Source organism: Lissotriton helveticus, chromosome 8 (genome assembly GCF_964261635.1).
Source record: "Lissotriton helveticus chromosome 8, aLisHel1.1, whole genome shotgun sequence".
Taxonomy (NCBI): Eukaryota; Metazoa; Chordata; class Amphibia; order Caudata; family Salamandridae; genus Lissotriton; species Lissotriton helveticus.
The window spans coordinates 1,642,430,399-1,642,502,487 of NC_136069.1; positions in this window are offsets into that span (position 1 = coordinate 1,642,430,399).

The window sequence follows — 72,089 nt, forward strand, 5'->3', positions numbered from 1 at the left end:
TCCCACCGTGCCTGCCAAACCCCTAAACCCATCCCCAAAAATCTAGAGCACCTCCAAACAGCCCCCCAAAAATATGCAATACTGCTACCTTGCAAAGGCCTAAGTTAAAATCGTGCCAAAACGCACTCTGAAACTAGGCCCCCAAAAACACCCCTTTTCCACAATGGATTTTCTTCAAACCGATTGCAATCAAAATTAGACCTTCCCAGCATGCTCCCAGACCCCTCAACCCACTCCCTAACATATAGAACACCCCCAAACAGCCCCCCAAAAACATGTAATACTGCTACCTTGCAGAGGCTTAAGTTAAAATCGTGCCAAAACACACTCTGAAACTAGGCCCAAACCCCCCATTTCCACCATGGATTTTCTTCAAACCACTTGCAATCAAAATTAGACCTTCCCAGCCGTGCTCTCAGACCCCTAAACCCACTGCCAAAAGTCTAGAACACCCCCAAACAGCCCCCCAAAAACATGTAATACTGCTACATTGCAGAGGCCTTAGTTAAAATCGTGCCAAAACGCTCTCTGAAACTAGGCCCCCAAAAACACCGCTTTTCCACCTTGGATTTTAATCAAACCAATTGCAATCACAATTAGACCTTCCCAGCATGCTCCCAGACCCCTCAACCCACTACCAAAAATATAGAACACCCCCAAACAGCCCCCCAAAAACATGCAATACTGCTACCTTGCAGAGGCCTAAGTTGAAATCGTGCCAAAACGCACTCTGAAGCTAGGCCCAAACCCCCATTTTCCACCATGTATTTTCTTCAAACCACTTGCAATCAAAATTAGACCTTCCCAGCCATGCTCTCAGACCCCTAAACCCACTGCCAAAAGTCTAGAACACCCCAAGCAGCCCCCCAAAAACATGTAATACTGCTACCTTGCAGAGGCCTAAGTTAAAATCGTGCCAAAACGCTCTCTGAAACTAGGCCCCCAAAAACACCCCATTTCCACCATGGATTTTATTCAAACCAATTGCAATCAAAATTAGACCTTCCCAGCATGCTCCCAGACCCTTCAACCCACTCCCTAATATATAGAACACACCCAAACAGCCCCCCCAAAAACATGCAATACTGCTACCTTGCAGAGGCCTAAGTTAAAATCGTGCCAAAATGCACTCTGAAACTAGGCCCAAAACACCCCTTTTCCACCATGGATTTTCTTCAAACCACTTGCAATCAAAATTAGACCTTCCAAGCAGTGCTCCCAGACCCTTAACCCACTCCCAAAAATCTAGAACACCCCCAAACAGCCACCAAAAACATGCAATACTGCTACAAAACACCCCTTTTCCACCATGGATTTTCTTCAAACCGCTTGCAATTAAAATTAGACCTTCCAATCTTGCCTCCTAAACCCCTATACCCATCCCAAAAATCTAGAACACCCCCAACAGCCCCCAATAACATGCAATACTGCTACCTTGCAGAGGCCTAAGTTACAATCGTGCCAAAAATGCACTCTGAAACTAGGCCCAAATCCCCATTTTCCACCATAGATTTTCTTCAAACCACTTGCAATCAAAATTAGACCTTCCCAGCAGTGCTCCCAGACCCCTAAACCCACCCCCAAAAATCTAGAACAACCCCAAACAGCCCCCCAAAAACATGCAATACTGCTACCTCATAGAGGCCTAAGTTACAATCGTGCCAAAAATGCACTCTGAAAGTATGCCTCCAAAAACACCCCTTATCCACCAGGGATTTTCTTCAAACCACATGCAATCAAAATTAGACCTTCCCAGCAGTGCTCCCAGATCCCTCAACCCACTCCCAAAAATCTAGAACACCCCCAAAGTGCCCCCAAAAACAAGCAATACTGCTAAAAAAACACCCCTTTTCCACCATGGATTTTCTTCAAACCACTTGCAGTCAAAATTAGACCTTCCCACCGTGCCTCCCAAACCCCTATACCCATCCCCAAAAATGTAGAACACCCCCAACAGCTCCACAATAACATGCAATACTGCTACCTTACAGAGGCCTAAGTTACAATCGTGCCAAAAATCCACTCTGAAACTACGCCCCCAAAAACACCCCTTATCCACCATGGATTTTCTTCAAACCACATGCAATCAAAATTAGACCTTCCCAGCAGTGCTCCCAGATCCCTCAACCCACTCCCAAAAATCTAGAACACCCCCAAAGTGCCCCCAAAAACTAGCAATACTGCTGCCTCGCAGAGGCCTAAGTTAAAATCGTGCCAAAACACACTCTGAAACTAGGCCCCCAAAAACACCCCTTTTCCACCATGGATTTTCTTCAAACCATTTGCAATCAGAATTAGACCTTCCCAGCAGTGCTCCCAGACCCCTCAACCCACAACTAAAAATCTAGAACACCCCCAAACAGCCCCCCAAATACATGCAATACTGCTAAAAAAACACCCCTTTTCCACCATGGATTTTCTTCAAACCACTTGCAGTCAAAATTAGACCTTCCCACCGTGCCTCCCAAACCCCTATACCCATCCCCAAAAATGTAGAACACCCCCAACAGCTCCACAATAACATGCAATACTGCTACCTTACAGAGGCCTAAGTTACAATCGTGCCAAAAATCCACTCTGAAACTACGCCCCCAAAAACACCCCTTATCCACCATGGATTTTCTTCAAACCACATGCAATCAAAATTAGACATTCCCAGCAGTGCACCCAGACCCCTCAACTCACTCCCAAAATTCTAGAACACTCCCAAACAGCCCCCAAAAACATACAATTCTGCTACCTTGCTTAGGCCTAGGTTAAAATCGTACCAAAATGCACTCTAAAACTATGCCCAAACACCCCTTTTCCACCATGGATTTTTTTCAAACCATTTGCAATCAGAATTAGACCTTCCCCGCAGTGCTCCCAGACCCCTCAACCCACAACCAAAAATCTAGAACACCCCCAAACAGCCCCCCAAAAACATGTAATACTGCTAAAAAACACCCCCTTTCCACCATGGATTTTCTTCAAACCAATTGCAATCAAAATTAGACATTCCTACCATGCCTCCCAAACCCCTAAACCCATCGCCAAAAATCAAGAACATCCCAAAACAGCCCCCCAAAAACAAGCAATACTGCTGCCTCGCAGAGGCCTAAGTTAAAATCGTGCCAAAACACACTCTGAAACTAGGGCTCCAAAATTACCCCTTTTCCACCATGGATTTTCTTCAAACCACTTGCAATCAGAATTAGACCTTCCCAGCAGTGCTCCCAGACCCCTCAACCCACTCCCAAAAATCTAGAACACCCCCAAACAGCCCACCAAAAACATGCAATACTGCTACATTGAAGAGGCCCAAATTAAAATTGTGCCAAAACGCACTCTGAAACTAGGCCCAAAAACCCCTTTTCCACCATGGATTTTCTTCACCCACTTGCAATCAAAATTAGACCTTCCCAGCCGTGCTCCCAGACCCCTAAACCCACTGCCAAAAATCTAGAACACCCCCAAACAGCCCCCCAAAAACATGTAATACTGCTACCTTGCAGAGGCCTAAGTTAAAATCGTGCCAAAACGCACTCTGAAACGAGGCCCCCAAAAACACCCCTTTTCCACCTTGGATTTTCTTCAAACCACATGCAATTAAAATTAGACCTTCCCAGCAGTGCTCCCAGACCCCTCAACTCACTCCCAAAAATCTAGAACACCCCCAAACAGCCCCCCAAAAACATGCAATACTGCTAAAAAATACCCCTTTTCCACCATGGATTTTCTCCAAACCACTTGCAATCAAAATTAGACCTTCCCACCTTGCCTCCCAAACCCCTAAACCCATCACCAAAAATCTAGAACACCCCCAAATAGCCCACCAAAAACAAGCAATACTGCTACCTCGCAGAGGCCTATGTTAAAATCGTGCCAAAAAGCACTCTGAAACTCGGCCCAAAACAACCCTTTTCCACCATGCATTTTCTTCAAACCACTTGCAATCAAAATTAGACCTTCCCTACATGCTCGCAGATCCCTCAACCCACTCCCTAATATATAGAACACCCTCAAACAGCCCCCCAAAAACATGCAATACTGCTACCATGCAGAGGCCTAAGTTAAAATCGTGCCAAAATGCACTCTGAAACTAGGCCCAAAACACCCCTTTTCCACCATGGATTTTCTTCAAACCACTTGCAATCAAAACTAGACCTTCCCAGGCGTGCTCCCAGACCCCTAAATCCACTTCCAAAAATCTAGAACACCCCCAAATAGCCCCCCAAAAACATGCAATACTGCTAAAAAATACCCCTTTTCCACCATGGATTCTCTTCAAACCACTTGCAATCAAAATTAGACCTTCCCACCTTGCCTCGCAAACCCCTTAACCCATCGCCAAAAATCTAGAACACCCCCAAACAGCCCCCGAAAAACAAGAAATACTGCTACACTGCAGAGGCCTAAGTTAAAATCGTGCCAAAACGCACTCTGAAACTAGTCCCCCAAAAACACCCCTTTTCCACCATGGATTTTCTTAAAACCACTTGCAATCAAAATTAGACCTTCCCACTGTGCCTCCCAAACCCCTAAAACCATCCCCAAAAATCTAGAGCACCTCCAAACAGCCCCCCAAAAACATGCAATACTGCTACCTTGCAGAGGCCTAAGTTAAAATCGTGCCAAAACGCACTCTGAAACTAGGGCCCCCAAAAACCACCCCTTTTCCACCATGGATTTTCTTCAAACCGATTGCAATGAAAATTAGACCTTCCCAGCATGCTCCCAGACCCCTCAACCCACTCCCTAAAATATAGAACACACCCAAACAGCCCCCCAAAAAAATGCAATACTGCTACCTTGCAGAGGCCTAAGTTCAAATCGTGCCAAAACGCACTCTGAAGCTAGGCTCAAACCCCCCTATTCCACAATGGAGTTTCTTCAAACTACTTGCAATCAAAATTAGACCTTCCCAGCAGTGCTCCCAGACCTCTAAACCAACTCCCAAAAATCTAGAACACCCCCAAACAGCCCCACAAAAACATGCAATACTGCTAAAAAAACACCCATTTTCCACCATGGATGTTCTTCAAACCACTTGCAATCAAAATTAGACCTTCCCACCGTGCCTCCCAAACGCCTATACCCATCCCCAAAAGTATAGAACATCCCAAAACAGCCCCCCAAAAACATGTAATAATGCTACCTTGCAGAGGCCTAAGTTAAAATCGTGCCAAAATGCACTCTGAAACATGCTCCCAGATCCTTCAACCCACTCCCCAATATATAGAACACCCCCAAACAGCCCCCCCAAAACATGCAATACTGCTACCTTGCAGAGGCCTAAGTTAAAATCGTGCCAAAACGCACTCTGAAACTAGGCCCAAAACACCCCTTTTCCACCATGGATTTTATTCAAACCAACTGCAATCAAAATTAGACCTTCCCAGCATGCTCCCAGACCCCTCAACCCAATCCCTAATATATAGAACACCCCCAATCAGCCCCCTTAAAACATGCAATACTGCTACCTTGCAGAGGCCTAAGTTAAAATTGTGCCAAAATGCACTCTGAAACTAGGCTCAAAACACCCCTTTTCCACCATGGATTTTCTTCAAACCACTTGCAATCAAAATTAGACCTTCCCAGCAGTGCTCCCAGACCCCTAAACCCACTCCCAAAAATCTAGAACACCCCCAAACAGTCACCAAAAACATGCAATACTGCTAAAAAACACCCCTTTTCCACCATGGATTTTCTTCAAATCACTTGCAATCAAAATTAGACCTTTCCACCCTGCCTCCCAAACCCCTATGCCCATCCCCAAAAATTTAGAACACCCCCAAACAGCCCCCAAAAACATGCAATACTGCTAGTTTGCAAAGGCCTAGGTTGAAATCGTGCCAAAATGCACTCTAAAACTAAGCCCAAACCCCCCTTTTTCACCATGGATTTTCTTCAAACTACTTGCAATCGAAAATATACCTTCCCAGCAGTGCTCCCAGACCCCTAAACCCACTCCCAAAAATCTAGAACACACCAAAACAGCCCCCAAAAACATGCAATACTGCTAAAAAAACACTCCTTTTCCACCATGGATTTTCTCCAAACCACTTGCAATCAAAATTAGATCTTCCCACCTTGCCTCCCAAACCCCTAAACCCATCACCAAAAATCTAGAACACCCCCAAACAGCCCCCCAAAAAAAGAAATACTGCTACACTGCAGAGGCCTAAGTTAAAATCGTGCCAAAACGCACTCTGAAACTAGTCCCCCAAAAACACCCCTTTTCCACCATGAATTTTCTTCAAATCACTTGCAATCAAAATTAGACCTTTCCACCCTGCCTCCCAAACCCCTATGCCCATCCCCAAAAATTTAGAACACCCCCAAACAGCCCCCAAAAACATGCAATACTGCTAGTTTGCAAAGGCCTAGGTTGAAATCGTGCCAAAATGAACTCTAAAACTAAGCCCAAACCCCCTTTTTCACCATGGATTTTCTTCAAACTACTTGCAATCGAAAATATACCTTCCCAGCAGTGCTCCCAGACCCCTAAACCCACTCCCAAAAATCTAGAACACACCAAAACAGCCCCCAAAAACATGCATTACTGCTAAAAAAACACTCCTTTTCCACCATGAATTTTCTTCAAATCACTTGCAATCAAAATTAGACCTTTCCACCCTGCCTCCCAAACCCCTATGCCCATCCCCAAAAATTTAGAACACCCCCAAACAGCCCCCAAAAACATGCAATACTGCTAGTTTGCAAAGGCCTAGGTTGAAATCGTGCCAAAATGAACTCTAAAACTAAGCCCAAACCCCCTTTTTCACCATGGATTTTCTTCAAACTACTTGCAATCGAAAATATACCTTCCCAGCAGTGCTCCCAGACCCCTAAACCCACTCCCAAAAATCTAGAACACACCAAAACAGCCCCCAAAAACATGCATTACTGCTAAAAAAACACTCCTTTTCCACCATGGATTTTCTCCAAACCACTTGCAATCAAAATTAGATCTTCCCACCTTGCCTCCCAAACCCCTAAACCCATCACCAAAAATCTAGAACACCCCCAAACAGCCCCCAAAAAAAGAAATACTGCTACACTGCAGAGGCCTAAGTTAAAATCGTGCCAAAACGCACTCTGAAACTAGTCCCCCAAAAACACCCCTTTTCCACCATGGATTTTCTTAAAACCACTTGCAATCAAAATTAGACCTTCCCACTGTGCCTCCCAAACCCCTAAAACCATCCCCAAAAATCTAGAGCACCTCCAAACAGCCCCCCAAAAACATGCAATACTGCTACCTTGCAGAGGCCTAAGTTAAAATCGTGCCAAAACGCACTCTGAAACTAGGCCCCCAAAAACCACTCCTTTTCCACCATAGATTTTCTTCAAACCGATTGCAATGAAAATTAGACCTTCCCAGGCATGCTCCCAGACCCCTCAACCCACTCCCTAAAATATAGAACACACCCAAACAGCCCCCAAAAAACATGCAATACTGCTACCTTGCAGAGGCCTAAGTTAAAATCGTGCCAAAACGCACTCTGAAACTAGGCCCCCAAAAACCACTCCTTTTCCACCATGGATTTTCTTCAAACCGATTGCAATGAAAATTAGACCTTCCCAGGCATGCTCCCAGACCCCTCAACCCACTCCCTAAAATATAGAACACACCCAAACAGCCCCCAAAAAACATGCAATACTGCTACCTTGCAGAGGCCTAAGTTAAAATCGTGCCAAAACGCACTCTGAAGCTAGGCCCAAACCCCCCCATTCCACCATGGATTTTCTTCAAACTACTTGCAATCGAAATTAGACCTTCCCAGCAGTGCTCCCAGACCCCTAAACCAACTCCCAAAAATCTAGAACACCCCCAAACAGCCCCACAAAAACATGCAATACTGCTAAAAAAACACCCCTTTTCCACCATGGATTTTCTTCAAACCACTTGCAATCATAATTAGACCTTCCCACCCTGCCTCCCAAACGCCTATACCCATCCCCAAAAGTATAGAACATCCCAAAACAGCCCCCCAAAAACATGTAATACTGCTACCTTGCAGAGGCCTAAGTTAAAATCGTGCCAAAATGCACTCTGAAACATGCTCCCAGATCCCTCAACCCACTCCCCAATATATAGAACACCCCCAAACAGCCCCCCCAAATCATGCAATACTGCTACCTTGCAGAGGCCTAAGTTAAAATCGTGCCAAAACGCACTCTGAAACTAGGCCCAAAACACCCTTTTTCCACCATGGATTTTATTCAAACCAACTGCAATCAAAATTAGACCTTCCCAGCATGCTCCCAGACCCCTCAACCCACTCCCTAATATATAGAACACTCCCAAACAGCCCCCCAAAAACATGCAATACTGCTACCTTGCAGAGGCCTAAGTTAAAATCGTGCCAAAATGCACTCTGAAACTAGGCCCAAAACACCCCTTTTCCACTATGGACTTTCTTCAAACAACTTGCAATCAAAATTAGACCTTCCCAGCAGTTCCAGACCCCTAAACCCACTCCCAAAAATCTAGAACACCCCCAAACAGTCACCAAAAACATGCAATACTGCTAAAAAACACCCCTTTTCCACCATGGATTTTCTTCAAATCACTTCCAATCAAAATAATTAGACCTTTCCATCCTGCCTCCCAAACCCCTATGCCCATCCCCAAAAATCTAGAACACCCCCAAACAGCCCCCAAAAACATGCAATACTGCTAGCTTGCAAAGGCCTATGTTAAAATCATGCCAAAACGCACTCTGAAACTAGGCTACCAAAAACACCCCTTTTCCAATATGGATTTTCTTCAAACCACTTGCAATCGAAATTAGAACTTCCCACCGTGCCTCCCAAACCCCTAAATCCATACCCAAAAATCTAGTGCACCTCCAAACAGCCCCCCAAAAACATGCAATACTGCTACCTTGCAGAGGCCTAAGTTAAAATCGTGCCAAAAAGCACTCTGAAACTCGGCCCAAAACACCCCTTTTCCACCATAGATTTTCTTCAAACCACTTGCAATCAAAACTAGACCTTCCCAGGCGTGCTCCCAGACCCCTAAATTCACTTCCAAAAATCTAGAACACCCCCAAACAGCCCCCCAAATAAATGCACTTCTGCTAAAAAATACCCCTTTTCCACCATGGATTCTCTTCAAACCACTTGCAATCAAAATTAGACCTTCCCACCTTGCCTCGCAAACCCCTAAACCCATCGCCAAAAATCTAGAACACCCCCAAACAGCCCCCCCAAAAAAAGAAATACTGCTACACTGCAGAGGCCTAAGTTAAAATCGTGCCAAAACGCACTCTGAAACTAGCCCCCCAAAAACACCCCTTTTCCACCATGGATTTTCTTAAAACCACTTGCAATCAATATTAGACCTTCCCACTGTGCCTCCCAAACCCCTAAAACCATCCCCAAAAATCTAGAGCACCTCCAAACAGCCCCCCAAAAACATGCAATACTGCTACCTTGCAGAGGCCTAAGTTTAAATCGTGCCAAAACGCACTCTGAAACTAGGCCCCCAAAAACCACCCCATTTCTTCCATGGATTTTCTTCAAACCGATTGCAATGAAAATTAGACCTTCCCAGCATGCCCCCAGACCCCTCAACCCACTCCCTAAAATATAGAACACACCCGAACAGCCCCCAAAAAACATGCAATATAGCTACCTTGCAGAGGCCTAAGTTAAAATCGTGCCAAAATGCACTCTGAAGCTAGGCCCAAACCCACCCATTCCACCATGGATTTTCTTCAAACTACTTGCAATCGAAATTAGACCTTCCCAGCAGTGCTCCCAGACCCCTAAACCAACTCCCAAAAATCTAGAACACCCCCAAACAAAATCGGAAGACTCTAACCTCACCTCGGATTGCGGGTGGGTTCTGCTCCTTGCTGCCGCTGTTTGCCGCTGCGACTTGCCGGACCCGCTTCGCGGGTCCCGCTGCACGGCTGACAGCCTTTCTACGTGACCCTGTAGAGGAGATTTGGGCGTTTCTACTGACCGGCAGGGCTGCGAGCTTCTAGCGGGGGACTCCGAGGACCAGGAGCCCCCGCGCGCCCGTTACCACCTGGGCTGCTCTCCCTGCCGGCTCCACCCCCATCCTTCCTTCAAAACCGGCGGGGCAACCCCGGTCAAGCGGACTCCTTTGGGCAAAATCGGAAGACTCTAACCTCACCTCGGATTGCGGGTGGGTTCTGCTCCTTGCTGCCGCTGTTTGCCGCTGCGACTTGCCGGACCCGCTTCGCGGGTCCCGCTGCACGGCTGACAGCCTTTCTACGTGACCCTGTAGAGGAGATTTGGGCGTTTCTACTGACCGGCAGGGCTGCGAGCTTCTAGCGGGGGACTCCGAGGACCAGGAGCCCCCGCGCGCCCGTTACCACCTGGGCTGCTCTCCCTGCCGGCTCCACCCCCTTTTTCCATCAGCCTCATAGACATAAAAGCACAGTAACATCCCCGCTGCGCGGGAGGGCGCCGGGAGAAGCCCGGGACAAGGGCGGGACCGTTTGAGGCCGTTCGAGGACTAAGAGGACTGGCCTGGCCCTCCCCCCTTGGTTCTTGCCATTGTTATCGTGCCTGGACTCTGAGATTAGTGAGTACTCCACAGAAATTATAACTGTCATACATTATGTGTACTCGGGGGAGTCGCAGTAAGACTGCGCTGGGTTTAACTAAGACAAATGGTACCTTGGATGATTTTCTAGTAAAAACTAACTTGGCCATAGATGCCGAAATAACAAAAATGCAGAAGAGGGTTTCTATCGAGCTAGATGCTGCCCGCAGACTCTCCCAAACATTCACTAACTCTAAAAAATCTTCCTTGGGAAACATTGCGTCTGCTGTATCCCCCCAACAGCTTTCATGCCCCCCTCCCCTGTTGATTCTCGCTGACGTTCATCATCCCCCTGTTCCCGCCTCTCCCTTACCATTAGACTCCTCTTTTATTTTCTCACCCACGATTTCCAAATCTAGTGAGGGCAAATTGCCTACTGAACAGGGAAATCTTACCATTTGGCCAGACATTCCAGCTCCCTCTTTTTCTGTAATAAAAAGCAAAAACCTACATCGCCAAGGTCTGAAAAAGAAAAACTATGCAAAACTTCTCCATGCTCGCAAGAAAGCTAAAATTGCAAGGCAGCAGTTTTTCAATCTCAGAAGAACCCTGCCTTATACAGGGGAGCCTAAACAATTACCACCTCCACCTACTCAGCTTACAGGGGGTGATAGTAATCTTACCTATTCTAACTCTGTTACTGCCCCTGTTTTAGAGAATCCTGCCGTCCTTGGCGATAACTTAACAAGGGGAGGGCAAAATGAGCCAGGGAGGGACACTGATAAAGCGGGTCATGATGATGATTTTCTCAAAACAGTCTGGGTTACCTTAAAACAATTATTGACACCTCTTGAACTCAGACTGTCACGTATTGAGAATCACCTTCTTGAAATGGACAAAACCTTAGTATCCCTGGCCACACTTAGCCTAAAACAGCTAGAAGCAACATACCCTCAAATTACTGAGGGTGCTCCTCAGGCTAGAAATGATGGCTTCCAACCTGTACCAGCCGGTGACACTGGCATTCAAATGGCTCAAGCCTCTATGGAGGCACCCCATGCCCCCTTAATTTTGTCCTCATCATTACCTCCCCCATTACCCAAACCTACTCCAATCCCTAAACCCCGGACAATTGCAAGTGTCGCTGACCCCCCATCATCTAAGCCACCAATATTAGAGAAAGAATCCTACAAAAAAAAGGTGCAGCCTAAATCTTCTTCTAGAGCTGACCAGAAGGCAAGCAACCCTATCACTCCCCTTTTAGAGCGCAGACCTTACTTAAACCAAAATTATCAGAATTTTCGCGGAGGCTATATTGACCTCCCTCCTGAGGCCGGACCCTATGTTGTTATCTTGGCTGGGGTTCCTTCGCTTGACGCTGACACTGTGGAAACCCAGTGGTCCTTAAAGAACAAAGTGATCCACTGGCTAAATGTTAATAGGCAGCTCCCTCACAACAACAGGGGTAGGGTCCTAATGGCCAGGAGAGTCCCATGGGTGGGTCGCACTTATAAATCAATACCAGGAGACTGCATCGTGGTGTCATTTGCAGACCCCCATACTGCCCATCTCATTACCACATGGGACCTATATGCGACCAAACAAGCAATTGTCACTAAACCCCTTACCTTTTTTTACCCCCCGAAACAGGTAGTAGAGTGTCATGGGGCCTGGACTATAGCCCACAATCAGAGAGGGAAGGGGCACGGGCAGGGATGGCAACCCACTAACAGCTGGTGGGAAGGAGCACCCACTATGAACAGGTTTGAATGCCTAGATCAGGTGGATTGACTGGGAACCGTTGATCTGCTACCCCGGTCGAGCGACCAAAATCACTCAACGAATGGCAGTAGTAGTGATAAATCACCCCTTAATGTCAACAATCCAACTCATTTGGTGGTGGAACAACCCTGCCCTCTTCAGCGCCCCCTATCAGTGCAGGCCACACAACATCTAGATAGGGCACATTCCCAAGCCCTGGTAGGCGTAATGGGGAACGTGGGACAAACACATCAGGAAGTTAGTGAATTAAAGCACTCACTGTTATCCTGGAACGTAGCAGGCCTGGGCAAAAAGATCATGCACACACCCTGGTTGGAGACCGTGCAGAAGCATGGTATACTCTGCCTGCAAGAAACTTGGCTTGCAGAGGAAAGGCACATTATGGGGTATCGAACATTTCACTCACCCGCTGTGCCCTCTCCACAGGGCCGAAATAAAGGGGGTCTGTGCATATACACCTCGAATGTAGGGGATATAAAGGTATATAACTTCCACTCTGACCAATATTTCCAAATTCTTTCATTTAAATGGGGCACCACACAAAAGATTATACTGGTGAATTTTTATAACAATATGCCAGCCCCACAAAAACATGCATTACTGCTAAAAAACACCCCTTTTGCACCACTTGCAATCAAAATTAGACCTCCCCACAGTTAAAATCGTGCCAAAACGCACTCTGAAACTTGGCCCAAAACACCCCTTTTCCACCATGGATTTTATTCAAACCAACTGCAATCAAAATGAGACCTTCCAAGCATGCTCCCAGACCCCTAAACCCACTCCCTAATATATAGAGCACCCCCAATCAGCCCCCCAAAAACATGCAATACTGCTACCTTGCAGAGGCCTAAGTTAAAATCGTGCCAAAATGCACTCTGAAACTAGGCCCAAAACACCCCTTTTCCACCATGGATTTTCTTCAAACCACTTGCAATCAAAATTAGACCTTCCCAGCAGTGCTCCCAGACCCCTAAACCCACACAACAAAAAATCAAGAAAATCCCCAAACAGTTACCAAAAACATGCAATACTGCTAAAAAAAACACCCCTTTTCCACCATGGATTTTCTCCAAACCTCTTGCAATCAAAATCAGACCTTCCCACCTTGCCTCCCAAACCCCTAAACCCATCGCCAAAAATCTAGAACACCCCCAAATAGCCCACCAAAAACAAGCAATACTGCTACATCGCAGAGGCCTATGTTAAAATCGTGCCAAAACGCACTCTGAAACTAGGCTGCCAAAAACACCCCTTTTCCAATATGGATTTTCTTCAAACCACTTGCAATCGAAATTAGACCTTCCCACCGTGCCTCCCAAACACCTAAACCCATCCCCAAAAATCTAGAGCACCTCCAAACAGCCCCCCAAAAACATGCAATACTGCTACCTTGCAGAGGCCTAAGTTAAAATCGTGCCAAAACGCACTCTGAAACTAGGCCACCAAAAACCACTCCTTTTCCACCATGGATTTTCTTCAAACCGATTGCAATGAAAATTAGACCTTCCCAGGCATGCTCCCAGACCCCTCAACCCACTCCCTAAAATATAGAACACACCCAAACAGCCCCCAAAAAACATGCAATACTGCTACCTTGCAGAGGCCTAAGTTAAAATCGTGCCAAAACGCACTCTGAAGCTAGGCCCAAACCCCCCCATTCCACCATGGATTTTCTTCAAACTACTTGCAATCGAAATTAGACCTTCCCAGCAGTGCTCCCAGACCCCTAAACCAACTCCCAAAAATCTAGAACACCCCCAAACAGCCCCACAAAAACATGCAATACTGCTAAAAAACACCCCTTTTCCACCATGGATTTTCTTCAAACCACTTGCAATCATAATTAGACCTTCCCACCCTGCCTCCCAAACGCCTATACCCATCCCCAAAAGTATAGAACATCCCAAAACAGCCCCCCAAAAACATGTAATACTGCTACCTTGCAGAGGCCTAAGTTAAAATCGTGCCAAAATGCACTCTGAAACATGCTCCCAGATCCCTCAACCCACTCCCCAATATATAGAACACCCCCAAACAGCCCCCCCAAATCATGCAATACTGCTACCTTGCAGAGGCCTAAGTTAAAATCGTGCCAAAACGCACTCTGAAGCTAGGCCCAAACCCCCCCATTCCACCATGGATTTTCTTCAAACTACTTGCAATCGAAATTAGACCTTCCCAGCAGTGCTCCCAGACCCCTAAACCAACTCCCAAAAATCTAGAACACCCCCAAACAGTCACCAAAAACATGCAATACTGCTAAAAAACACCCCTTTTCCACCATGGATTTTATTCAAACCAACTGCAATCAAAATTAGACCTTCCCAGCATGCTCCCAGACCCCTCAACCCACTCCCTAATATATAGAACACCCCCAATCATCCCCCCAAAAACATGCAATACTGCTACCTTGCAGTGGCCTAAGTTAAAATCGTGCCAAAATGCACTCTGAAACTAGGCCCAAAACACCCCTTTTCCACTATGGATTTTCTTCAAACAACTTGCAATCAAAATTAGACCTTCCCAGCAGTTCCAGACCCCTAAACCCACTCCCAAAAATCTAGAACACCCCCAAACAGTCACCAAAAACATGCAATACTGCTAAAAAACACCCCTTTTCCACCATGGATTTTCTTCAAATCACTTCCAATCAAAATAATTAGACCTTTCCACCCTGCCTCCCAAACCCCTATGCCCATCCCCAAAAATCTAGAACACCCCCAAACAGCCCCCAAAAACATGCAATACTGCTAGCTTGCAAAGGCCTAGGTTGAAATCGTGGCAAAATGCACTCTAAAACTAAGCCCAAACCCCCCTTTTCCACCATGGATTTTCTTCAAACTACTTGCAATCGAAAATATACCTTCCCAGCAGTGCTCCCAGACCCCTAAACCCACCCCCAAAAATCTAGAACACCCCCAAACAGCCCCCAAAAACATGCAATATAGCTAAAAAAACACTCCTTTTCCACCATGGATTTTCTCCAAACCACTTGCAATCAAGATTAGACCTTCCCACCTTGCCTCCCAAACCCCTAAACCCATCGCCAAAAATCTAGAACACCCCCAAATAGCCCACCAAAAACAAGCAATACTGCTACCTCGCAGAGGCCTATGTTAAAATCATGCCAAAACGCACTCTGAAACTAGGCTACCAAAAACACCCCTTTTCCAATATGGATTTTCTTCAAACCACTTGCAATCGAAATTAGACCTTCCCACCGTGCCTCCCAAACCCCTAAATCCATACCCAAAAATCTAGCGCACCTCCAAACAGCCCCCCAAAAACATGCAATACTGCTACCTTGCAGAGGCCTAAGTTAAAATCGTGCCAAAAAGCACTCTGAAACTCGGCCCAAAACAACCCTTTTCCACCATGTATTTTCTTCAAACCACTTGCAATCAAAATTAGACCTTCCCAGCATGCTCGCAGATCCCTCAGCCCACTCCCTAATATATAGAACACCCCCAAACAGCCCCCCAAAAACATGCAATACTGCTACCATGCAGAGGCCTAAGTTAAAATCGTGCCAAAATGCACTCTGAAACTAGGCCCAAAACACCCCTTTTCCACCATAAATTTTCTTCAAACCACTTGCAATCAAAACTAAACCTTCCCAGGCGTGCTCCCAGACCCCTAAATTCACTTCCAAAAATCTAGAACACCCCCAAACAGCCCCCCAAAAACATGCAATTCTGCTAAAAAATACCCCTTTTCCACCATGGATTCTCTTCAAACCACTTGCAATCAAAATTAGACCTTCCCACCTTGCCTCGCAAACCCCTAAACCCATCGCCAAAAATCTAGAACAACTCCAAACAGCCCCCCAAAAAAAAGAAATACTGCTACGCTGCAGAGGCCTAAGTTAAAATCGTGCCAAAACGCACTCTGAAACTAGTCCCCCAAAAACACCCCTTTTCCACCATGGATTTTCTTAAAACCACTTGCAATCAAAATTAGACCTTCCCACTGTGCCTCCCAAACCCCTAAAACCATCCCCAAAAATCTAGAGCACCTCCAAACAGCCCCCCAAAAACATGCAATACTGCTACCTTGCAGAGGCCTAAGTTAAAATCGTGCCAAAACGCACTCTGAAACTAGGGCCCCCAAAAACCACCCCTTTTCCACCATGGATTTTCTTCAAACCGATTGCAATGAAAATTAGACCTTCCCAGCATGCTCCCAGACCCCTCAACCCACTCCCTAAAATATAGAACACACCCAAACAGCCCCCCAAAAAAATGCAATACTGCTACCTTGCAGAGGCCTAAGTTCAAATCGTGCCAAAACGCACTCTGAAGCTAGGCTCAAACCCCCCTATTCCACAATGGAGTTTCTTCAAACTACTTGCAATCAAAATTAGACCTTCCCAGCAGTGCTCCCAGACCTCTAAACCAACTCCCAAAAATCTAGAACACCCCCAAACAGCCCCACAAAAACATGCAATACTGCTAAAAAAACACCCATTTTCCACCATGGATTTTCTTCAAACCACTTGCAATCAAAATTAGACCTTCCCACCGTGCCTCCCAAACGCCTATACCCATCCCCAAAAGTATAGAACATCCCAAAACAGCCCCCCAAAAACATGTAATAATGCTACCTTGCAGAGGCCTAAGTTAAAATCTTGCCAAAATGCACTCTGAAACATGCTCCCAGATCCTTCAACCCACTCCCCAATATATAGAACACCCCCAAACAGCCCCCCCAAAACATGCAATACTGCTACCTTGCAGAGGCCTAAGTTAAAATCGTGCCAAAACGCACTCTGAAACTAGGCCCAAAACACCCCTTTTCCACCATGTATTTTCTTCAAACCACTTGCAATCAAAATTAGACCTTCCCAACATGCTCGCAGATCCCTCAACCCACTCCCTAATATATAGAACACCCCCAAACAGCCCCCCAAAAACATGCAATACTGCTAAAATGCAGAGGCCTAAGTTAAAATCGTGCCAAAATGCACTTTGAAACTAGGCCCAAAACACCCCTTTTCCACCATGGATTTTCTTCAAACCACTTGCAATCAAAACTAGACCTTCCCAGGCGTGCTCCCAGACCCCTAAATTCACTTCCAAAAATCTAGAACACCCCCAAACAGCCCCCCAAAAACATGCAATTCTGCTAAAAAATACCCCTTTTCCACCATGGATTCTCTTCAAACCACTTGCAATCAAAATTAGACCTTCCCACCTTGCCTCGCAAACCCCTAAACCCATCGCCAAAAATCTAGAACATCTCCAAACAGCCCCCCAAAAAAAAGAAATACTGCTACGCTGCAGAGGCCTAAGTTAAAATCGTGCCAAAACGCACTCTGAAACTAGTCCCCCAAAAACACCCCTTTTCCACCATGGATTTTCTTAAAACCACTTGCAATCAAAATTAGACCTTCCCACTGTGCCTCCCAAACCCCTAAAACCATCCCCAAAAATCTAGAGCACCTCCAAACAGCCCCCCAAAAACATGCAATACTGCTACCTTGCAGAGGCCTAAGTTAAAATCGTGCCAAAACGCACTCTGAAACTAGGGCCCCCAAAAACCACCCCTTTTCCACCATGGATTTTCTTCAAACCGATTGCAATGAAAATTAGACCTTCCCAGCATGCTCCCAGACCCCTCAACCCACTCCCTAAAATATAGAACACACCCAAACAGCCCCCCAAAAAAATGCAATACTGCTACCTTGCAGAGGCCTAAGTTCAAATCGTGCCAAAACGCACTCTGAAGCTAGGCTCAAACCCCCCTATTCCACAATGGAGTTTCTTCAAACTACTTGCAATCAAAATTAGACCTTCCCAGCAGTGCTCCCAGACCTCTAAACCAACTCCCAAAAATCTAGAACACCCCCAAACAGCCCCACAAAAACATGCAATACTGCTAAAAAAACACCCATTTTCCACCATGGATTTTCTTCAAACCACTTGCAATCAAAATTAGACCTTCCCACCGTGCCTCCCAAACGCCTATACCCATCCCCAAAAGTATAGAACATCCCAAAACAGCCCCCCAAAAACATGTAATAATGCTACCTTGCAGAGGCCTAAGTTAAAATCTTGCCAAAATGCACTCTGAAACATGCTCCCAGATCCTTCAACCCACTCCCCAATATATAGAACACCCCCAAACAGCCCCCCCAAAACATGCAATACTGCTACCTTGCAGAGGCCTAAGTTAAAATCGTGCCAAAACGCACTCTGAAACTAGGCCCAAAACACCCCTTTTCCACCATGGATTTTATTCAAACCAACTGCAATCAAAATTAGACCTTCCCAGCATGCTCCCAGACCCCTCAACCCAATCCCTAATATATAGAACACCCCCAATCAGCCCCCCAAAAACATGCAATACTGCTACCTTGCAGAGGCCTAAGTTAAAATTGTGCCAAAATGCACTCTGAAACTAGGCTCAAAACACCCCTTTTCCACCATGGATTTTCTTCAAACCACTTGCAATCAAAATAAGACCTTCCCAGCAGTGCTCCCAGACCCCTAAACCCACTCCCAAAAATCTAGAACACCCCCAAACAGTCACCAAAAACATGCAATACTGCTAAAAAACACCCCTTTTCCACCATGGATTTTCTTCAAATCACTTGCAATCAAAATTAGACCTTTCCACCCTGCCTCCCAAACCCCTATGCCCATCCCCAAAAATTTAGAACACCCCCAAACAGCCCCCAAAAACATGCAATACTGCTAGTTTGCAAAGGCCTAGGTTGAAATCGTGCCAAAATGCACTCTAAAACTAAGCCCAAACCCCCCTTTTTCACCATGGATTTTCTTCAAACTACTTGCAATCGAAAATATACCTTCCCAGCAGTGCTCCCAGACCCCTAAACCCACTCCCAAAAATCTAGAACACACCAAAACAGCCCCCAAAAACATGCAATACTGCTAAAAAAACACTCCTTTTCCACCATGGATTTTCTCCAAACCACTTGCAATCAAAATTAGATCTTCCCACCTTGCCTCCCAAACCCCTAAACCCATCACCAAAAATCTAGAACACCCCCAAACAGCCCCCCAAAAAAAGAAATACTGCTACACTGCAGAGGCCTAAGTTAAAATCGTGCCAAAACGCACTCTGAAACTAGTCCCCCAAAAACACCCCTTTTCCACCATGGATTTTCTTAAAACCACTTGCAATCAAAATTAGACCTTCCCACTGTGCCTCCCAAACCCCTAAAACCATCCCCAAAAATCTAGAGCACCTCCAAACAGCCCCCCAAAAACATGCAATACTGCTACCTTGCAGAGGCCTAAGTTAAAATCGTGCCAAAATGCACTCTGAAACTAGGCCCAAAACACCCCTTTTCCACCATAGATTTTCTTCAAACCACTTGCAATCAAAACTAGACCTTCCCAGGCGTGCTCCCAGACCCCTAAATTCACTTCCAAAAATCTAGAACACCCCCAAACAGCCCCCCAAATAAATGCACTTCTGCTAAAAAATACCCCTTTTCCACCATGGATTCTCTTCAAACCACTTGCAATCAAAATTAGACCTTCCCACCTTGCCTCGCAAACCCCTAAACCCATCGCCAAAAATCTAGAACACCCCCAAACAGCCCCCCCAAAAAAAGAAATACTGCTACACTGCAGAGGCCTAAGTTTAAATCGTGCCAAAACGCACTCTGAAACTAGGCCCCCAAAAACCACCCCATTTCCTCCATGGATTTTCTTCAAACCGATTGCAATGAAAATTAGACCTTCCCAGCATGCTCCCAGACCCCTCAACCCACTCCCTAAAATATAGAACACACCCAAACAGCCCCCAAAAAACATGCAATATAGCTACCTTGCAGAGGCCTAAGTTAAAATCGTGCCAAAATGCACTCTGAAGCTAGGCCCAAACCCCCCCATTCCACCATGGATTTTCTTCAAACTACTTGCAATCGAAATTAGACCTTCCCAGCAGTCCTCCCAGACCCCTAAACCAACTCCCAAAAATCTAGAACACCCCCAAACAGCCCCACAAAAACATGCATTACTGCTAAAAAAACACCCCTTTTGCACCATGGATTTTCTTCAAACCACTTGCAATCAAAATTAGACCTTCCCACACTGCCTCCCAAACGCCTATACCCATCCCCAAAAGTATAGAACATCCCAAAACCGCCCCCCAAAAACATGTAATACTGCTACCTTGCAGAGGCCTAAGTTAAAATCGTGCCAAAATGCACTCTGAAACATGCTCCCAGATCCCTCAACCCACTCCCCAATATATAGAACACCCCCAAACAGCCCCCCCAAATCATGCAATACTGCTACCTTGCAGAGGCCTAAGTTAAAATCGTGCCAAAACGCACTCTGAAACTAGGCCCAAAACACCCCTTTTCCACCATGGATTTTATTCAAACCAACTGCAATCAAAATGAGACCTTCCCAGCATGCTCCCAGACCCCTAAACCCACTCCCTAATATATAGAACACCCCCAATCAGCCCCCCAAAAACATGCAATACTGCTACCTTGCAGAGGCCTAAGTTAAAATCGTGCCAAAATGCACTCTGAAACTAGGCCCAAAACACCCCTTTTCCACCATGGATTTTAATCAAACCACTTGCAATCAAAATTAGACCTTCCCAGCAGTGCTCTCAGACCCCTAAACCCACACCCAAAAATCTAGAACACCCCCAAACAGTTACCAAAAACATGCAATACTGCTAAAAAAACACCCCTTTTCCACCATGGATTTTCTCCAAACCACTTGCAATCAAAATCAGACCTTCCCACCTTGCCTCCCAAACCCCTAAACCCATCGCCAAAAATCTAGAACACCCCCAAATAGCCCACCAAAAACAAGCAATACTGCTACATCGCAGAGGCCTATGTTAAAATCGTGCCAAAACGCACTCTGAAACTAGGCTACCAAAAACACCCCTTTTCCAATATGGATTTTCTTCAAACCACTTGCAATCGAAATTAGACCTTCCCACCGTGCCTCCCAAACACCTAAACCCATCCCCAAAAATCTAGAGCACCTCCAAACAGCCCCCCAAAAACATGCAATACTGCTACCTTGCAGAGGCCTAAGTTAAAATCGTGCCAAAACACACTCTGAAACTAGGCCCCCAAAAACCACTCCTTTTCCACCATGGATTTTCTTCAAACCGATTGCAATGAAAATTAGACCTTCCCAGGCATGCTCCCAGACTCCTCAACCCACTCCCTAAAATATAGAACACACCCAAACAGCCCCCAAAAAACATGCAATACTGCTACCTTGCAGAGGCCTAAGTTAAAATCGTGCCAAAACGCACTCTGAAGCTAGGCCCAAACCCCCCCATTCCACCATGGATTTTCTTCAAACTACTTGCAATCGAAATTAGACCTTCCCAGCAGTGCTCCCAGACCCCTAAACCAACTCCCAAAAATCTAGAACACCCCCAAACAGCCCCACAAAAACATGCAATACTGCTAAAAAACACCCCTTTTCCACCATGGATTTTCTTCAAACCACATGCAATCATAATTAGACCTTCCCACCCTGCCTCCCAAACGCCTATACCCATCCCCAAAAGTATAGAACATCCCAAAACAGCCCCCCAAAAACATGTAATACTGCTACCTTGCAGAGGCCTAAGTTAAAATCGTGCCAAAATGCACTCTGAAACATGCTCCCAGATCCCTCAACCCACTCCCCAATATATAGAACACCCCCAAACAGCCCCCCCAAATCATGCAATACTGCTACCTTACAGAGGCCTAAGTTAAAATCGTGCCAAAACGCACTCTGAAACTAGGCCCAAAACACCCCTTTTCCACCATGGATTTTATTCAAACCAACTGCAATCAAAATTAGACCTTCCCAGCATGCTCCCAGACCCCTCAACCCACTCCCTAATATATAGAACACCCCCAATCATCCCCCCAAAAACATGCAATACTGCTACCTTGCAGAGGCCTAAGTTAAAATCGTGCCAAAATGCACTCTGAAACTAGGCCCAAAACACCCCTTTTCCACTATGGATTTTCTTCAAACAACTTGCAATCAAAATTAGACCTTCCCAGCAGTTCCAGACCCCTAAACCCACTCCCAAAAATCTAGAACACCCCCAAACAGTCACCAAAAACATGCAATACTGCTAAAAAACACCCCTTTTCCACCATGGATTTTCTTCAAATCACTTCCAATCAAAATAATTAGACCTTTCCACCCTGCCTCCCAAACCCCTATGCCCATCCCCAAAAATCTAGAACACCCCCAAACAGCCCCCAAAAACATGCAATACTGCTAGCTTGCAAAGGCCTAGGTTGAAATCGTGCCAAAATGCACTCTAAAACTAAGCCCAAACACCCCTTTTCCACCATGGATTTTCTTCAAACTACTTGCAATCGAAAATATACCTTCCCAGCAGTGCTCCCAGACCCCTAAACCCACTCTCAAAAATCTAGAACACCCCCAAACAGCCCCCAAAAACATGCAATACAGCTAAAAAAACACTCCTTTTCCACCATGGATTTTCTCCAAACCACTTGCAATCAAGATTAGACCTTCCCACCTTGCCTCCCAGACCCCTAAACCCATCGCCAAAAATCTAGAACACCCCCAAATAGCCCACCAAAAACAAGCAATACTGCTACCTCGCAGAGGCCTATGTTAAAATCATGCCAAAACGCACTCTGAAACTAGGCTACCAAAAACACCCCTTTTCCAATATGGATTTTCTTCAAACCACTTGCAATCGAAATTAGAGCTTCCCACCGTGCCTCCCAAACCCCTAAATCCATACCCAAAAATCTAGCGCACCTCCAAACAGCCCCCCAAAAACATGCAATACTGCTACCTTGCAGAGGCCTAAGTTAAAATCGTGCCAAAAAGCACTCTGAAACTCGGCCCAAAACAACCCTTTTCCACCATGTATTTTCTTCAAACCACTTGCAATCAAAATTAGACCTTCCCAACATGCTCGCAGATCCCTCAACCCACTCCCTAATATATAGAACACTCCCAAACAGCCCCCCAAAAACATGCAATACTGCTACCATGCAGAGGCCTAAGTTAAAATCGTGCCAAAACGCACTCTGAAGCTAGGCCCAAACCCCCCCATTCCACCATGGATTTTCTTCAAACTACTTGCAATCGAAATTAGACCTTCCCAGCAGTGCTCCCAGACCCCTAAACCAACTCCCAAAAATCTAGAACACCCCCAAACAGCCCCACAAAAACATGCAATACTGCTAAAAAACACCCCTTTTCCACCATGGATTTTCTTCAAACCACTTGCAATCATAATTAGACCTTCCCACCCTGCCTCCCAAACGCCTATACCCATCCCCAAAAGTATAGAACATCCCAAAACAGCCCCCCAAAAACATGTAATACTGCTACCTTGCAGAGGCCTAAGTTAAAATCGTGCCAAAATGCACTCTGAAACATGCTCCCAGATCCCTCAACCCACTCCCCAATATATAGAACACCCCCAAACAGCCCCCCCAAATCATGCAATACTGCTACCTTGCAGAGGCCTAAGTTAAAATCGTGCCAAAACGCACTCTGAAACTAGGCCCAAAACACCCCTTTTCCACCATGGATTTTATTCAAACCAACTGCAATCAAAATTAGACCTTCCCAGCATGCTCCCAGACCCCTCAACCCACTCCCTAATATATAGAACACCCCCAATCATCCCCCCAAAAACATGCAATACTGCTACCTTGCAGAGGCCTAAGTTAAAATCGTGCCAAAATGCACTCTGAAACTAGGCCCAAAACACCCCTTTTCCACTATGGATTTTCTTCAAACAACTTGCAATCAAAATTAGACCTTCCCAGCAGTTCCAGACCCCTAAACCCACTCCCAAAAATCTAGAACACCCCCAAACAGTCACCAAAAACATGCAATACTGCTAAAAAACACCCCTTTTCCACCATGGATTTTCTTCAAATCACTTCCAATCAAAATAATTAGACCTTTCCACCCTGCCTCCCAAACCCCTATGCCCATCCCCAAAAATCTAGAACACCCCCAAACAGCCCCCAAAAACATGCAATACTGCTAGCTTGCAAGGGCCTAGGTTGAAATCGTGCCAAAATGCACTCTAAAACTAAGCCCAAACCCCCCTTTTCCACCATGGATTTTCTTCAAACTACTTGCAATCGAAAATATACCTTCCCAGCAGTGCTCCCAGACCCCTAAACCCACTCTCAAAAATCTAGAACACCCCCAAACAGCCCCCAAAAACATGCAATACAGCTAAAAAAACACTCCTTTTCCACCATTGATTTTCTCCAAACCACTTGCAATCAAGATTAGACCTTCCCACCTTGCCTCCCAAACCCCTAAACCCATCGCCAAAAATCTAGAACACCCCCAAATAGCCCACCAAAAACAAGCAATACTGCTACCTCGCAGAGGCCTATGTTAAAATCATGCCAAAACGCACTCTGAAACTAGGCTACCAAAAACACCCCTTTTCCAATATGGATTTTCTTCAAACCACTTGCAATCGAAATTAGAGCTTCCCACCGTGCCTCCCAAACCCCTAAATCCATACCCAAAAATCTAGCGCACCTCCAAACAGCCCCCCAAAACATGCAATACTGCTACCTTGCAGAGGCCTAAGTTAAAATCGTGCCAAAAAGCACTCTGAAACTCGGCCCAAAACAACCCTTTTCCACCATGTATTTTCTTCAAACCACTTGCAATCAAAATGAGACCTTCCCAACATGCTCGCAGATCCCTCAACCCACTCCCTAATATATAGAACACTCCCAAACAGCCCCCCAAAAACATGCAATACTGCTACCATGCAGAGGCCTAAGTTAAAATCGTGCCAAAATGCACTCTGAAACTAGGCCCAAAACACCCCTTTTCCACCATAGATTTTCTTCAAACCACTTGCAATCAAAACTAGACCTTCCCAGGCGTGCTCCCAGACCCCTAAAACCATCCCCAAAAATCTAGAACACCCCCAAACAGCCCCCCAAATAAATGCACTTCTGCTAAAAAATACCCCTTTTCCACCATGGATTCTCTTCAAACCACTTGCAATCAAAATTAGACCTTCCCACCTTGCCTCGCAAACCCCTAAACCCATCGCCAAAAATCTAGAACACCCCCAAACAGCCCCCCCAAAAAAAGAAATACTGCTACACTGCAGAGGCCTAAGTTAAAATCGTGCCAAAACGCACTCTGAAACTAGTCCCCCAAAAACACCCCTTTTCCACCATGGATTTTCTTAAAACCACTTGCAATCAATATTAGACCTTCCCACTGTGCCTCCCAAACCCCTAAAACCATCCCCAAAAATCTAGAGCACCTCCAAACAGCCCCCCAAAAACATGCAATACTGCTACCTTGTAGAGGCCTAAGTTTAAATCGTGCCAAAACGCACTCTGAAACTAGGCCCCCAAAAACCACCCCATTTCCTCCATGGATTTTCTTCAAACCGATTGCAATGAAAATTAGACCTTCCCAGCATGCTCCCAGACCCCTCAACCCACTCCCTAAAATATAGAACACACCCAAACAGCCCCCAAAAAACATGCAATATAGCTACCTTGCAGAGGCCTAAGTTAAAATCGTGCCAAAATGCACTCTGAAGCTAGGCCCAAACCCCCCCATTCCACCATGGATTTTCTTCAAACTACTTGCAATCGAAATTAGACCTTCCCAGCAGTGCTCCCAGACCCCTAAACCAACTCCCAAAAATCTAGAACACCCCCAAACAGCCCCACAAAAACATGCATTACTGCTAAAAAACACCCCTTTTGCACCATGGATTTTCTTCAAACCACTTGCAATCAAAATTAGACCTTCCCACACTGCCTCCCAAACGCCTATACCCATCCCCAAAAGTATAGAACATCCCAAAACCGCCCCCCAAAAACATGTAATACTGCTACCTTGCAGAGGCCTAAGTTAAAATCGTGCCAAAATGCACTCTGAAACATGCTCCCAGATCCCTCAACCCACTCCCCAATATATAGAACACCCCCAAACAGCCCCCCCAAATCATGCAATACTGCTACCTTGCAGAGGCCTAAGTTAAAATCGTGCCAAAACGCACTCTGAAACTAGGCCCAAAACATCCCTTTTCCTCCATGGATTTTATTCAAACCAACTGCAATCAAAATGAGACCTTCCCAGCATGCTCCCAGACCCCTAAACCCACTCCCTAATGTATAGAACACCCCCAATCAGCCCCCCAAAAACATGCAATACTGCTACCTTGCAGAGGCCTAAGTTAAAATCGTGCCAAAATGCACTCTGAAACTAGGCCCAAAACACCCCTTTTCCACCATGGATTTTCTTCAAACCACTTGCAATCAAAATTAGACCTTCCCAGCAGTGCTCCCAGACCCCTAAACCCACACCCAAAAATCTAGAACACCCCCAAACAGTTACCAAAAACATGCAATACTGCTAAAAAAACACCCCTTTTCCACCATGGATTTTCTCCAAACCACTTGCAATCAAAATCAGACCTTCCCACCTTGCCTCCCAAACCCGTAAACCCATCGCCAAAAATCTAGAACACCCCCAAATAGCCCACCAAAAACAAGCAATACTGCTACATCGCAGAGGCCTATGTTAAAATCGTGCCAAAACGCACTCTGAAACTAGGCTACCAAAAACACCCCTTTTCCAATATGGATTTTCTTCAAACCACTTGCAATCGAAATTAGACCTTCCCACCGTGCCTCCCAAACACCTAAACCCATCCCCAAAAATCTAGAGCACCTCCAAACAGCCCCCCAAAAACATGCAATACTGCTACCTTGCAGAGGCCTAAGTTAAAATCGTGCCAAAACGCACTCTGAAACTAGGCCCCCAAAAACCACTCCTTTTCCACCATGGATTTTCTTCAAACCGATTGCAATGAAAATTAGACCTTCCCAGGCATGCTCCCAGACCCCTCAACCCACTCCCTAAAATATAGAACACACCCAAACAGCCCCCAAAAAACATGCAATACTGCTACCTTGCAGAGGCCTAAGTTAAAATCGTGCCAAAACGCACTCTGAAGCTAGGCCCAAACCCCCCCATTCCACCATGGATTTTCTTCAAACTACTTGCAATCGAAATTAGACCTTCCCAGCAGTGCTCCCAGACCCCTAAACCAACTCCCAAAAATCTAGAACACCCCCAAACAGCCCCACAAAAACATGCAATACTGCTAAAAAACACCCCTTTTCCACCATGGATTTTCTTCAAACCACTTGCAATCATAATTAGACCTTCCCACCCTGCCTCCCAAACGCCTATACCCATCCCCAAAAGTATAGAACATCCCAAAACAGCCCCCCAAAAACATGTAATACTGCTACCTTGCAGAGGCCTAAGTTAAAATCGTGCCAAAATGCACTCTGAAACATGCTCCCAGATCCCTCAACCCACTCCCCAATATATAGAACACCCCCAAACAGCCCCCCCAAATCATGCAATACTGCTACCTTGCAGAGGCCTAAGTTAAAATCGTGCCAAAACGCACTCTGAAACTAGGCCCAAAACACCCCTTTTCCACCATGGATTTTATTCAAACCAACTGCAATCAAAATTAGACCTTCCCAGCATGCTCCCAGACCCCTCAACCCACTCCCTAATATATAGAACACCCCCAATCATCCCCCCAAAAACATGCAATACTGCTACCTTGCAGAGGCCTAAGTTAAAATCGTGCCAAAATGCACTCTGAAACTAGGCCCAAAACACCCCTTTTCCACTATGGATTTTCTTCAAACAACTTGCAATCAAAATTAGACCTTCCCAGCAGTTCCAGACCCCTAAACCCACTCCCAAAAATCTAGAACACCCCCAAACAGTCACCAAAACATGCAATACTGCTAAAAAACACCCCTTTTCCACCATGGATTTTCTTCAAATCACTTCCAATCAAAATAATTAGACCTTTCTACCCTGTTTTCCAAACCCCTATGCCCATCCCCAAAAATCTAGAACACCCCCAAACAGCCCCCAAAAACATGCAATACTGCTAGCTTGCAAAGGCCTAGGTTGAAATCGTGGCAAAATGCACTCTAAAACTAAGCCCAAACCCCCCTTTTCCACCATGGATTTTCTTCAAACTACTTGCAATCGAAAATATACCTTCCCAGCAGTGCTCCCAGACCCCTAAAGCCACTCCCAAAAATCTAGAACACCCCCAAACAGCCCCCAAAAACATGCAATACAGCTAAAAAAACACTCCTTTTCCACCATGGATTTTCTCCAAACCACTTGCAATCAAGATTAGACCTTCCCACCTTGCCTCCCAAACCCCTAAACCCATCGCCAAAAATCTAGAACACCCCCAAATAGCCCACCAAAAACAAGCAATACTGCTACCTCGCAGAGGCCTATGTTAAAATCATGCCAAAACGCACTCTGAAACTAGGCTACCAAAAACACCCCTTTTCCAATATGGATTTTCTTCAAACCACTTGCAATCGAAATTAGACCTTCCCACCGTGCCTCCCAAACCCCTAAATCCATACCCAAAAATCTAGCGCACCTCCAAACAGCCCCCCAAAAACATACAATACTGCTACCTTGCAGAGGCCTAAGTTAAAATCGTGCCAAAAAGCACTCTGAAACTCGGCCCAAAACAACCCTTTTCCACCATGTATTTTCTTCAAACCACTTGCAATCAAAATTAGACCTTCCCAACATGCTCGCAGATCCCTCAACCCACTCCCTAATATATAGAACACCCCCAAACAGCCCCCCAAAAACATGCAATACTGCTACCATGCAGAGGCCTAAGTTAAAATCGTGCCAAAATGCACTCTGAAACTAGGCCCAAAACACCCCTTTTCCACCATAGATTTTCTTCAAACCACTTGCAATCAAAACTAAACCTTCCCAGGCGTGCTCCCAGACCCCTAAATTCACTTCCAAAAATCTAGAACACCCCCAAACAGCCCCCCAAATAAATGCACTTCTGCTAAAAAATACCCCTTTTCCACCATGGATTCTCTTCAAACCACTTGCAATCAAAATTAGACCTTCCCACATTGCCTCGCAAACCCCTAAACCCATCGCCAAAAATCTAGAACACCCCCAAACAGCCCCCCAAAAAAAGAAATACTGCTACACTGCAGAGGCCTAAGTTAAAATCGTGCCAAAACGCACTCTGAAACTAGTCCCCCAAAAACACCCCTTTTCCACCATGGATTTTCTTAAAACCACTTGCAATCAATATTAGACCTTCCCACTGTGCCTCCCAAACCCCTAAAACCATCCCCAAAAATCTAGAGCACCTCCAAACAGCCCCCCAAAAACATGCAATACTGCTACCTTGCAGAGGCCTAAGTTTAAATCGTGCCAAAACGCACTCTGAAACTAGGCCCCCAAAAACCACCCCATTTCCTCCATGGATTTTCTTCAAACCGATTGCAATGAAAATGAGACCTTCCCAGCATGCTCCCAGACCCCTCAACCCACTCCCTAAAATATAGAACACACCCAAACAGCCCCCAAAAAACATGCAATATTGCTACCTTGCAGAGGCCTAAGTTAAAATCGTGCCAAAATGCACTCTGAAGCTAGGCCCAAACCCCCCCATTCCACCATGGATTTTCTTCAAACTACTTGCAATCGAAATTAGACCTTCCCAGCAGTGCTCCCAGACCCCTAAACCAACTCCCAAAAATCTAGAACACCCCCAAACAGCCCCACAAAAACATGCATTACTGCTAAAAAACACCCCTTTTCCACCATGGATTTTCTTCAAACCACTTGCAATCAAAATTAGACCTTCCCACACTGCCTCCCAAATGCCTATACCCATCCCCAAAAGTATAGAACATCCCAAAACCGCCCCCCAAAAACATGTAATACTGCTACCTTGCAGAGGCCTAAGTTAAAATCGTGCCAAAATGCACTCTGAAACATGCTCCCAGATCCCTCAACCCACTCCCCAATATATAGAACACCCCCAAACAGCCCCCCCAAATCATGCAATACTGCTACCTTGCAGAGGCCTAAGTTAATATCGTGCCAAAACGCACTCTGAAACTAGGCCCAAAACACCCCTTTTCCACCATGGATTTTATTCAAACCAACTGCAATCAAAATGATACCTTCCCAGCATGCTCCCAGACCCCTAAACCCACTCACTAATATATAGAACACCCCCAATCAGCCCCCCAAAAACATGCAATACTGCTACCTTGCAGAGGCCTAAGTTAAAATCGTGCCAAAATGCACTCTGAAACTAGGCCCAAAACACCCCTTTTCCACCATGGATTTTCTTCAAACCACTTGCAATCAAAATTAGACCTTCCCAGCAGTGCTCCCAGACCCCTAAACCCACACCCAAAAATCTAGAACACCCCCAAACAGTTACCAAAAACATGCAATACTGCTAAAAAAACCCCTTTTCCACCATGGATTTTCTCCAAACCACTTGCAATCAAAATCAGACCTTACCACCTTGCCTCCCAAACCCCTAAACCCATCGCCAAAAATCTAGAACACCCCCAAATAGCCCACCAAAAACAAGCAATACTGCTACATCGCAGAGGCCTATGTTAAAATCGTGCCAAAACGCACTCTGAAACTAGGCTACCAAAAACACCCCTTTTCCAATATGGATTTTCTTCAAACCACTTGCAATCGAAATTAGACCTTCCCACCGTGCCTCCCAAACACCTAAACCCATCCTAAAAAATCTAGAGCACCTCCAAACAGCCCCCCAAAAACATGCAATACTGCTACCTTGCAGAGGCCTAAGTTAAAATTGTGCCAAAAAGCACTCTGAAACTCGGCCCAAAACAACCCTTTTCCACCATGGATTTTCTTCAAACCACTTACAATCAAAATTAGACCTTCCCAACATGCTCGCAGATCCCTCAACCCACTCCCTAATATATAGAACACCCCCAAACAGCCCCCCAAAAACATGCAATACTGCTACCATGCAGAGGCCTAAGTTAAAATCGTGCCAAAATGCCCTCTGAAACTAGGCCCAAAACACCCCTTTTCCACCATGGATTTTCTTCAAACCACTTGCAATCAAAACTAGACCTTCCCAGGCGTGCTCCCAGACCCCTACATTCACTTCCAAAAATCTAGAACACCCCCCAAAAGTCCCCCAAAAACATGCAATTCTGCTAAAAAATACCCATTTTCCACCATGGATTCTCTTCAAACCACTTGCAATCAAAATTAGACCTTCCCACCTTGCCTCGCAAACCCCTAAACGCATCACCAAAAATCTAGAACACCCCCAAACAGCCCCCCAAAAAAAAGAAATACTGCTACACTGCAGAGGCCTAAGTTAAAATCGTGCCAAAACGCACTCTGAAACTAGTCCCCCAAAAACACCCCTTTTCCACCATGGATTTTCTTAAAACCACTTGCAATCAAAATTAGACCTTCCCACTGTGCCTCCCAAACCCCTAAAACCATCCCCAAAAATCTAGAGCACCTCCAAACAGCCCCCCCAAAACATGCAATACTGCTACCTTGCAGAGGCCTAAGTTAAAATCGTGCCAAAACACACTCTGAAACTAGGCCCCCAAAAACCACCCCTTTTCCACCATGGATTTTCTTCAAACCGATTGCAATGAAAATTAGACCTTCCCAGCATGCTCCCAGACCCCTCAACCCACTCCCTAATATATAGAACACCCCCAATCAGCCCCCCAAAAACATGCAATACTGCTACCTTGCAGAGGCCTAAGTTAAAATCGTGCCAAAATGCACTCTGAAACTAGGCCCAAAACACCCCTTTTCCACCATGGATTTTCTTCAAACAACTTGCAATCAAAATTAGACCTTGCCAGCAGTGCTTCCAGACCCCTAAACCTACTCCCAAAAATCTAGAACACCCCCAAACAGTCACCAAAAACATGCACTACTGCTAAAAAACACCCCTTTTCCACCATAGATTTTCTTCAAATCACTTCCATTCAAAATAATTAGACCTTTCCACCCTGCCTCCCAAACCCCTATGCCCATCCCCAAAAATCTAGAACACCCCCAAACAGCCCCCAAAAACATGCAATACTTCTAGCTTGCAAAGGCCTAGGTTGAAATCGTGCCAAAATGCACTCTAAAACTAAGCCCAAACCCCCCTTTTTCACCATGGATTTTCTTCAAACTACTTCCAATTGAAAATATACCTTCCCAGCAGTGCTCCCAGACCCCTAAACCCACTCCCAAAAATCTAGAACACCCCCAAACAGCCCCCAAAAACATGCAATACAGCTAAAAAAACACTCCTTTTCCACCATGGATTTTCTCCAAACCACTTGCAATCAAAATTAGACCTTCCCACCTTGCCTCCCAAACCCCTAAACCCATCGCCAAAAATCTAGAACACCCCCAAATAGCCCACCAAAAACAAGCAATACTGCTACCTCGCAGAGTCCTATGTTAAAATCGTGCCAAAACACACTCTGAAACTAGGCTACCAAAAACACCCCTTTTCCAATATGGATTTTCTTCACACCACTTGCAATCGAAATTAGACCTTCCCACCGTGCCTCCCAAACCCCTAAACCCATCCCCAAAAATCTAGAGCACATCCAAACAGCCCCCCAAAAATATGCAATACTGCTACCTTGCAGAGGCCTAAGTTAAAATCGCGCCATAAAGCACTCTGAAACTCAGCCCAAAACAACCCTTTTCCACCATGTATTTTCTTCAAACCACTTGCAATCAAAATTAGACCTTCCCAACATGCTCGCAGATCCCTCAACCCACTCCCTAATATATAGAACACCCCCAAACAGCCCCCCAAAAACATGCAATACTGCTAAAATGCAGAGGCCTAAGTTAAAATCGTGCCAAAATGCACTCTGAAACTAGGCCCAAAACACCCCTTTTCCACCATGGATTTTCTTCAAACCACTTGCAATCAAAACTAGACCTTCCCAGGCGTGCTCCCAGACCCCTAAATTCACTTCCAAAAATCTAGAACACCCCCAAACAGCCCCCCAAAAACATGCAATTCTGCTAAAAAATACCCCTTTTCCACCATGGATTCTCTTCAAACCACTTGCAATCAAAATTAGACCTTCCCACCTTGCCTCGCAAACCCCTAAACCCATCGCCAAAAATCTAGAACAACTCCAAACAGCCCCCCAAAAAAAAGAAATACTGCTACGCTGCAGAGGCCTAAGTTAAAATCGTGCCAAAACGCACTCTGAAACTAGTCCCCCAAAAACACCCCTTTTCCACCATGGATTTTCTTAAAACCACTTGCAATCAAAATTAGACCTTCCCACTGTGCCTCCAAAACCCCTAAAATCATCCCCAAAAATCTAGAGCACCTCCAAACAGCCCCCCAAAAACATTCAATACTACTACCTTGCAGAGGCCTAAGTTAAAATCGTGCCAAAACGCACTCTGAAACTAGGCCCCCAAAAACCACCCCTTTTCCACCATGGATTTTCTTCAAACCGATTGCAATGAAAATTAGACCTTCCCAGCATGCTCCCAGACCCCTCAACCCACTCCCTAAAATATAGAACACACCCAAACAGCCCCCAAAAAACATGCAATACTGCTACCTTGCAGAGGCCTAAGTTAAAATCGTGCCAAAACGCACTCTGAAGCTAGGCCCAAACTCCCCCATTCCACCATGGACTTTTCTTCAAACTACTTGCAATCGAAATTAGACCTTCCCAGCAGTGCTTCCAGACCCCTAAACCAACTCCCAAAAATCTAGAACACCCCCAAACAGCCCCACAAAAACATGCAATACTGCTAAAAAACACGCCTTTTCCACCATGGATTTTCTTCAACCCACTTGCAATCAAAATTAGACCTTCCCACCCTGCCTCCCAAACGCCTATACCCATCCCCAAAAGTATAGAAAATCCCAAAACAGCAACCCAAAAACACGTAATACTGCTACCTTGCAGAGGCCTAAGTTAAAATCGTGCCAAAATGCACTCTGAAACATGCTCCCAGATCCCTCAACCCACTCCGCAATATATAGAACACCCCCAAACAGCCCCCCTAATCATGCAATACTGCTACCTTGCAGAGGCCTAAGTTAAAATCGTGCCAAAACGCACTCTGAAACTAGGCCCAAAACACCCCTTTTCCACCATGGATTTTATTCAAACCAACTGCAATCAAAATTAGACCTTCCCAGCATGCTCCCAGACCCCTCAACCCACTCCCTAATATATAGAACACCCCCAATCAGCCCCCCAAAAACATGCAATACTGCTACCTTGCAGAGGCCTAAGTTAAAATCGTGCCAAAACGCACTCTGAAGCTAGGCCCAAACTCCCCCATTCCACCATGGACTTTTCTTCAAACTACTTGCAATCGAAATTAGACCTTCCCAGCAGTGCTTCCAGACCCCTAAACCAACTCCCAAAAATCTAGCACACCCCCAAACAGCCCCACAAAAACATGCAATACTGCTAAAAAACACGCCTTTTCCACCATGGATTTTCTTCAACCCACTTGCAATCAAAATTAGACCTTCCCACCCTGCCTCCCAAACGCCTATACCCATCCCCAAAAGTATAGAAAATCCCAAAACAGCAACCCAAAAACACGTAATACTGCTACCTTGCAGAGGCCTAAGTTAAAATCGTGCCAAAATGCACTCTGAAACATGCTCCCAGATCCCTCAACCCACTCCGCAATATATAGAACACCCCCAAACAGCCCCCCTAATCATGCAATACTGCTACCTTGCAGAGGCCTAAGTTAAAATCGTGCCAAAACGCACTCTGAAACTAGGCCCAAAACACCCCTTTTCCACCATGGATTTTATTCAAACCAACTGCAATCAAAATTAGACCTTCCCAGCATGCTCCCAGACCCCTCAACCCACTCCCTAATATATAGAACACCCCCAATCAGCCCCCCAAAAACATGCAATACTGCTACCTTGCAGAGGCCTAAGTTAAAATCGTGCCAAAATGCACTCTGAAACTAGGCCCAAAACACCCCTTTTCCACCATGGATTTTCTTCAAACCACTTGCAATCAAAATTAGACCTTCCCAGCAGTGCTCCCAGACCCCTAAACCCACTCCCAAAAATCTAGAACACCCCCAAACAGTCACCAAAAACATGCAATACTGCTAAAAAAACACCCCTTTTCCACCATGGATTTTCTTCAAATCACTTCCAATCAAAATTAGACCTTTCCACCCTGCCTCCCAAACCCCTATGCCCATCCCCAAAAATCTAGAACACCCCCAAACAGCCCCCAAAAACGTGCAACACTGCTAGCTTGCAAAGGCCTAGGTTTAAATCGTGCCAAAATGCACTCTAAAACTAAGCCCAAACCCCCCTTTTCCACCATGGATTTTCTTCAAACTACTTGCAATCGAAAATATACCTTCCCAGCAGTGCTCCCAGACCCCTAAACCCACTCCCAAAAATCTAGAACACCCCTAAACAGCCCCCAAAAACATGCAATACAGCTAAAAAAACACTCCTTTTCCACCATGGATTTTCTCCAAACCACTTGCAATCAAAATTAGACCTTCCCACCTTGCCTCCCAAACCCCTAAACCCATCGCCAAAAATCTAGAACACCCCCAAATAGCCCACCAAAAACAAGCAATACTGCTACCTCGCAGAGGCCTATGTTAAAATTGTGCCAAAACGCACTCTGAAACTAGGCTACCAAAAACACCCCTTTTCCAATATGGATTTTCTTCAAACCACTTGCAACCGAAATTAGACCTTCACACCGTGCCTCCCAAACCCCTAAACCCATCCCCAAAAACCTAGAGCACCTCCAAACAGCCCCCCAAAAACATGCAATACTGCTACCTTGCAGAGGCCTAAGTTAAAATCGTGCCAAAAATCACTCTGAAACTCGGCCCAAAACAACCCTTTTCCACCATGGATTTTCTTCAAACCACTTGCAATCAAAATTAGACCTTCCCAACATGCTCGCAGATCCCTCAACCCACTCCCTAATATATAGAACACCCCCAAACAGCCCCCCAAAAACATGCAATACTGCTACCTTGCAAAGGCCTAAGTTAAAATCGTGCCAAAATGCACTCTGAAACTAGGCCAAAAACACCCCTTTTCCACCATGGATTTTCTTCAAACCACTTGCAATCAAAATTAGACCTTGCCAGACATGCTCCCATACCCCTAAATCCACTCCCAAAAATCTAGAACACCCCCAAACAGCCCCCCAAAAACATGTAATACTGCTGCCTTGCAGAGGCCTAAGTTAAAATCGTTCCAAAACGCACTCTGAAACTGGGCTCCGAAAAACACCCTTTTCCACCATGGATTCTATTCAAACCAATTGCAATCAAAATTATACCTTCCCAGCATGCTCCCAGACCCCTCAACCCACTCCCTAATACATAGAATACCCCCAAACAGCTCCCCAAACACATGCAATACTGCTACCTCACAGAGGCCTAAGTTTCAATCGTGCCAAAAATGCACTCTGAAACTAGGCCCCCAAAAACACCCTTTATCCACCATGGATTTTCTTCAAACCACATGCAATGAAAATTAGACCTTCCCAGCATGCTCCCAGACCCCTCAACCCACTCCCAAAAATCTAGAACACCCCCAAACAGCCCCCAAAAACATGCAATACGGCTACCTTGCTTAGGCCTCGGTTAAAATCGTGCCAAAATACACTCTAAAACTAAGCCCAAACCCCCTTTTCCACCATGGATTTACTAGATACTGCTAGCTTGCAAAGGCCTAAGTTAAAATCTTGCCAAAATGCACTCCAAAACTAAGCCCAAACCCCCCTTTTCCACCATGGATTTTCTTCAAACTACTTGCAATCGAGAATATACCTTCCCAGCAGTGCTCCCAGACCCCTTAACCCACTCCCAAAAATCTAGAACACCCCCAAACAGCCCCCAAAAACATGCAATACTGCTAGAAAAACACTCCTTTTCCACCATGGATTTTCTCCAAACCACTTGCAATCAAAATTAGACCTTCCCACCTTGCCTCCCAAACCCCTAAACCCATCGCCAAAAATATAGAACACCCCCAAAGAGCCCCCCAAAAACAAGCAATACTGCTACCTCGCAGAGGCCTATGTTAAAATCGTGCAAAAAAGCACTCTGAAACTAGGCCCAAAACAACCCTTTTCCTCCATGGATTTTCTTCAAACCACTTGCAATCAAAATTAGACCTTCCCAATATGCTCCCATATCCCTCATCCCACTCCCTAATATATAGAACACCCCCAAACAGCCCCCCAAAAACATGCAATACTGCTACCTTGCAGAGGCCTAAGTTAAAATCGTGCCAAAATGCACTCTGAAACTAGGCCCAAAACACCCCTTTTCCACCATGGATTTTCTTCAAACCACTTGCAATCAAAATTAGACCTTCCCAGGCGTGCTCCCAGACCCTAAATCCACTCCCAAAAATCTCGAACACCCTCAAAGAGCCCCCCAAATACATGCAATACTGCTAAAAACACCCCTTTTCCACCATGGATTTTCTTCAAACCACTTGCAATCAAAATTAGACATTTCCAACTCTCATCCCAGATAAGCAAATCCACTATGAACCACCTACAACACGTTCCAATTGCACCCTAAAAATACGCAATAATCGAAAATTAACATGGGTGCCTATGGCAGCGGTTTCCCTTCCTCAACTTTGCCTAAACACATTTTTCCCATCAATCGAGTCCTCCCAAATTTCCTGCACAACCACCAATTCCCCCTCCCTACCACTCACAGTAGCCCCATTCCCCTAGCTCAACTGGAACACCGCAAGCACCTTGCGCCCCCAAATCGCCCGTTGGATAACATTGCAAATCGAACTTGACAACAAATTGCTGTTTTCAGCACTTCCACTACTTCGATCCTCTTGAAACTTAGCAGGACACTTGTTCCAGAGATTCCCAAGAATATCAGCAAGGCAGAACAAAAATGATCCACTTAAAGGTGTATGACTTTTCACCCAAACACACGCGCCCACAAAACACCAAAAAAGGCCAAAATTCGACCAATTCTGGACCAAAAAACGCCAAACCCCCCAAAACCTTGCCAACATCATTATGAACAAGCCTGCATCGGGCCCTGAGTCCTAGACTCCGGGAACCCTACCAAATTCAACTCAAAATCCCAAGTAAACCGCACTGAACCCCCAAAACAGCCCTAACCCTAGATATGCTTTGTCTGTCTGTGTCAAAGAGCCTAGGTATGCTACATCAGGTTGCTTCACTCAGTGGTGCCTGCCTTGACTATCTGCATGGCCCTCCTGCAAGCATGGGCCAAAAATCCATTCCGTTCAAGAATTTGCGAATTTTCGGCAATTTCCTAAGATTCGCGGATTGCGAATTTGCCGGCGAAAATCAACAAATTTCACGAGCGGAACGGATTTTTGGCCCATGCTTGTGGCAGGGCCATGCAGATGGTCAAGGCAGGCTCCACTGAGTGAAGCAACCTGATGTAGCATACCTAGGCTCTTTGTCACTGACAGACAAACCATATCTAATTGTATGCAGCAAGCCACATAGCCCCAATTTTACATGAACTGCTGTCTGGACTCTGCCTGGCATAACAACACTACACTGCCTCGACCACTCCATACCACGACTAGACAGACATGTAGTTCTGCTATAGTAGTTGTTGTAGTCTGGTTTACCTGTTTGCCACCCACGAATTTGCCATAGTTCTTCCGTAAACCGACGCTGATGATCCATCCATCCCAGTGAGTGACTGTAAAGAAAAAAGATATATTATTAAATCAATCATCATGGTATATTGGCAAACAGTGAGTCCAAGGACATTTTGCATATTTGAAAATGCAACGTAATGGCCCCTGCAGTTGCAGTACAATTTGAAATAAATAATGTAAAAAAGACTTGACTTACATTTAGTGTGTAAAAGATGAAATAATAACAGAAGACATATGATTCATTTCATGCACAACAAACAAACAGCAATTGCTTTCATCAGAGCCAGACAGCCATTGCTGTCCCCTGCATGCCACCTTCTCATTATTCATTACCTGTTCCACTTTTTGTCCGCATCTTCTTCTGAAAGTGAGGGCCCACAGGGCAGCCTCTCCTGTCAATTTCAGAAGTAACTGTCAGCAATCAGCAAGTATGTAGTCAGTAAATCCAGTCCCACTTGAGTTTCTTGATTCTGCGTAATCCAGCCATCTGCCTTGAGGGAAAAGGATAGGGGGAGTAGGGAGGAGGATAGAGGAGCATGAATGAGTTGTGAACTTGTGAACCTCAGGAATGAAGACTGCGGCACCTTCAAATCAATAAGGAAATAAGATGAAGACAGTGTTGCTGTTGGACTTGTTGTGATTAGGTGATTAGAGTTTTGTTGTGGTAAAAGCTGCAAAACAAGGAAAGACACACAGGAATAAAAGTGAATAATGACGAAAAAAAAGGAAGTAATTTTCAGGCCTCAGTGTCAGGGAAGTAGAGCTCATCCTCAAACTCTGTGAATTGAGATGGGAGTAGGTCAGCTAACAGAGAAGAACTTCCTTCACCTAAGTCGGTGTCCTCTTCTTCCTGCGTGCATTCACGTATTTTGTAATCTGGTGGTATGAAGTGCTGATTCATCTTGATCATTGTTAACCTCTCCACATTTTTGGGCGGGAGGCGGTTCCTTTTTGAAGTTACAATGGCACCAGCAGCACTGAAAACACGTTCAGAAGACAAGCTTGCAAGTGGGCAAGACAAATAATTTAGAGCCAGGTTGGTGATCAGTCGCCATAGAGGCCTTTTTCCATATGAATACAGCAATGGGTTCTGATTAACAAAGACCTCTGTTGGATCATCCAGAGAGGCCTGCACCATCGTCTCAAGGTTCTCCAGGGTTGCTCCACTTTGCGTACCATCTGTGGCCTTTTCATCACTGGAACGAGCAAACCCTTGATGAGTTAGCCAATCAGCTTCCGACAATATTTTGGCTGGGCCTGGTGCATATGAGGATGATGATACGGTTGCTGGTGTCGTTACCGGCTATGAGGGGAAGTGACTCCCTTCGGCCACAGATTCAGAAGTGGAACTTGACGCCGGATAGCCTGCTGATTCAGTAGTACTTCTGCCGGTTCCTTCAATTTTCTGCCGCTCTTTTTCGAACCGAGTGGCTGACAGAGCTAGCCAATGTTTGTACTTTGAAACATCGGCTTCATTAAAAGGAATGAATGCTTTGCTGGCCACGGGCTTTTTGTACCGTGGATCCAGAATAGTGGCACAAATGTAATGTTGTTCTGTATGTATTTTTTTAAGCATTTCTTTGTCAACTAGGCAGCTTAATAACCTCTCCGCCAACTGATATGCATCTTGCTTTTGAGCATCATCTCGGAACGTTGAAGACACCGCCTTCAGTTGGTGCTCTAGCATTCGCAACATTGGGATAGCTTTGCCCAAAGTACAGTCCTCCCTGCTGACTTCACGCGTGAAGATCTCAAAAATACGAAGCATGTCTGTCAGGCTTTTAACTAGCTTCCATTCCTCCAGCTCTAGCCACATAGTAGAACCCAGTGCAAAGACATACTGATTGATTATGACCCACTGCTCAGACAGATGCTCAAGCATGTAGAAGGTTGAGTTCCAACGTGTTACCACCTCCTGGATGAGTCCTCTGACTGGCAGTCTACGTTCACGTTGCATGTTCCTCAGCTGCTTCCAGGCCTTAAATGAATGGCTGAAATGTGTGCAGATTCTTCGGCAGGTGGTCAGTAACTTGCTGACTGTGTTTTCTTTTTTCAAGAAATCTTGCACAACGATGTTAATACTGTGCGCCAAACACGGCACTATGAAATAGCCACCCTCATGCATGGCTTTTACTATATTACTGCCATTTTCCGTGGACACATAACCAATCATGCACTTTCTTGGATGCAGCCATTCATGGACCTCACTCTGAAACTCATCCAAAATATTTTGTGCAGTATGAGATTTCTCCATGGCAAACATGGCTACTGTTGCATGTTTCCGAGTAGCTTGAAAAACTGTGTCCGGGTCAACACCTGCATTTAACTTGTCTCTAACCCCTTTAAAAGAGACCTAGTGTGCTGTGATGCACATGTAATCAAGGGCTTGGCAACTGGTCCACATGTCTGTTGTCAAGTAGATAGTGTGAATAGCACTCTTCTGCAAAGCTGCCCCAATCACCTCCAGCACATCTTGATGTAGTGCTGGAACCGCAACTCTGGCAAAATAGGACCGGCTAGGAACCTTCCATTTAGGGCAGACTGTTGCCACAAATTCTAGAAAACCCACCCATTCCACGAAAGAAAAAGGGAGAAGGTCCAGCACTAGCCTTGTAGCCAGCTTTGCGTTATACAGACGTGCCATTGGGTAGTTGCGTTCAAATGGCGTCTCCGACCAAAACATGCTTCTAATGGTGGTCTGGACCATTTTACGTGATGATGATGATGATGCAGACTTCTTCAAACCAGTTAGGCTCATTGATGTACTTTTTCGCATTGGTGTCTCTCCCAGACTCTTAGTGTGGCTCATACATGTTTCTGGGGTAGAGGGTGTGGGCTCTACCACTGCAGTGCTGCTGCCAGGGGTACTGGGTGTACCAGAAAAATGTCAATTGCTTCTTCACTTCCCCCCTGCACGATCAGCCCCTCGTCATCATCAGATGCAATATGAATGGATACATTTGGATTTGTTGTACTTTTGTATTCCTGGATCTTCCTTAGGTGCGCCTCCCAAATGATAGTGTGGTGTTTTTGGAGATGACCTCTCTGGCCTCCGGTACCATAGTTGGTACCAACCTTACCCCGACTAACTACAATTTTACAAATCGAACAAACAACCATTTTTTTCGCCTTTTTGCTAACACTAAAGAAGTCCCAAACTGGGGACTGGAGATGTCTGCTGGTGGTGGAGGTGCTACTTTCAATGCCAGGTGAAGTGGAGGATGGGTGAGGCTGAATTTGACTGTGTTGTGCACTTACAGCACCACTACTTGAGGTAATGGAGGTCAAGCTGGATGGAGATACCTGCCGGCCCTTCTGACGAGAAAATATGGAAGCTGTAGGTTGTGTTGGTGTAGTAGTTAACTGCGTTGGTGGTGGTACCAGTGCCACGCCGCCCACATCCCGCTCAGCAGCACGTCGGGATAGGGTCAAAATGTCTGTCTGCGTGCCCGCTGGGGCTGGAGTGACGACTGTGATGACTGGGTCGTCATCAGACTGTTCATCAGCAGCAGAAGACACCACTTCCTGTTCGTCGTCACCACCCATAAGTGGAAGACTTGCGGGAACCTTCCTTTTAGGCTAAGCTACCATTGTCGGCTCATGGCGTGCCTCACTCTCAGACTGCATTGATGGGTCCCAATCAACATCATTATCATTACAAGGAAGGGTGCTTGAAGAAGAACTTGTATTAGTAGCCCTCCTTGACCTTTTTCTTGCTGCGGATCTGGAAGGCAATGGATCATCATCAGGAGGAGTGGCTTCCTCAGATGATACCTCCGCTTGAATCTCGATTTACTGATGTGCCTCTACTTCTGGAGGAACAAGCATTGTGGGCAGTTGTGCCACTCCATGCGCCTCTATTTGCGCCTTTCCATGCGCTTGCGCCTCTCCTTGCGCATGTACTTGCGTTTGTACTTGCGCTTGTACTAGCGCATGTACTAGTTGCACCTGTGGTTGTCGTTGCGGCTGTGGTTGTTGAACACTCGTCAGATGAGTTACACCATGCATTGATTGGATGCTACTTTCTTGCGATGAGCCAACATCACTGGTCGATGGTGATTGAGCAATTACAGTGGCGGCCTCTGCAGCAATATGGTCTTGGACCTAACTTGGCGTGGTGGCACTGAGCCCAAAGAAGTGGAGGTGCTGCTCCCAGCTTGATCCCCGGCGGACACCGCTGCTCCTGCAGGCGTAGTTTTTTTTTCTCCCAAAAAAGGTGTCTGTGGGCACACCAGTCTCCTTGGTAGGTGGTGACACCTGCTTCTTCTGCTCCTTCTTACTGGCAGTGGCAACTTTTTTCGTAGAGGCGCTACGGCCACCTTTCTTTGAGCCCATATTCTTCAGATGTCAGAACAGCAGGTCGCAGTTGCACGAGTTGCAGAGTTGTCTGTGGCCACACGTGACGTCACGTGACGTTGTGCTGCACACACCGCTGCAGGACTTCTTCCTGGCACTGATGATGAACGATGACTGATGTGATTCTCTTGTGCACCTAAAAGCATAGGAAGCCAGAGGAACATCAGTTGAATAAATGCTGCATATGTTGTGCTTCATTTAATATTTGCAACTAGGCATTGCATTTATTATTATTACAACAACACACCCAAAAACGGAAAGACACAAAATAAAAATTGCAATTCTAATCCAAAATGGATGTTTAAATTAATAGAAGAGAGACCACACAGAGAGAGTTGGTGCTTGCACCACTGACTACCCCAGGCCTAATGGATGAAAGCAAGGCAAACTGGGTGCAGGCCTGAGCACACTGCCTGGCTTCAAAATGGTCCCTTGACCCCCAGCCACATGGCCAGGCCCTGTCTGGACCAGGCCTCAAAATGGCCCCTATCCACATGGCCAGGCCCCAACAACACCCCCCCGAAGTCGAAAAACACACAAAAATCACCACAATCCAATGCCATCCATGCCCTCAATGATGTTTAAATTCAAGACGCCCCAGAGAAAGACTTGGTTCATGCACCACTCACTACCCCTAGGCCTACAGGCTAGTGTGGCTTTACGGGCACCCAAAAAAAAATCCACATATAGCGAGCTAAAATTCAATGACATAAATGAGATTCAAGTTCAACAAAACTCACAGAAACAGTTCTATCATGCACCCATGACTAACCCTGGGCCTACTGGATACTGTGGCTACCCACAATATATATTTTTTAAAGTTGTGAAACAGTTTTAAAATTGTAGTTGCAGCAACTGCAATGCCCCAAACAAACAACACCAACTTACTTGTAAAATCTCAAATCCAAAAGTGATCCAAAAACTCCAAAGTCCCAAAAGTCCTCAAATACAAATATCCAGCAGCAGCCACAAAAAGTAATCCTTCCAGCTCCAGATCCAAATGAAAAGTGACCAGGAGATGGACAAAGCACAGGGAGGAGCCTGCTGGACAGGAACAGAAGTTGGAGACTCTGGGGCACTTCCTTCCTCCCACCCCGCACCCAAAATGGACTCCTTGCTAAAAAAGTGCAGCAAATCTCAATCTGAGGAGTTATTCTGATCAAAATCATCATTTTCAGAAGGTTTATGCTGCCTGCGGTGGATTCCTTGTGCAGAATTGCAATTTTTGCAAGTTCGGGAAAGCGAGCTGTTCAAATCTCCCGCAGGAAGTCAGCTGCACGCCGCGTCTACGTGTTCGCAATTGTTTACTCCTGCAATACGTGATTGCGGGCCCTTATGACGTACTCACGTTGTCAAACTCTCGCTGTGCAAGATGGCGGGCAGCGATGACGTACTCGCGGTCGAAAAACTCTTGCGCAATTACGCAGCAAGATCCAAAATGGCGCAGCACACACAAAACCGGGAGAAAAACAACTCGGCGGACTCAGAATCACCGTAAGTCAACGCCACCCGCGATATTGTATTTTTCAAGCGCGACCAAGCAACAAAATCCACCGGCTTGCGAATTGCTGATTTTTGGGCAAATTCGCGCGATTCGCGGAATGTGAATTTGCCAACAATCCACAAATTCCGCGAACGGAACGGATTTTACGCCCATAGTTACATTTGAGGACAAAGTCATTGGTCTGCTTAGTATGACCAGGCACCAGTAGTGCTGCTTCAGTTATAAAACTGTAGCAGTAATCCCTGCATGTGCTGAATCTAGACCCTCATGAGCAGCTAGTATTATTCCAAAACTGTGATCAGTGTTTGGTATTACTCTATCCCACACTCCTGGAATCTGAGCGTACAGAATATTTTGTGCATCTAACTTGTATGAGTACTTGAGTGGAAAGTCTTTCAGCGGTGCTGAGCTGTTGTGTATAGCATTAACAACTATCATAGTTGTTTCATCTACCCTTGTACTAGAAGAGTGATAGCAGCAATAGCAGAAGTATGAACGGTTGACTTTGCAGCTTCTTCCGCCATTGAATTCCCCTTCTATGTGACGCCTACACTTTGATGACTCAATGTATGAAAAACATGAGCCCGTAGCAGGCCTTCTTTCAGATTTGCCACTTGTTCCCAAAGCACGTTGGGCTTGATTTCACAATCTCAAAACCCATTTTGTCCCCAATAGTGAAGGTATTCATTGTAAGACTGGGCACAGTAAAATAAATCACACACGATAAGTGTGGGAAATTTGCAATCTGTATTTTGTAGTGCCAGTATCAGGGCTTTCAGTTCTTCCAGCTGCGCAGTACAGTCCCCTAGGGACTGCGTGTGTTTTTTCAGGAAGAAACTTTCAGTTTTGCTTGTGCCTTTTCACTTTGCATGCCATGGAAGAAAGCTCTTTCAATCCAATGGCAGGTTGAGAAGATCCATGGGTATAAATGATACATTCATATCAATCCAGAGGCATTATTTCATTCGGCAGAGGATATTCTTGTTCGTACTATGGGAATGCTTGTGTTTATAATGTACAAATTCTGGGGAATACCTATCTACTGGCTTAAAGTGCTGTTACTTAATTACACTATATGACCCAATGAGTTAATCCTCTTGGAACTGATTATCCATTTAATTATGCTTTTTGAATTTCAAAACGATTTGATATTATTTAAAAAACGTCTGATTATCATTCATTTAAGCATTAATAAACAAAATTATATACAACATATACACATATAATGATGAACATGTAACTAAACAATGTGAAACATTTACAACATACACAAATGCACCTATCTCTTCATTCTCTAGTATTTACTAATGCTTTAGAGCATAACATTTTTACAAACATTTTTTTACAAAAAAAATAAGACAGATTTCATCATATTTAGATTTCACATATTAAACTGATTATGTTTTCAAACAAACAAGCCAACGCGTTTCAAGTCCTATATAACTCGTGGGACTCTCATCAGGGCTTCAGGGTTTGTTAATCCTCTATTTTAAATAGACTTTTTTATGTCAATACAATCTGTCAAGAAAGAAACAAACATTGTATGTCAGTGCATAAAATGTCCTCCCTTCCTCTCAATTCATCAACACTTTGCAATTCAAGAAGAGATACCTTCTTATAGCAGCTTATCGCCTTTGATCCTGCCTGAGTGTTCAAAAGGCTTGTTGGCACTGTTTAATTTTACAGACATTAGTATTCTGCCTGTTGTCATTCGTACCTGAATTATAGTAGGCCGAGGGAAAAGCATCTCTACTCGTTTGACCGTCTTGTTGTTTAGTTCCCTATATCAAACCACAATTGCAACAATGTAATAAAAAGGCGATATGATTTCACTAGCAATGTTTTCATTTTAATCGCTTGTTAACGTACCTGATTCTGAAACATTCAATGCTTGTTCATTCTAGCGCGTTGTCCATCTAAAGGCCCGATTTATAGAGTTCCTGTTGCTTGCATTTCTGTGTATGGAAGAATCCAGCAATGTTACAGCGTCGCGGTACGTTAAAACAATTCACTTTCCTTTGGTTGTTTAAAAGTACGAGATCGTGTACCTGATTTTATGCAGCTAGTATTTACTCCAAGATAGCGTGCTGAACTTAAATTTCATTAACGGGGCCTGGCGGTTTCCAGAGACCCTGTTGGCAATAATACAAATCTGTTTGGTGAACAAACCCCTTCATGCATGGATGTATTCGATCTCTGTCAGTGGTGTTTTAATCTCATACTTTTATGCAAAGAATCGTGTGCTGCTGTTCTTCCCTCGAGTCACCTTCATAGCCTTTCTGATCCCATTGTGGCAGCATTGAGGACTTCCTGTTTCCTCATGATTTTGAACTGCTGGGTGTATGCAAAATCCCTTGGTGTCATACTCGACAAAAAACTCAATCTAATCTCCCACATTTATTCCATTGCAAAGTCTGCTCGATACCAACTGCGCCTTCTTTGGGGAATCTGTCGCTTCTTCCCAGAGCAGGACCTTATAACCCTGGTGCAATCACTGGTCCTCTCCAGTCTAGACTACTGCAATTCTCTGCTTACTGGCCCCCAAATCCAACTTGTCCCCCCTTAAATCTGTTTTCCATTCAGCAGCTCGTTTCATTTATGGGGCCAAAAGAAGCAACCACATCACACCGCTGTTATCCACCCTCCGCTGGCTTCCCATCGAGGCTAAAGCTATCTACAAGACTGCTTGTATCACCCACAAAGCCTTGCACTCCTCGAATAAACTGAAACTCTCTGGAGGCTCTAGACCATCACGTAATGCAGAAAATCTACTGCTTGAACCTCCCACTTTCAAGAAGGAAAGAACGATGGCCCAATCCTTTTCAGGCAACCCGGTGAGAATCTGGAACTCCTTTCCGCCTCAGCTCCGGACCACCGCCTCCTCCCAGGCCTTCAAAAGGGACCTCAAAGTTCTCCTCCTCCAAAGATACCTCCAAAAGTAATTCACGTCCTCTCTATAATCTGAAGGAAGACCTCCCATTACTGAAAATTTTACTCTCCATGACTATGGAAGTGCCTTCCCAGTGTGTTCTTGTGGTTGGAGTGTTTGCCATTTATTACAGTATTATCCTTGTACTTGTGTTTGGTACTCTTTTGTAACATGCACACACCACTTTTCCCTTGTAACACACGGTTTGCTACCTCTCACATTTTGTTTGCCTTTGATACTTGCACAAGTGCCACCATTGCCTACGTAACGTTTGTTCTTGTGCCTGAGTGTCTAGCATATATCACAGTATTATACCTCTAATTGTACTTTGTTTTCTCTTGTAACCTGCACACTTGTCACTTTTTCCTCCTGAGCACTTTTTGTAACCTCATGCATTTTGTTTGCTCACAATTGTCACTTTACCTTATGTAACTTACATTTTGTAATCTGTTCACGTGTAATGTTCTCCTCATGTATCAGTTCTGTTCCTATTGTGAAGCGCTCTGAGGCCTTCGGGTAAAGTCCACGCTATATAAAGATGCATAAATAAATAAATAAATAAATAAACTGTTGGATTATGGGAGTTGTAGTTTTAATTCATAGTCGCGAAAATTCAGTCATTTCATTGAGGCCAGAGTTAATACAGTTAAATTTTAGAATAATGTAAGCTTCTTTTTGCAAAAGTAATTCCTCCAAATCCCCGCTGGCATTTGTCATGATTGCTGTTAACACAGTCCATTTCAAATCACTTTGTCCATGATTTTTATCAATATAGTCAGAAACCATAGGTGCATTCAAAACTTTCTTCCTAATCCTCAAGAGATGTTGCACAATGTGTTGATTGATCTGTTGGTTTGTTTTGCCAATGTAAATCTTTTGGCAGGGGCACACGATGGCGTAAATTACGTTTTTTGTTCTGCAGTTAGGAAATTCTTTATGTGTCCATCTAATGGTGTCATGACAAAACGGTGTGCCTTCTAATGTCAGATCACATACGGAAAAATTTCTGCATTTATGATGGCAGTGCACTGGTTTCATGTTCCATTATGTTCTTAAATTACTCTTAAGGCGGGTCTGTGATAAATCAGCTCTGATTAACTGTTGTCCTATTGAGGTGTTTTTCTTCATTGCGAACATTGGTTTGGGGAATGGACAATCTAAAGCTTCTAGTAGATGCCAATTTTTGAGAATTATCTGTCAGAACTTGTTATAGCCGGGCAGTAGGTAGACACACATACCAATTTCTCCAATGGTTTTTTGACTTTCTTTTGGAGAAGGGATTTGTGTGGCGTAAATCAGGCTCTTTTGGTAGCATGTTTCAATGATTTTTTGGAATACCCTTGTTCAATCATCTGTTGACAAAATGTTGTAGCATGAATTTCAAAATCTTCACGTCAGGAACAAATTCTATGTATCCTTAAAAGCTGACCATAAGGGAGGTGTCTTTTAAATTTCTTGGATGGCAGCTCCTGTGATGCAAAATTGTGTTTCGATCTGTGGCTTTTCGATGTAGTATGGTCATCAATATATCTTCCCTCGGTACAACTTCTACATCAAGGAAGGTTAAGCTGGTCTTGCTCTTAGTTAGACTAAATTATATATCTTGATGTCTAGTATTCAACCAACCGTGGAACATCTCCAATTCGGCTTCTGTGCTGTTCCATAGATACCAGAAATCGTCTATGTATCAATACCATTGTAGGATATTTCCTTCAAACAGGTTGTTATGAAAAACAAATAGTTTTCGTATTGGGCCTTAAAAAAAAAAAATTCCAGTGCAAAAGGACAACCCATAGCAGTACCTTTCTTCTGCATATAGAAAGATTCCTCAATTTTAAAATAGTTCTTTTTCAGTGCTACTTCAGCCAGCCGTAAGAGAAACTCTGTTGGAACTCTGTGTGGCCTTTGTCACATTTCTAAAAAGAGCTCTATTATTTGCAGTGCTTCTTCTTGTCGTATTTGTGTACATAAGTTAATGACATCAAACGAAATCATCCAATGCAATTGGCAATCAAAAGGTTAGCCCTTAATTGTGGTAATAAAGGGCTAGATGTAGGTAATTCTATTTTACCGACTCATAAATACCGAATTTCACCGATTCGGTATTTATGAATCGGTAAAATAGAAGGAGGGAGATTTAGGTAAATTCGATAATTGAATTACCGATTCTGTAAAAATCGGTATTTACCAAATCGGTAAATACCGATTTGGTATTGCCCATTGATTCCTATGGGCCTTGAAGCCCATAGGAATCAATGGGCAATACCGAATCGGTATTTACCGATTCGGTAAACACCGATTCCAGCAAGGGTGCAGGGGGTGTCACTTTGACACCCTCTAGCACCCCAAATACAGACATGTGTGCCATGTGGCACACAGACATGCGCTAAGGGCATGTCTGTCTGTCACATGGCATAGGTGTGCATGCACACTTGTGCAAGCACACCTGGATTCGGTATTTTATCACCCAATTGGATTGGGTGGTAAAATACCGAATCTGAAAGGCCTTTGGGACTCAGAAGAGTCCCACCTACATCTAGAAGTTACCGAATCGGTAAAAATACCGAATCGGTATTTTACCGATTCTGCAAATTTACCGATTCGGTAATTTTACCGAATCGGTAAAATTGGCCCCCTACATCCCAAAAACCCATTTACCGGTCGGTAACGGCCGAAATCGGCCGTTACCGGCCGGTAAATGGCCACCTACATCTGGCCCTAGATCTGTTGTATCCCCTAGGTAAGATGGAACATCTTCTATGAAGGGTTTTAAAAAAATGTCGACATATTTGGCAATAGGCTCCATTATTCAGTCGCATCCCAGGACAATTGGTCTACTGGGAGGATCTTCAAGAAGATTGGCAAGAAGTAAATCACTGGAATACATGGATTTTTCTTAAAAAGGAGATCATATTCCTTGGGGCCAACATAGCCTTCCTCAAGCTCTTCTTTCAGTATCGCATTAATTCATTCTTGAATTTGTCTTGTGGGATCCCTTTGGATAGAGCGGTACCATTCTTGGTTGTGGACTTGACTTCTGCCTTCCTTGAGATACATGGTCTTTGGCCACAGCACAAGGGCTCCACCTTGGTCGGATGGTTTTATAACCACCGAATCATAATTTTTTAAGTCATGTATAGCTCAGATTCTTCATCTTTAGTTACATTTTTGTCAGATAAGTTAACGATGGACGTAGTTTTCATGACTTGTAATATTGACGTCTTGTTCGCATTTCCCACGGTTGTGGCTTGAATCTCACCCTGGGCTTTTGGTCGCCTTTCTCTAAAAAATAATTCTGCCATTTTCATTGTCCTTCCCATGGATCCAAATCCCCTGAAGTATCTGATGATGATGATTCGTAAAAAGTTAGGAAACGATTCTTTGAACGTCCTTGGTATTCTGTAGGTGCATGACGAGAGTCGTCCCTAGTGTAAAAATAGTCCTCCAAATAAGGGTATGCCACTTCTATATTGAAGGATTTTGTGTCCCTTTGAAACTTAGCTGTTTTGAAACTGATTGGGGTGTCTTTAAACATTAAGATGTCTTTTTCAATCTTATCCAAGCGGGCTTTTGCTTCAGATGTTCTTTACTTGTTCTTCACTTGTAACCCCCAAGGGATGGTGCCAGCTTTTAAGTGTTCTAGAAGGAAATGCCTATGTAGCTGTGTTCGGATGTGATTTTTGTGTAGACGTGTTAAAGCTTCTGCCTCATTTTACTGTGTGGCTGTTGCACTGAGGGAAATTGAGGAAAAGGGGGAGTTGGTAGAAATCAAATTTCAAATGTGCTCTTCAGAAAATGAAAGTGTATCCTTTTCAGAGATACTAAGACAGGCAGGTTTCGGCCACCCATCAGAGAGTTAATCATTTAACTATTGTATATTATTTTGTTTGTTTATAATGTAGCATCAAATCTGTAGTCCACATCTTTTGGTGGAGAGAGCCCATTAAATCCATCTTAGATGTAGATCCTTAGTATTCAGAATGCTTGCTTTAGTAACTGCCCTTAGGGTCGGTACTGGGGTGATGGCAATTATGTGTTTTCCCTGAGACAGAGCTCTCTCTCTCATTACAGCAGTCTGTACAGCTGTGAGATTTTTCCCAGTGGGTGAAAAACACATTTGAGCGTTTGTGTACATATGTGATTTGTATGCTACAGTTACTGTATTACCTTCATTGAAAGTGATCTAGGTGTAAACATTTGGTCCAGCGACTACATGGATCACCAGGGTAGGTTTCAGGTACAGGATCAGAAACAAGTTTATTTTGACATTTGTCCATAAAACATTCTAAAGAAAAAGGCACACTTAAGAATTAAAACATTTAAAACAGGTAAAAACATTTAGAAGAACCCCCACTCCTAGCTCCCCTGCCCCCTCCAACTCACTACGTTTCATAATTAAAATGTTGGTTTAAAGTTCGTAAAAACCAAGCAATTCCGACCGCCACATTGAAATGACGTATTTCGGACAATAGCTCCACATCTTTATTTCTATGGAGATTTTCATATTTAAAAAACAGAGGTCTTAAAAACTTGATTCTATTTGCCAAATAAAAGACACAATCCATAAGAATATGCATAAGGGTACATTTAACTTTCAGAGGACAGGGGCAGAGACCACAATTAATCTGTACCCTGATCCTGTGCGGGTGGGATGAGTAGATTGGATTACATCCAACCTTAGCCCTTAGAATGTAATTCCTCAATCCTGGGTCTGGTAGCCATGTTATATAAGAAAAAACTGTATCCTGGCCCAATGTGGCAATCGAGAGGCTACTGGATAATCTATTCTTTAGATACAACAGGTTGATAGATTCTGACACCACAGAAGCTGATTCCCTCAGTGCCTGGAAATGAGAGCCAAGATGTAACTGTACAACTAATTATATGAAGGTTCTTTAATGCAATTATTCTGGTTCTTATGGCCTTTGCTCACACACTCTCACTGCTTTGGATCTCTTTCCAATGCAGTTTGGAAACTTTGACCACCTCATCATCTTCCGACAATGCATTAAAATATATTAATGCCTGAGTAGAGGTCGCCATGTTCAAAGAAACTAGATTGCACTCTCTCCTTATGGCCTGAACCATTATACCTAGGAGGAGTGATACAAGTATTTTACGCACCACCCCTTCCAGTCTGTCCCATTCATATGCTGGGTCAAGGGAAAAACCTCTCCTCCATACAGGTCTAACGGAGGTATCTTTCCTTCATAAGCCTTTAGTGATGGGATATGAGATAGCCCCCCAAACCCACCATTGAATTGTGAGAGATAGCTGGCCTGCAATAGGGTCTTCTCCTTAGTGGCATCTCAGTGAGCACCCTAATTTAACCCCTTTGGGGCTCATGACAACACCTGGCCGTTATGAGTCACGGTGGGCGTGTGCTGATGACGGCCGGGAGCCGTCATGACCACGCCTGCGATGGGAATGTTCAGCACCGGCGCGGAATTCCAGCCGCAGCCAAGGTGTTACAGTTCCTCCTAAACATTAAACCCAAGTATTTGTATTGATCAGCTTGCTCCACCACCTGTGTACCTAAATGGTTAAAAAAAAATCTTTGCTTTTCTACATTGATGCAGAGCTGGTTCTGCTGACTATAGGTTACCAGGGCATTGAGTTTCTTCTGCAAACCTATTGGGGTATAATCCAATAACACCAATAACACCATATCATCTGCATAAAGCAGACTAGCAATATGCTGGTTCCCCATTTTTGGCAAAAAAGACTCTGATTTACAAATAAAGGTCGGCCAAAATAGGATAAAGAGCTAGGGAGCTAAAACGCACCCGGACGCAGGCCATTGTCAATAGAGATTCTTTGTGACAACCAACCAGATTTATCTAACTCCACCGGCGCCCAGTTGCCAAAGTACAGAGATTGGAGTACCCCAAGAAGATTTGGTGGTAGATTCCAAGAGGCAAGTTTTTCTCACCGAATATACCTATCCACAGAATTAAAGGCTGTCTGGAAATCTTTAAAGCAACAGCACAGCCTTTGATTTTCTTCCAGAATCTTTTGAATAATGGCCCACAGAGCAAAACAGTGGTCTATAGTGGAATGACCCTCGCGGAAGCCCTTCTGTTCTTGTGGAATTCGTTTAGTGTCAATTGTCCAATCTTCGGTTTTGGCCAAGGTAGTTGTGTTAACACGTGTGTGTAAATGCCTGGGAGCAAACATGTCAGCTTGTACAGAACATAAAATATTAGTATTTTCCTGTGTCTACTGTTGCACTGAAAAGACAGGTCTAATTAAGCCGTAGAATGGTTTTACCCTTCTTCTTAATCCAAAATGTTCTGCCAAAATTCAAAAATCCCAAAATGGATTGTATTCTTTTCAGAGTTGTTGGCAGCTGGAGCAGTGCATATTTTTCAAAAAAATGTGTTGCCAGGCTTTTTCCTTCACTTGATAACTCTTATCCCAGAAAAAGGATACTGACGTTTTAATATCTTGAAATTAAAGTTGTAGCCCAGGAAAGAAAACCCCACTATTATGTTGTTCACTCTAAAAAAAATTCCTATTAATTCTCCATCCATCAGATAAGTGTCTATTTAAGACACAGCAATTGTGGATGTCTTACAGATGGTATTAAGCCACTGATCTCTACACATTTCCAGCTCACTGATGAAGGAAACCCTTACTTTTGTGCCACTTCCGAAACGTGCGTCAACGCTTCTCTTTTTGACTCATGTACCAGCCATGATCTAATGTATCAGGCATTTACTGAATTTTGAATACACGTTCCAGTGTGTTTATATATTCTCTTTTTTTGTTGACGTTGTTCCTCGTCTGACTATTTATTTGTTCGACATATGTGCTTTGTGTTTTGTTGTGTTCTGTCTTTATTCATTCATGCAATTTATGTGTGTGTACTGTAATGTTAGTGGGCTGCTTGGTGTTTTTTTCTATCTGTAGTGGTGTATTTATAATATGAAGGGTACATGTACTATATATATATATATATATATATTCACTGAAAAAACCATAGGTTATAGACCATATATAGTTAGGAATTTGCATTTACAAAACCTTGAAAATTCACTGAAAAAACCATAGGTTAGAGACCATATATAGTTAGCTGGACATTTTATTGACATAAAACCAATGAAATTCCATATATAGTTAGTTGCACTAACTATATATCGCGCACCCGCAATCCACTGCTGATAATGTCACATATTACATCATTCATGACATGGTCAGTGACATCACTGATGACATCACTGATGACATCTCAAATGACATCACTGATGACATCACTGATGACATCTCAAATGACATCACTGATGACATCATCTAGTGTCTGTGTGTTTTTGTAAAGTTTAAATATGTTTTACATATTGAAGAATGAGTGGATGTATGGAAGACTGAGTGTGTGTGTGGCTGGCTGGGAGGTGTGTGACTCTGTGCATATCAATGTGTACTTGTATCAGTGATTGTATAAGAGAGTAAGTATGTGTTAGTATATGTGTGAAAAAGTATGGTGTTCTGTGTTTAACTGTATAGGTGAGGAAATTGAAGTGTGATTGATTCTTCACAGGACTGACTAGGTGTATGAGTGCATATGATAGTGTTGTAATAATGAGTGACTGTATGAATGAGTGATTGTATGGGTGAATGAGTGAATGTGTGTGTAGACGTAGGAATCAGTGAGTGCGTATGTAGTAACTGGTATTGGTGTGTCATGATGTCATCAGTGATGTCATTTGAGATGTCATCAGTGATGTCATTTGAGATGTCATCAGTGATGTCATCAGTGATGTCACTGAAGTATGGTGTTCTGTGTTTAACTGTATAGATGAGGAAATGGAAGTGTGATTGATTCTTTACAGGACTGACTAGTTGTGTGAGTAACTCCATGGATGAGTGGCAGTGTGTGAGTGTCTGCATAGGTGTATGAGTGCATATGATAGTGTTGTAATAATGAGTGACTGTATGTATGAGTGATTGTATGGGTGAATGAGTGAATGTGTGTGTAGACGTAGGAATCAGTGAGTGCGTATGTAGTAACTGGTATTGGTGTGTCATGATGTCATCAGTGATGTCATTTGAGATGTCATCAGTGATGTCATCAGTGATGTCATTTGAGATGTCATCAGTGATGTCATCAGTGATGTCACTGACCATGTCATGAATGATGTAATATGTGACATCATCAGCAGTGGATTGCGGGTGCGCGATATATAGTTAGTGCAACTAACTATATATATGGAATTTCATTGGTTTTATGTCAATAAAATGTCCAGCTAACTATATATGGTCTCTAACCTATGGTTTTTTCAGTGAATTTTCAAGGTTTTGTAAATGCAAATTCCTAACTATATATGGTCTATAACCTATGGTTTTTTCAGTGAATTTCATTGGTTTTTTAAAAGCTAATATCTATAGCTGAAAAATATATTCTTTATTACGTGACGTATCACGTAGCCACGTGAGACGCCTCATGACGCGTCGCATAACCGTGACGTATCGGCTCTGCAGCGCAAACAAAACCCGTAACGTAAGCGTGCCGGAGCACGCTTACAGATATATATTTTTTTTTTAACCTTAATTAGACAAAATCCACACGTGCACATATCTTGAGGCCTTGCAAAGGCACATCAAACAAACAGTCCCTACAATTTTGCCAAGTTTGCTGGAAATCTATTCCCTTCATTTTTTTTTTTACTGTTTCTCTTGGTTTTCCCCTTGTTACGCTTACCGGGACGCTGCCCGGTACGCGAACCGGATGCTCCAAAAACACAAGATGGCGGACTCCCGTTACGCTGCCGGTTAGCTGCCCGGTTCGCGTACCGGGAAGCGCCTCTACCGCGAAAAATCGCGGGGGACTTTAATATCCCCCTCATCAATCCTAGGGAGTCAGGAGGGGTTTACCTTGCCCCCTTTCCTTCATTTCCCCCTTCTTTTTTCACCACATCTTGTCTCTCGAACCTACCGAGAGACAAGATGGTGGCCGCTCCGGACTGTTTACAATGTTGACAGCTACGCTGCCGGTTAGCTGCCCGGTTAGCTGCCCGGTGAGCTGCCCGGTTCGCGTACCGGGACGCGCCTCTACGGCGTAAAATCACAAAAAAAAATGTTTTGTATTTTTTTTGCCCCGCGGGGCTCTTTAATATCCCCCTCATCAATCCTAGGGGGTCAGGAGGGGTCTACCTTGCCCCCTTTCCTTCATTTCCCCCTTCGTTTTTCACCACATCTTGTCTCTCGCTCCTACCGAGAGACAAGATGGCGGCCGCTCCGGACTGTTTAGAATGTTGACAGACACCGGAGAGCCAATCAGCTTCGCTTCGCGAAGTTCCGTTACGCGTCAGGTACGCGAATCGGGGCGCTAACCGGAGCGCTGTCACAGATATATATTTTTTTTTAAACGTTAATTTCTCAAAATCCACTGGAGCACATATATTGAGACATAGCAAAGGCACGTCGGGCAATCCATATCTACAATTTTGCCAAGTTTCATGTAAATCTATTCAGCCGTTCGAGCTAAAAGTGAGTCCAACCGCCCTATGGAAAAATGAATGGGAAAAACGTGTTTTGGGACCCCCCTTTTTTCTCGGCCCCCCCATGACGAAACCCCCCCAAATTTTCAGGGGCTGCTCAGAAACTAAATGTCCAATTTTCCTGAAAATTTCAGCCAATTCCGTCCACAAACGCCAAAGTTATTAGACATAGAAGTTTCAGAAATCCCATAGAGAAAAAATCCTAACTATATATACCCACTGGCTATCGCCAGTAGGTAATATACATATATAAACATATATAATCTGCATATCTATATAAATATAAATGCATGCATACATATACATATATGCATACATATGCATGTTATTTACATGAAAGTTTTAAAAACACTAATAAAAGCAAAGCTAAAAAGCCACCTCATTACAAACAGAATGGCTTTAACTTAAACGAGGGCGAGATCTATTGCATTTTCAATGCTTGTTTACTTTGGTTCTATCAAGAAGGCATTCAGATGTGTCACACATTTGCCATAAATTCTGAATGTTAGCACTCTAGTTGCTCATTAGATCACTGTAGTAAAGCTAGTGCTCACCAGGGAAGTCTGCTGCTAATCATGGTTTGCAGCCATTTTCCCGCATTTTTTATCCCGCAGACTTTCAGTCCGCATACCATTATCCCGCAAGGTCATTGACCTCGCATACCATTATCCCGCATTTTTTCAAAACGCATGTGCATTTATCGCGCATGCCTTTACAAAGAATTACGTTTTAAAGGCATGTATGGTAAATGCATTTGCGTTGTGAAAACCACGATGACGAGAGAGGTAAGTGGGTTTGTGTTAATTTTTTCGTGGGTTAGTGATTGTGTAGTGTAGTGTTGTGTAGTGTAGTGTTGTGTTAGTGTAGTGTAGAGTTGTGGTGGTTGTTTAGTGTAGGGTCATGCTGGGGGTAGTGTTTTAGGGTTAAGGGTTGTGTTGTAGTGTTTGCGTAGTGTAGGTCATGCTGGGGCTAGTGTTTTAGGGTTTAGGGTAGTGTTGTAGTGTTTGCGTAGTGTAGGGTCATGCTGGGGGTAGTGTTTTAGGGTGTAGGGTAGTGTTGTAGTGTTTGCGTAGTGTAGGGTCATGCTGGGGGTAGTGTTTTAGGGTGTAGGGTAGTGTTGTAGTGTTTGCGTAGTGTAGGGTCATGCTGGGGGTAGTGTTTTAGGGTTTTGGGTAGTGTTGTAGTGTTTGCGTAGTGTAGGGTCATGCTGGGGGTAGTGTTTTAGGGTTTAGGGTAGTGTTTGCGTAGTGTAGGGTCATGCTGGGGGGTAGTGTTTTAGGGTTTAGGGTAGTGTTGTAGTGTTTGCGTAGTGTAGGGTCATGCTGGGTGTAGTGTTTTAGGGTTTAGGGTAGTGTTGTAGTGTTTGCGTAGTGTAGGGTCATGCTGGGGTGTAGTGTTTTAGGGTTTAGGGTAGTGTTGTAGTGTTTGCGTAGTGTAGGGTCATGCTGGGGGTAGTGTTTTAGGGTTTAGGGTAGTGTTGTAGTGTTTGCGTAGTGTAGGGTCATGCTGGGGGTAGTGTTTTAGGGTTTAGGGTAGTGTTGTAGTGTTTGCGTAGTGTAGGGTCATGCTGGGGGTTGTGTTTTAGGGTTTAGGGTAGTGTTGTAGTGTTTGCGTAGTGTAGGGTCATGCTGGGGGTAGTGTTTTAGGGTTTAGGGTAGTGTTGTAGTGTTTGCATAGTGTAGGGTCATGCTGGGGGTAGTGTTTTAGGGTTTAGGGTAGTGTTGTAGTGTTTGCGTAGTGTAGGGTCATGCTGGGGTGTAGTGTTTTAGGGTTTTGGGTAGTGTTGTAGTGTTTGCGTAGTGTAGGGTCATGCTGGGGGTAGTGTTTTAGGGTTTTGGGTAGTGTTGTAGTGTTTGCGTAGTGTAGGGTCATGCTGGGGGTAGTGTTTTAGGGTTTAGGGTAGTGTTGTAGTGTTTGCGTAGTGTAGGGTCATGCTGGGGTGTAGTGTTTTAGGGTTTAGGGTAGTGTTGTAGTGTTTGCGTAGTGTAGGGTCATGCTGGGGTGTAGTGTTTTAGGGTTTTGGGTAGTGTTGTAGTGTTTGCGTAGTGTAGGGTCATGCTGGGGGTAGTGTTTTAGGGTTTAGGGTAGTGTTGTAATGTTTGCGTAGTGTAGGGTCATGCTGGGGTGTAGTGTTTTAGGGTTTTGGGTAGTGTTGTAGTGTTTGCGTAGTGTAAGGTCATGCTGGGGGTAGTGTTTTAGGGTTTAGGGTAGTGTTGTAGTGTTGGGTCATGCTGGGGGTAGTGTTTTAGGGTTTAGGGTAGTGTTGTAGTGTTTGTGTAGTGTAGGGTCATGCTGGGGGTAGTGTTTTAGGGTTTAGGGTAGTGTTGTAGTGTTTGCGTAGTGTAGGGTCATGCTGGGGTGTAGTGTTTTAGGGTTTTGCGTAGTGTTGTAGTGTTTGCGTAGTGTAGGGTCATGCTGGGGGTAGTGTTTTAGGGTTTAGGGTAGTGTTGTAGTGTTTGCGTAGTGTAGGGTCATGCTGGGGTGTAGTGTTTTAGGGTTTAGGGTTGTGTTGTAGTGTTTGTGTAGTGTAGGGTAGGCATGGGCGGATTTTGCGGATCCACGATTCACGAATTTGCGGATTCACGGATCGTGGATCCGCAAAATCCGCGGATTTAGCGGATCTGCGGATTTGGGGGCGGGGGTTCCTCGAGTGTGTGGGCGGGGCCAAACGGACGGGGCTTCCATGCGAGCGCACATGCCTCTTGTGTGTATTAAAGGACAGAGATCGATCAGAGCAGCAGATTAAGAGACAGAAGCCCCCTGGTCACAGGAACAGCACGGGGGTTGCGCTCGTGAAAGTCAAAGATGCAAATGCATCTGGGCAGCATCACAGCGGATTTTCGATGGTATATTTGTGAAGAAGGCACATCTGCCCAGCCTCCCAACGCTCACAATTTTTTTTGGGCTGATGAATGAGTCACTGCATTTGCACTTCAACTAGTTCCAGCGACCAAGTGTGTGTTACTATGCAATCGCGCCGAAGTGCGCAGGGGTCCCTGGAGTGAAATGGCCATCATAGTGGGTAAATGGCGGGAAGACGGTGCACACCTCGAGTGTGTGGGCGGGGCCAAATGGACGGGGGCGCTCACGATTATTTTTGGGCTGATGAATGAGTCACTGAATTTAAGCTTCAACTAGGGCACATGCGTTATTGATATCTGCAAGTGTTTCCTGTTGAGGTTTTTTTTTTGTGCCAGGACCGTCGTGCCAGAATGAACCCTGCCCTTCATATTTATTCAAGAAGAAGACACCATGTAAATAATTTACGATGGCGCCGGCAAGCTGCCAGCGCCATCCTGCAAAAGTTACTTAATTAGCTTCAACAGGAAGCTCCAACTGATAAAATAAAGCAGGCGCTCGAGCCCCTGCTTTATCTTATCTGTTAGAGCTTCCTGTCGAAGCTAATTAAGTAACCATTTGAGGATGGCGCTGGCAGCTTGCCGGCGCCATCGTAAATTATTTACATGGGGCTTGAACTTTTGACCGCAAAATCCGCTCCGATCGCGGATTGCGGATTCTCGGTAAATTCGCGAGAGTTCGCGGATCGCGGATTTACCGAAAATCCGAAAAATCCGCGATCGGAGCGGATTTTGCGCTCATGCTTAGTGTAGGGTCATGCTGGGGGTAGTGTTTTAGGGTTTAGGGTAGTGTTGTAGTGTTTGTGTAGTGTAGGGTCATGCTGGGGGTAGTGTTTTAGGGTTTAGGGTTGTGTTGTAGTCTTTGTGTAGTGTAGGGTCATGCTGGGGGTAGTGTTTTAGGGTTTAGGGTAGTGTTGTAGTGTTTGCGTAGTGTAGGGTCATGCTGGGGTGTAGTGTTTTAGGGTTTTGGGTAGTGTTGTAGTGTTTGCGTAGTGTAGGGTCATGCTGGGGGTAGTGTTTTAGGGTTTAGGGTAGTGTTGTAGTGTTTGTGTAGTGTAGGGTCATGCTGGGGGTAGTGTTTTAGGGTTTAGGGTAGTGTTGTACTGTTTGTGTAGTGCAGGGTCATGCTGGGGGTAGTGTTTTAGGGTTTAGGGTAGTTTAGTTGTTTAGTGTATGCTAAAGGCATATTCGTTCTAAAAGTTTTCGTTATTTTAATTTGCGGCCTAATAGTACATGCAGGATTTTTTTTGCGGACTGATGGTATGCGGGATTTCGTCATATATTCGCTAATCATACTTTCTATGGCAAAATGAACCCCCTCATTTTGTTCCTTTTTAAATTAAATGTTTTAAGAGTTACCACTTTATTCCAATCAAGATGGCTTCAGGTGTGCCATACCTTTGTAATAAGTAGGACTGTTAGCACTCTAGTTGTTCTTTAGAACACTCTGGGACATTCTGTGATTGGGCTATAGTTGGGCTACATCTGGCTGATATTTGGGCTACATTTGTTTTTTTTTGTCTCTGGTGGCCATCTTTGGGCTACATTGGGCTACATTGGGCTACATTGGGCTACATTTGGGCTCCAACATATATATAGCCCAATGTAGCCCAATATATATTTTTCAAAGTTAATTTTCGTAAAACCCACTGGAGCCTATATCTTGAGACATAGCAAAGGCACATCGGGCTACCAGTCCCTACAATTTTGCCAAGTTTGGTGTAAATCCATTCAGCCGTTCGGGCTAAAAGTGAGGCCAACCGCCCTATGAAAAATTGCATGGGAAAAACACGTTTTGGGACCCCCCTTTTTTCTCGGCCCCCCCTTGGCGAAACCCCCCCAAATTTTCAGGGGCTGCTCAGAAACAAAATGTGCCATTTTCCTGGAAATTTCAGCCAATTCCGTCCACAAACGCCAAAGTTATTCGACATAGAATTTTCAAAAATCCCATAGGAAAAAAATCCTAACTATATATACCTACTGGCTATCGCCAGTAGGTAATATATATATATATATATATATATATATATATATATATATATATATATATATATATATATATTACCTACTGGCGGTCGCCAGTAGGTATATATAGTTAGGATTTTTTTGAATAGGGATTTCTGAAAATTCTATATTGAATAACTTTGGCGTTGATGGACGGAATTGGCTGAAATATTCAGGAAAATGGAACATTTTGTTTCTGAGCGTCCCCTGACAGTTTGGGGGCGTTTCGTCAAGTGGGGGCCGAGAAAAAAGGGGGGTCCCAAAACGTGTTTTTAACATTGAGATTTCCATAGGGCGGTTGGACTCACTTTTAGCTCGAACGGCTGAATGGATTTCTATGAAACTTGGCAAAATTGTAGAGACTGTTTGCCCGATGTGCCTTTTCTAGGTCTCAAGATATGTGCTCCAGTGGATTTTGTGAAATTAGGTTAAAAAATAATATATATATCTGTGACAGCGTCCCGGTTAGCGCCCCGGTTCGCGTACCTGACGCGTAACGGAACTTTGCGAGGAGAAGCGGATTGGCTCTCCGGTGACTGTCAACATTCTAAACAGTCCGGTGCGGCCCCCATCTTGTCTCTCGGTAGGATCGAGAGACAAGAGGTGGAAATAAAAGAAAGGGGGAAATGAAGAAAAGGGGGCAAGGTAGACCCCTCCTGACCCCCTAGGATTGATGTGGGGCCTATTGAAGGGCCCCGCGGGGCAAAAAAATAAAAAAAACATTTTTTTCGATTTTTCGCGGTGGAAGCGCTACCCGGTACGCGAACCGGGTAGCTTACCGGTAGCGTAACGGGAGTCCGCCATCTTGCGTTAAGGTCTAATTTGGACACAAGATGGATGCTAAACAATGCTGGGATTGTGTAAAAGGGGGCAAGGGAGACATATCCTGACCCCCTAGGTTTTGTGAAGGTGGATGAGGAGACCCATATATGTCCAAAAAAAAAAAATATATCAAATTTTCGCGAGGTTAGCGTCCGGTGCGCGAACCGGGTAGCGCTCCGGAAAGCGTAAATTGTGAAAATTAGTAAAAAAAAAGTTACATTTAAAATTTATTTAGAGTGATCATATTTAGGGTAGCTCTGAAAAGAGCTTTTGGGTCTGTGGTAGATTTAGGTACTTATAAGTAGGTACCAATACATAGTCACGCAATTCAATTTATTTTATTATGTTTTTGGCTCTCCGAGGAGGGCCACATAAAATATACAGAATTAAACACACAGTAATTACATTACACAAAAGAACAAAGAAAATTAAATCCTTTAAACATCCTCAAGTAGATACGAAACTGACGTATAAAGCACAATTACAAAAATCGGATAGTCAAGACACATCTCCAGAGACATATTAATAAATAGCTAAGAACCCTTTGAAAAAATTAAAAATGTGAAAGCAGAACATTTCATTAGGAGGGCAATAAAGTGCAGACAAAAAATCGTTCAAAGTAACAATGCCAAGATACAGGCAGATAACTTTTAACCATCTGCAGCGTAATTTACGAAGCGCAGGGCAAATCAGCAACACATGCATATAGTCCTGGATGTTTACTTTACAAAAATTACATAGGGGAGAGGAGCCATACCATTTAGATAACAGTCGGTTCAGGGGTAATAAATCATAGCGTAAAAGAAACCAAAATCTACGGATACCATGTGGTAGGTTCCATATTACATAGGGTTGTGGGAGTTTCCACAGGTAGGAACTAAGGAGAGGATCAGGGAAAGGATCAACCTTCCTTTTTTCACAAATTACTTTTTTATCCATCTGGAAACATAAGTCCCATGAAGCTGCTTTTAAGACAGATTTTAACTGTAAAGGAGAATACAAAAACAAAGCAGTTTCCTCTAGTTTTAGAAGGGTTACAGCTTTTCTAAAATTACGGACAAGTTGAGAAAACTCATTGAAATTACCCAATAATTCACTTTTGAGGAGTGCTCTCATTGTCCCTACCTCTGCTCTTGCAAGACAGGCCACCCATCTAACAAGGGCCGATAGTCCCTGTACCCAGCTACTCCTGAGACCAAATTCAAGCCTACAGGCGGCCAAAGAGCACGCAGTGTTTAGGGAGGAGAGAGATCTTAAAAGTTTCCCCTCAATCTTATGGCAAAAGTCCCACTTTTTCACATCTATGAGTTCAATACCATACAGAATTGTAGCGGGGATTTTAGATCTATACACTTCCAGTAAAATCGGAAAGTGCCGTTTCCCCGTTGCATGGTATAGGGAATTTAAACCTTTGCCATGGGCAATAGCTTTGCGTGTACAATGCTCTATATGGAGTTTCTCACTCAAGTTGGCCGTAATGATTTTCCCCAAAAAAGTATAGGACTTTACAACCTCAAGTTTCTGGCCCCCAATAAACCAACCAAAATCAACAGACCGGCACCTCTTCATGCCAGCTATACACATAACTTTACTTTTGGTAATATTAATCTTCATATGATTAGCCACAGCAAAAGTATGAAGAGCCTTAAGCCGATTTGCGAGACCTTTTGGGGTTAGGTCTAAAATAAGGACATCATCGGCATACATCAGGCAAGATATAGGGGTCCCCCCAACCACCGGGGCGATGCCCTCTCTAGAGGACAGGGTAGCGGGTAAATCCGCCGTATACAGAGAGAACAGGAGGGGGGCCAACAGACAGCCTTGTTTAAGGCCATTCAAAGATGGAATTAAATCCGATAACCCCCTTTCGCCCCCCATCAGGACCCTACACCAGGTCTCAGTATGTAGAGCCTGCACCAACTCCAACAGATGGGATGGAAGACCAAGCGCTGCCAATTTTCTCCACAGCGTACCACGGTCCACTTTGTCGAACGCTGTGGAGAAATCAATAAAGGCAGCATATAACACCCCACCTCTCACCTGAACATACTTATCTGTGACCACATGAAGAACAGTAAGGTTGTCTAACGTACCATGGTCCCTACGGAAACCCGTCTGTTCTAGTGGCAAAATATTATTCTCCTCTACCCAACCGAAGAGGGATTTTAGAAGACATTTCGCAAACACCTTACCGATTGAGTCGAGGAGAGCAATCAAACGATAATTGCCAGGGTTATCCCTAACTCCCTTCTTAAAGATAGGGACCAAAATACTTCCCCTCCAAGAGGCAGGTACCTTTTTTGTCATAAAACATACTTTAAACAGAGGGAACAAGATTTTACTCCACCTTACAGGATCCGACTTCAGGACCGTCATGGGGAGTTCATCGGGTCCCATTGCCCCGGAAACCCGCATACTTTTTATAGCTAACTCAATTTCTTTCTCCGCCGGGTAGATAGTAAGACCCACGTGAGTAACATTAATGGCGATATTATTGCCTGAGTTAACACCGGTGGCAAAATCGTCACTTAAAATCCCATTCCCTGCATAAAGATCCCGAATATAGGCAATCCATACCTCTTCCGCTATGGGGATAGGGGAGGGACCCAGTCTAGAGCCACACCCCTTACCAATTATCGTCCAAAATTCTCTAATCCTGCCATGGACGACGGATTCCCTCAAGTTAATCCATACATTGTCCTCCCTTACTTTTTTTAATTTTGACTGAAGTCTACTTTTCTTTCTTTTTAGCCTAGATATTTCTTTCCCACGTTCCGTTACTCTGTCGAGGTATTGTTCGCGGACCAGTTTGTTTATTTCCTTATTTAGACTACGCAGTGCGCTTGGGACCGCAACTCTATTTCTGGGTCGGAGAGTTTTTTTTGCATATAAAATAATATTACGCACAAATTCTTCAAAATATGCCATTTCATTCCCTTGCCACTCATTTAAGACTAATAGGGTATCGGCAAGAAAAACCTGTACCCCATTAATGGCCGTGGGATTCCAATAGCATCTTCCCGAAGAGGCGTGGAAAGCAACATCACTGCCCGTGCAAAACCAAGGTACACTAGTCTGAGGCTTTAAGGAAATAGTAACAAACAGTATACTATGATCGCTCAGAGGAGTACATATTATTTTAAGATCCTGAATAAAAGGATACAAACCATAATCTGCGATAGCATAGTCTAAGATAGAGAACCCAAACGGAGACTTGTGAGTAAATTTTGCAGGCACGTCAGACGGAAATCTCCCATTTAATATAAGTCCATCGACGGCCGCTAATTCACTTAACAAGATCTTCCCTCTTTTGTTTGTCACTAATTTATCAGGGAAGAGAGCTTGCGGGACAAAGTACGCCTCTTCTTTAAATTTATTCCTAAAAAGATCCAGGCTAACATTGGAAATTTTACAATTCAAGTCTCCGACCAACAGAATATCCGGCGGGGACGGAACCTTTTTGATTGAATCAATGTATTGAAATACCTGCTTTAAAATCACATTAAAACGCTCTTCCGGGGGGATATAGACGTTCACAATTACAATAGGGGACTTTATCCCGTTATTAAACAAGTTGTCGATGTTGATGGCATGGAAAAGTTTACTTGCATCCATGTAATGGGTAAATTTCCAATGCAATTTATTAGATAATAAGCAAGCGATTCCTCCCCTAGCGTGTCCTTTCTTAGAGGGGACAGCAGGAACTTCCAGAACATAATAATCCTTCGAGACCTTCAGCGTATCAATACACCACGTTTCCTGTAGACAGATCACATTCGCTCCTAGAGAAGCTAGAAACGCAAACTTCTCTGGGCTACTGTGGATCCCTGCGGCATTCCAGGAGATAATATTTAGTGGGGTGTTAAAGATGCTGAAACAGTCTTGGATCATCTTTTGATTTAGTTGATAAGGCACTGTGCAGCCAGTTCCACCGATTATTGTCCTCTACCAGAGAGGAGTTCAAAGTCAGCGGGAGTGGCTTTACTTGTGACACCGAGCGTTTTCCCTTGGACACCCAGATCTTCAGGTCTCTAAGAGGAGAGGCTACCCTATTTTGATCCTCCCCTCTAGACTCCTCCCTGAAAGATGGGTTTGTATTACCATGGTTAAAGATCGGAAGAACATCAATGCCTATACGCTGGAAGTTCTCCGCTTGCTGTAGTATCAAATTCACAATAATAGGGGAATAAAATTTCACCCTTATACTCGTTACCTTGACTTCACCAAACAGGGAGACTAACTCAATATCCCTAGTTTGGATGTGATGAAGACTATCAATCTCACTAAAGCGCTTAAGAAGCCAAGTTCTATTTAAGGGCAAGTCAACGTCAAATAAAGGTAAAAAATCCAACACTAATGTCTCTACTGGGGCATTTAAAGTTGTCAAAGGACAATCTGGAGAATAGCGATCTCCATTCTCTGGCACTACACGGAAGGGAGAAGCCAAGGGGTTAAGGGACCCAGATGGATTTTGACTTAAAGGTCTAGTCGCTGCTGGAAAGAGGAGACCGGTAGGAGAGCCCACCCTTGGTGGAATAGATTCCAAAATCTTTGGAGGACAATGTTCACTTTCTACCTTTAAAAAGGTACTAATGGGTAGGTTCCGTTCAATATCCATAACTTCCTTTCCAGATTTAGAAAATGACTCCAGATTAATCACTTCATTCTCCAGTACAGACACAGAATTCTGGAAAATTATCCGACGCTGCCTTTTCTTCCTATATTTGCGAGTTGGTTTCCTTTTATTCCCCTTATTGCTTCTAGATTTCCCATTTTTCCTAGATTTCCCATTAATTACCTTTACCTCATCATTATCATCGATGGATTCTTTTTTATTTTCAGACACGAAGATGGGAAAGAGGTCCTGAACCACTTTAGGGTCAGATATGGATTTATCTTCCTCCATTATCTCAAGAACTGAATTATTTATACAGTTCGGGACTGCAGTTAAAAGAATAGCTGCAGCATGTGGTATCAAAACCGATGTCCCAGCTTTCGTGTCAGAGTCCACTGAAGCCGCGTTAGTTCCCCCCCTCGGCCGACTATGTTCGGACATGGGGGGTACACCCCTCAAATCTGATGGCTTTTGTAACAATGACTTCAGTATTTGGGTAACGGATTCCAAAATGCAATCCGAATTGCCAACAAATTTCCCCAAAAGAGATAAAATAGAGGCTAATAATTGTTCCAAGGCAATCATGGATTCCGAAATTGGTTTTTCACATGCCTCCGATGGATGACAAATACCAGATAGATTAAGGCCCGGGGTCCCTGAAGCAACTAACAAGTCTGACATATCCTGATCATTCAGAGAGGGGGTACTACTATACAACATTAACCCCGATGGGGTAGCTCCCCCTGAAGATTTAATAGGGGCCGAAGGCTGCAGTTTTGCTAGATCTACATACCGGCCACAAAGTTCCTGATCAATACATAGTGCAGAAAAATCCCCATCCAGCCTATCCTTCAGCGGCGTTCGAGGTATAGATGGGTGATTTGTAGATTCGCTCTCATGCCCTGAAAGAAAATTTTTGTTTTCCCCATTCCCTACAGAAGGAGCAGGGGACGAAGCCACCACTGGCATCAGTTGTTGTGGAGTGGACTGAGAACAAGAGAGCGATAAATGTGTGATAGGTTGCATATGGACCTCCTGGGCCTGAGCACAAGGGGTTTTTTTTGATGATAGGTTAGCGTTCTTCGGGGAGGGCAAATCCCACATTTCATACAAATGGCATTGACCCTTAAGGGGGGGATTGTTTACCGATTTATTTCTTATACGCTTAATTTCATCATTTGCACTAGGCAAACCACCCACTTCCCTTCCAGAACGCAATTTCTTATACATCTTTTACAGAAATAGGTCCACAAATTGATATTATAACGATTATTCACCTCCGGATGAGTGAGCACAAGAATAATACAATAAAACACACTAGTAGAGACCAATCATAAAACCAGTCCTGGAGATGCAACAAAGGCTGCCCGAAAATAAAGTCCGAGGAAGCTGCCAGTCAATTTAAATGAGTGATTTCTTCCAAGGACAGTCATACGTAATTTCCAGTAGCGGATATAAAGTAATACTTGAGTAAAATAACAGAGACCGATCAATGAAGATAACCGGGGCCAGCCCAGCCTACCTCGGCCACTGAGGGCCACAGAGGGCCCGCTCTTAGTCCGGTCTTTGTCCCAGGATCTGTCCCACACGCGCGTCCCGCTAGCGCGTTATGAGACAAGGACCTATGCGTGCAGTGAAGAGGGAGGCGGAGTCACGGGAAGAGGCGGCAGGTGTGCTCGTTGTTCCCCGCACAGCCTGTTGGACCTCGCAGTCCCGTCCTCCTAAACCTGCAACACTCTCTCCCTGGGCAGGTTCCCCAGTAGCACTCCAACAGGGCAAAATTGGCACAAGAGCAGCGCAGCGTCCAAGATTCCTCAACGAGCGGCACCCACGAGCGGGGGCCGCGAGGAGTTTTAAAGAGCACAAGGCGGGAGGCGGAGGCACGGGAAGAGGCGGCAGGTGTGCTCGTTGTTCCCCGCACAACCTGTTGGACCTCGCAGTCCCGTCCTCCTAAACCTGCAACACTCTCTCCCTGGGCAGGTTCCCCAGTAGCACTCCAACAGGGCAAAATTGGCACAAGAGCAGCGCAGCGTCCAAGATTCCTCAACGAGCGGCACCCCAATACATAGTCTTAAATTCAGGATGAAAATTCTGTTCCCCTCATCTGAGAAGTGCACTCCATCTCCTCTGTAGATATCTTGCATGTAGTAACGCAAGTTATTGTTGTAGATGGAGCCCATTCCATGGTCTCTCATGTAAGCTGAAACAGACTTATTTACATGCTTCCTCGATTTCTCAATTTGTGGACAAAATTGGTTGGACCACCTCCATTTCTGTCTTTGGCATACATTTGATTATACCAAGGCAGTTTGAGGAAAAAGTGCCATCAATTGCTCAAAGGTGTCCTTTAAAAGCCTTTCCAGACCTACCCCAGTCAAAGTGCCCAAATCATTTCCTCCACAGTGCACAATTAACAGGTCAGGGTGTGGCAAATGCAAAAAGGTTTTCACCAATGGTATCAATTGGTGACATCTCAATCCTCTGTGGCCAATCCAGTTGATTTCCACATTTGGTAAATTGAGGTTGTGTAAATTTCTGTTATTAGCATACCTTTGAGCCCAGTGGATGTAACTATGTCCAATTATCCAGACAGAAAACATGGTGAGAGGAGGTTCTGCTGCAGTCAGATGAAGTGTGGGAATGAAATGGCAGTTGAAACAGTAGGAGTTTGTAATGAAAAAAACTGTGGAGTTTCTGTGCTAATGATTCAGTAGCAGTGATTGGTGGATTTTGATTGCTGAAAACAGAAAGTTAGGGTGCATGGATGAGTTCTTTGAAAGATGTAATTTGAATGGTCAAGAAAAAATCATTTTAAGAAAGATTGCACTGGATACGCAGGTGTACTGACAGTTCAGAGTTCAATTGAAACATTGTTGTGTGAACTTGTAAACATGAGAGGTCTTTCAGGAGGTAGTTGCTATGGAAAAAAGACAGAAAGGGCAGAGGGGGAAGGGTGTTGATTTGAAAAAAGTGAGGGAAGAGTTTTGATTGGGTGACATGAGAGATGTGTGATGAATTACAGCATTTCTGTGCCTTTGTTGGTTGCAGCCTCTGGAGTGCATACCCTTTGCTCTGCTAAAGAAAAATTGGTGTGTGTCTGAGACTGTTTTGAAACTCAAAAAGTATTTGCTAAGGTGAGAAAAGATTCATTTAATTTAGATAGAGACTAGTATGCTTTAGGGAGAAAATTAGGAAGAAAGTTGTGTATTTAAAATTTTGCTTTGTGTCAAGTGTTTTAGAAATAGATTTTGTTTCTTTGAGAAATTGTAATTGGAGATAATGTGAAGTATTAATACTGACAGGGTGTTTTTGTACATAGGAGCTGTGCTGTGTTTTCAAATTATGACTTGAAAATCGTTTTTGAGGAAAAGGAATGATTTTTAAATTTATGACAAGGAAAAAATGGTGTCTGCTTCTTTAAACAAATATTTCACTTGCCCCATGATTTAGGGACAATAATTTTCTTACTTGATGTGTTTAAAAACGATTTTTGAAGTCATTTAGGTTTCTTAATATGTACTGCTAGAGTTTTATAGCCAGCATGGGCCATATTTACAAGGCCTTTGAGCCACTTTCACGTCATTTTCCCTATGTTAAAAGTGACGCAAAAGCGGTGCAAGGGCCTTGTAAATACGCCCCCATGTGTGTTAGGTCATTTTAAGTCACTTCCCTATGAATCTGGGTGAATAATTTACATTTAGGTTTCATGATATGTATTGCAAGAGTTTCATAGCCAGCATGGGGCATATTTAGAAGGACTTTGAGCCACTTTCACATTATTTTCCTCATGTTAAAAGTGACGCAAAAGTGGTGCATGGGCCTTGTAAATACGCTCTCATGTTTGAGCCACTTTCACGTTATTTTTCCTATGTTAAAAGTGATGCAAGGGCCTTGTAAAATATGCCCTCATGTGTGTTAGGGCATTTTAAGTCACTTCCCCATGAATCTGGGTGAATAATTTGCTTACTTGATGTGTTTAAAAACATTTATTGAAGTCATTTAGGTTTCTTGATATGTACTGCTAAAGTTTCATAGCCTGCTTGGGGCATATTTACAAGGCCTTTGAGTCACTTTGACGTCATTTTCCCCATGTTAATAGTGACGCAAAAGTGGTGCAAGGGCCTTGTAAATACGCCCCCATGTGTGTTAGGGCATTTTAAGTCACTTACCCCATAATTTAGGGAGAATAATTTGCTTACTTGATGTGTTTAAAAACGTTTCTTGAAGTCATTTAGGTTTCATAGCCAGCATGGGCTATATTTACAAGGCCTTTGAGCCACGTTCACGTTATTTTCCCCATGTTAAAAGTGACGCAAAAGTGGTGCAAGGGCCTTGTAAAATATGCCCTTATGTGTGTTAGGGCATTTTAAGTCACTTCCCCATGAATCTGGGTGAATAATTTGCTTACTTAATGTGTTTAAAAAAGTTTCTTGAAGTCATTTAGGTTTCTTGATATGTACTGCTAGAGTTTCATAGCCTGCTTGGGGCATATTTACAAGGACTTGGAGTCACTTTGACGTCATTTTCCCCATGTTAATAGTGACGCAAAAGTGGTGCAAGGGCCTTGTAAATACGCCCCCATGTGTGTTAGGGCATTTTAAGTCACTTACCCCATGATTTAGGCAGAATAATTTGCTTACTTGATGTGTCTAAAAACGT